Source organism: Parasteatoda tepidariorum, chromosome 3 (assembly GCF_982258835.1).
Source record: "Parasteatoda tepidariorum strain Cologne lab strain chromosome 3, Ptep-v5.0, whole genome shotgun sequence".
Lineage (NCBI taxonomy): Eukaryota > Metazoa > Arthropoda > Arachnida > Araneae > Theridiidae > Parasteatoda > Parasteatoda tepidariorum.
The window spans coordinates 106247649-106319737 of record NC_141757.1 but is presented as its reverse complement, the minus strand read 5'-3'; the positions used below and the strand labels follow the sequence as shown (position 1 = coordinate 106319737).

Sequence of the window (72089 nt, the reverse complement as noted above, 5' to 3'; positions counted from 1 at the left end):
CGGTTACCATCCATAATTTTGTGACTTAAAAATACTTAAAAAAGCCATGGTTAGCTATAGTAAATACGTTTTTTGTGTTTAATTTACAAATTTAAAATATTGTCTACACTAATTATTTAGTGCATTTAAGGTTCGATTTTGATTGCATTTTATTTCAGCACGAAATCAAAAGTTATTATGTTGTTCTGCTTTTTTAACGCATTCTACATTTATTTTCCTTATTTTTTTCTTTATTTAAACAATCGAAGAAATATTTCAGGTTATATAAATAGACATTTCATTATTTACTGCTCTCTATTACAATTTGTACTGTATAGTAATTGAACAAGCAGAGAATATCAAGATTTTTTACCGTGAAAATATTGATTTCCATTTAAATCGAAACAGCATTTGTACAAATACTTTGGAGGATTTATTGTGCTGACTTAGTTTCAATTCTTTCTCCAGAAGTTAATACTCTAGTGAAGATGTCAAATGCTTTTTTTTGGAATTACTTGTTTCTTTCAAAAGATGTGAGAACTATATAAATCTTAGTAAAAACAAAGATTTAAAAAAAAACAAGAATTATGTATGGCTGTATTTCTTGGATCATTTCAATTGTAAGTTACGCTGATAAAATAAGAGTTTATATTGTATATGGCATTCGTAAAATAAAATAGTGGCGGTTTTGTTTGATTGAAATTGCGACAGGTGAAAAATATAGAAATAACGAATTATTTGGTTTGTTTTTTATTTTAGTTTTATCCAATTTTAATGGAATTACTATAAGGATTGTTTTGGTCTTTTGATTTGTAAATATATAGGCAACACATTTAAATCATTTAAAGTCATTTTGAGAACAACTTGATACGCTATAGCGTATATATCAATTTTTTTATAAAATTTTTAACGATTTTGTTCAAATGTATTTTAAGTGTTAAAACGTCATATTTTTACAGACAACTTTTGTAAATAATTACAATAAAAAGAAATGATTTGTATTTTACTGCAAAAGTTGTCAGCATGTGCAGTAAATTTTCGATTTAAAATATAACAACGGATTGATGTAAAATTTACAGCAAAGTGCTGTTATGAACATTACTATAAACTGATTGAAATTTTCTAAAGTACTGTAAATAATGCAGCAAACTGATGTTGATGTCACAATAAGTTTTTTTCGACAGTGCTATGAATATAACAGCACACTTTTGAATACTTTCTGAAAGTTTGCACACTTTCTGAAAGTTTCTTACACTGCCAGTAACAGCACGTTGTGGAACGTACATCAGTCAACTGAAATATTTACAGCATTGTTCAAAACAGCAACTTTGTAGATTTTGATATGATTAATTTTGATTTACGGTACCTTGAGTTAGAGATATTCTGTTTTTGTTAAAATCGTTTTGGTCCTCCTTTGGTGTATTCTCATAAAAAAATTTTACTTAAATTTGGGCTTTGATTTTTAATTTCTCCGCAGAAGTGAAACCCACTTCAGCTCCTTAACTTAGCTTTTGATCATAATTTTCTTTTAAATGCAGTATTTCTACTGCATTTTTTGTATATTTGTTTTTTAGATTTTTATTACTCAAAAAATATGCTATCTAAAATATGCTAATAATATGATAATTATATAGTACCAGTAATTTTCTTCAAATTGTGACTAAAAGTATGCCTATAATTTTTTAAATGCTTCTAAATAAATATAAAATTATGGTACAATGTGAAAGACTGATACATGCATTTTTACTGTATACATATGTAGTAAATGTGTGGGTTAAACACACACACTAGTGAGGTAACGGAAATAATGAAAACCTAGTGACGCTTTCAATAAGTTGAGGCATTGATAAGTTAGTAAAAAGTTCAGATTGCTTCATAAAAGGCAGGTTTATTTCTAAATAAGCATCATTAGCAATTATAAGTTGATGAACTAGTGTTCTTCACAAGATGAAGTATATAGGAGTAGTAAAAGAGACAGAGAAAACTATTAAAAGTTATATATTGCGCCAACCAGTGGCAAAAATAATAAATTGAAATGGAAGTTTAGTGATAAAATATTTATTTTATAACGGAATGTATTAAAAGTGTTTCATTTATTCAAAAAGTTACTATTGTAATTTCCAGGCAAATCCATGATAGAAAAATATTTTTCAATTGTATTAAAAAAAATAAAGGAGGAAATATTTTTTTAGAAACTTATAATGGGACTTCTCTACAAATATCACATTGTTTTCAAGTAAGTCTGAGAAGGAGGATATAAATGTCAACAAAATATGATATATTTTTTAAAGGCCAAAAATGCATCAGAATTCTTGAAAAAGAAAAGCAAAAACGCACATTGTTTTGTCATTGAACTGTTTAGAATTCGTTCATGATGTTATTTTTAGAAATGGTCAAAGTGAAATGGACAAGTTACTTTTAGATAGAGTCAAATAAATTCATTGTTCATCATCATCAAAAATAATGAAAATTCATTGTTCATAAAAGGATTATATAGAATAAATGTGGCTAAAGAAATAAAGTATAGCATCAATACTTATTTACGATTTTTTAATTTTTGTCTTTATGATTTCGTCTTTTCACTTTTTGAAATAATTCTTTTAAGCACTGAATGTCTGAATTGACCAAGTCACAGGTCTGTTACTGCGAAGGACTAGGGCTCGATCCTCAATGGCTGTTTAAAGCTCAATCGCCATCAAATCATTGTGTACCATTGATGTAGAAAGTGTGGTGAATTGTTGATCTCCATATTCTTTTTATCATATTAGTTTTATTTTAAAGACAGTGTCCATTCTCTTACTAGGGATCTTTTATACTGCAATTGTTATTTTATGGGCCATGCTGCTTATTTTACAGGCTGATCCTATATTTTCTATTACGTAAAATTACGGGTGAACTGTAATTTAAGGTTAAAAACATTTTTGCGGGCTTGGTCTGGAGAGTCTGCTGCTGATATTTGTTTTTATTTTTAGATGGATTTTTAATACTGTAATAGCCCATATTTTTAGTTATTTTTAATCAAAATTTCAAAATGCAAATAAAAGTGTTCTAGACAATTTGTGTCAGAGTTTTGCAAGATAAATTTTCACACTCCATTCACTTAATCAGCTCATTTTTTCATTAATATTTTCATATTGTTGTCAGTAACAACCGAATAATCACAACTGCGTCTAACCATGAGATGGCTAATGTTCTGGGAAAGAGTACCACTTTGAGGAGAGAAAAAAAACAACTTTCAAATTTTCTAATTTTTTAAAGGATATAAAAGAGAAGAGAATCTTATTTATAAACTTATAACGGGACTTTCATACAAATAACTCTTTTTTTTCTACTTACATCGGGGATGTGAATATTTAAACGTCAATGTAATAAGTCACACAAAAATAAGTAAGTTTTTAATATTAATAAACATTTAAAAAGGTTCAGTTAGTTAGGATGAGTATAAAATAAATAAGAATAAATAACTTTAAATATTTAATTCTAACTAATTATTGAAAAAATCAGAAATAAATAAATTTCTAAGTGTTTTCTTTCATAAAAGTACTAAAATTTTGAAAAATACACACGAATATAAAACAGTAATTTTATTCCCACCAATATATAAGAATAGTCCCATTACTTTCTAATAAATTTCATATTATGTTTGTTTTTCAGGACACAAACTTCGAAACCTTTAAGGAGGATTCGATAAAAAAAGAAGAAAAATATAGACGAGAAATTGTTTAGAAAGAAGAAGCTCGTAATAAAATACAAATTATTACTTTGCTTTCACTCCGGATGTTTTAAACTCTTTTTTTTTCGTTACGAGATTTTGTTGAATTAATGTAGAAAATAAACAAGTTGTGGGATATTAAGTATCGTGATTGCAAACTACTCAAACAAACTTTCAATATGATTCAAAGCTTACATTTTATTTTTTGTATAACCGGAAACTCATTGTGTAAAGAAAATAGTTTGAAAATATTTTATAAATTTTCATTTAAGAAATAGTATGCTCAAAATCTTCGTGAGACCTTAAAACCTTTTTTAAGGGGAAAATTTATCAGTGAAATTTCGTTGCTTCTTTTCAACTTTTCCCAATGTGTCCAAAAATAGGACACTACTTTATATTTTATCTATGATGGTCATACAATCTCGACCATAGCATTGTCTTGAATATATATTTAATCTAATGCTAGAAACAGTTGTATTAGACTTAAAGAAGTGGTAAAATAACCATCGCATTATGGGTCTGATTTCGTTACATGAAATGACCCTAATTGCTAGAGCCGGATAAAGAAGGAGGCTACTGGAGCTAAAGCCCAACGTCCTCAAAATTATCAAAGCTCGCCAAGAAACTTTTAAAGGTTTTGACGGTAAAAGATATTTTTGTTATCTTTTAAGTATTTTAGCCTACGACCACTACTCAATGCAAATTCCAGATTACCATTAAATTTTAAAAAGCAACTATATATTAGTTGCATTAGACCAATCATCACATATGCTAGTCCAGCATGGAGTTGCCTAACCAGCACACAAATAAAAAAGCTGAAATTTCTACAAAATAAATTCCCTCGGAGAATGACCGGTGCCCTTTGGCACTTGCCAAATAAATATATCAGGAAAGATCTAAATATCGTATTCTAAATATCGTATCGTAGATCTAAATTCATGACTAAACAAAATGATAGCTTCTTCAGTGATGCTAAGAAAAGCACAACTGCCGATTTCAATCTCATTCTAAATAAAGAACCAAAACCAGATGCAAAGATGCATAACCAAATTCTACACTTCCTGCTCTCTGATGGGATAATTTCAGACCACTACAATCCATAGTTTTTAGATACCCCCCCCCCTCCTATACTATATCATATATGGATGCTCCCGAGAAGAGGAAATGAACAAAAGTGATTCTTAGCTCGGGAGTATACCACCCCTAGCCTTTAACCTAATTGTGCCCCCATGTAACTAAACTACAACCATACTTATTTGCTATTTTCATCATAGAAATACTCAGATATGACCTGCAAAAGCAGCAGACTACCCAGTCATCAACTATCCTTGCTTTTCCCATGCCGTTTAGCCTAATTCATAAGAAGAAGTCGAGTGCCCGCTGCCGCTGGCAGGTATATACTTCAACAAAGACCAGATCAAGTCAAGTTTAAGTATTTATTAGATATTTTCATGAATGATGTTTTACAATCTTCCTTTTAAATAATTATAAGAGTATTATGTATTTTTAGTGTAAAATTTGAAAAATGGGGAAAAAAACATTTTTATGTTGTTGTTTTTACCACTCACTCAACTTCCTTCTTAATTTTATCTGTTATCTTCTTTTGCTGTAAGATGATGCGTTTTGAGAGCTCCAAATATAGGGGCTTATTCACAAAATTTCTTAAGCGTGAATGACTTATGACGTAAATTTAAAAAACACTCAAAACATGTCTAATTTTATTATTTGAAGTCAAAGAAGCTTTTATCTTTTCGTTTCAGTTCCTTGGGATTATTCATTTATTAACGCAATTCAATAAACTATTTCAAGTGATACTAAAGTTTTACGTAAGATAATGACCTAGGCTCTTAGATTGAAAAATAATAGTTAGTCACAATTTTTTAAAAAATCAATGCAATAATTTTTTTTATACTGCTAGACTTAAAAACATTTTTTAAGGACATCAAAAAATTCCGCTTACAATTGAAATTTGTATAGTCGAATGAGGCAATGGATTGCCTCCTAGCCCCAGGAGGCAAAGTTAACTTGTTACAAGGACAAATATTTAAAACAAGTTAACATCTCCATCCTACTCAAAATTGTTTGACAATGTATTTTTTATTTATCGATTCAAAATTTTATTCTACATCTAATTTAGGATATACTTTAGGGATTCCTTAATGGAGTTTGTTTTCACACCCTTTATTTTTTTTCTTATTTGCTCAAAATTATCAAGCTACAAGATTTAATGCGTCCATAGTATAATAGTAGACGGGAATTCCAATACGTAAACGTATCCTTGATGCTGATATAAATAAATTAATGGAATACGCTTAAATAAATATTAACAGTAAAATTGTTTCTTGTTTCAAATTTCAAGCAGTAAAATGTTTCATCCAAGCAGATTTCAATTATGGGAACAGTGAAGTTATTCAGAACGTTCCATGGAGCAATATATTTTTCTTTTTTCCTCATGAGGAAAGATTGGAAACATTTGTATTCATAAGTTCTATAAAAAGTATATTAACCCTCTCTTTTCGTAATTATTTTATCAAAATATATTCAAAAATTATGTATTATTTATTACGTATTTCAAACATACAAGTACTTTAGAATTAAAATATTCACCATTTTCTTGTGAAATAGTTTTATTTATTTACCAAATAGAATAAGGTCATAGAAAAGGTTGTCTGAACACAAAATTTTCTCACATTATTAATTTTTCTGACAAAACATGGAAAACGATCAGAATAAGAAAAGTCTACAACAGTCCTTAGACTGATTTATAGGAGGCTCCGTTCGCCAAAGCCCCTAGTGGTCTCTCTTTCATCTTTATCTTTTTCCCCTTAAAATCAAATACTTTTCAAAAGTATCATTTTGCTTATAAAATGTATAATTATTTTAATTTAATGTGTATTATTTGATTTTGCGTATTATTGATTTATGTGCATTATATTTAATGTGTGAACAATTATTCGGCTCAAATAGTCAACTGTACCTGAAAAAAATAATTAAGCTTAGAAAGTGATACAAATAGAAATAATTAAATTTGAAGTAATTTATTTGTTAACTATCTGTAACGACAAACTTATATTGCATTATAGCTCAAATATCAAATGGTTTTAATGTTTCTTCGGACATTTATAACATTAAAAAAAATCGATATAAATAAAAAAAATCGATATAAATCACTGACAAAAAATAGATTCTCAAATTTCACAAAACTGTCTTCGTTTTTGACGAAACCGTTTGCTGGTTTATGCTCCAATTGAACATTTTGTCAAAGTGATGAAATAACAATCGTCTTTTCTTCGAAGAAACGATTTCGTAAGTAGCAAACAAATGTTTCATCATTCTCTTTCTTTCCAAAAAAATAATAATACTAATCTCGTTTTGACTAACTTTTCTAATAATCATTTTATTCCGAGAACCATAAAGCTGAGTCAACCTTAATGACACAAGAAAAACAAATTGAACAGAGATATAAAACACCCATGCCTGAAGCAGGATTCGAACATGATATCTTCCAAGAGACCAACTCCTTGACCACCATGAAACATGGTCGGCTAATCTCGTGTCTTCATTATCGCTCGTCTAGTCTTCATCCTAATTGCTATCTCCCATAGTGCACTACGAAGAGGTTTTAAGTTGAGAAAACATTTCCGTCATATATTTGAGAGTTCCCGTTTCGTCACAAACCACGTGATTTTGTGATAAATTATTTCTCAAAATTAATGAAATAAATATCAAAGATTACTGATCCGCAAAAGTAAGAACTTTATTTCTGAGAGTGCATCTGGAGCATCGAACCACTTTCTCTTATTTCATTTATCTAATTTAAATTTAAACAGGAAAAATTGTAAACAAGAATCCTCCTCTAATCTACATTAATAGTATTTTAAAATTGTAATTTTAGACTACCCATTTAAAAATTACTATATATTTTTTTCTTTTTTTCTCAGAAAAGCGTATTAAATAGATTTTTCTCTATATGATATTATAATTTGTTATAAACGTATATTATATGATATAAAAAAACCCCAGCAATGAGATAGTTTTCATCACCAACCATCTGATATTTCCCAATGCATTCAAAATAATAATAAAACAAAATTATGCCAAAAAACGAAGACTAACTACCAAACTGAATGTCTACAAATTATTCAAATTACTTCAAGGAAAGTTTAGTACCAAACTATATCGTGAAAACAGTTTCATCAGCGAAATAAAATCAGCTGAATTCTTTCATATCATGGTTTTGATTTTGTTTCACACCTCAATTTAGAGATTGCTGCCAGATAATAAGAGCATAGTGTTGCCATAATCAAGCAATTATTTCAGCTCTTATCTCCCTCAGAGAGCCGTAAAAAAACCACAGTACATATACCATAGTACACATAGGACCCTGTTACCTTTATTAGTATTTTTGACATATATTAAAACAACAGCGATTACCGTGCGAATTAATACCAGCAGTACTTACAATCAAACTTATTTAAGAACCATTGGTGTTAATAATAGTTTGGCAATTTTTATTGTTCCCTTTAACCCCATGTTCCCTACGTGGGTGCAACCGCCCTTAGGCGTTGATGACTCCTAGGGGGACGTTAAGACTAGGTGAAAAATAATTGACCTTGTAACGGACGGTTTAAAATAATTGACCTTGTAACTGTTTAACTTTTATTCCACTGTCTCATTCGATTTTTGAAATTTCAATTGCTGCCGGAATTGATTAACATCCTTAAAATGTTTTTCGGAGCAGCAGTCAGAAAAAAAGACAGAAATAACAGAAATGAATAAATAAAAATGCACTGCTTTCATTTTTTATAAAGCTTTGACGAATTATATATTATTACTTTTTCAATCTAAGAGTCATAATTATTATCCTGCGTACAACTTATTTTGATATCGTGTTAAGTATTTTAATTTAATACACTGTGTCACTAAATGGACATTCCAAAGAAACTGAAGCGGAAAGATAAAAACTTCACTAACTTCAAAAAATATGAAAGTGTAAAGTCGAGATGTTTTGAGTGCTCGAAAATTCACGTGCGAACTCTGCGAATGGTAATATTTGAATCAAATGTTGAATGCGCTCAAAAATATTCACCGGCAGACTGGGCAGGCGTGAATGAGGAAAAAAAAGTGATTTGAAAAAAAGAAATTTATGGTTGCCAACGAAAAATGGAAAATAAAAGTGATAAATAAAAGTAGAGAAACCGAGGTTGCCGAGAGTGAAGCAGAGAATGAATTCCTCGCCAGCGAAACCATGGCTATATTTGATAAACCAGATACGTTTAAAAATTTAGACTAAAGAAACACGAATGATATTTCCCTTATCAAAAATGCTATAAATCTATTGCAGCACATTCTTTGAATCTTAGGGATAAATTAAGTCTCGATGATGCCTAAATTCTTGCGACCTCTGCCATATCTGCTTATCTTGATACGCGGGAATCTTGTTTTATTTAGAGTGCCTAGAGTAAAAGAGTGTGGACAAGGGAGAAACGATTCCTGATTGGTGGAAAGAAAAACTTTACCGCCGGAGGCGAGAGTGAAAAATTCGCCATTGGAATTACATGGAGTGACAATTATCTGACTCAAAAAATTTATGTTCTGTATTAATAAATGCATGTAATAAGTTCATTACTTACTTTTTTTCAATAAGAAACTTCACAGTTACATAAATGTTAAAATTATGGTTGAAAATTTGGATAGTTGTTAATTATTCGAATTTATCCTTATTATCACTTACTTGCGTGCATATTAAGTTATGTTTATCTCATTATAAAGAGAACAAGGTGATGAAATAACTAATGGTTAGATAAGAATAAATGTATTTACTTTTAATACACATAATTTCTATCTAAATTACTTATGAATTTTAAGATTTGAGCATCTTTTTATCAAAACTTCAGAAGTGCAGAGTTGGCGATATTACTTTGACATGTTGGCGCGTTACAATGTTCGCGTTACAATGCTCGTTACAAAGTAGCATTTGTTTACTTTTCGTTACCAACTGTATAGAATGCTAGTTTGTTTCAAATTTCAACTAATTATGGAAATTTTTGTTCACAATTTGTTGAAATAAACAATACCTTTTCAGGTGAAAAGGCGATAATTTTTTCTTGAAAAAGTAATAAATAATAATAAATTATATAATTTGCTTTATTAATTATTATTTCTGAAATAAATGGCATAATCATTATTAATTTTTAGATTTTATTTAAGGCATTTATTAAAAGCTGAAGTTTTTTCATAAGTCTTTTTTTTTTCATTGACGTTAATTTTTTAACAATTTCAGATGCTAGACAATGTTTCTTAAAAAATCTGTAGTATCATGTGCTTTCCAATCTCAAAGTTTATATTATTGATACTTTAGTATATACTCTTAGAATAACAGAACCTTCAGAATAACACCAAATGAGCGAGGGGCGCCAATTTCGGTGTATCATCTGGCAACCCCCTTGGACAAAAATATGACGGCAGCGCATGGGCTATTGGATATTGTCATCACTCTTTTCAATACAGGCACTCTAGTTTTATTCACATGAATGCTGATTTCCTAGTTAATATTATTTTCTTCACACCAATTCTCCGAAGCACTTGGGAATGCATTTTTACATGATTTACGTCACTCAGTTACTGCAGTTTATCTGGTCTTGTTTTAATTTTTATCTAATTTTCTTATCTTCTATTTACCTCTTGAGTACTGTGTTGTTGTTTTTCAGTTTCGTTTTCCACTTTGATTTATGTTTTCTCGTTGGTAACATCACATTTTCAAATTCAAATCACTTTTTTTCTTCATTCATGTCTGGCGTGTCTGAAGAATGGGAGTTTATTTTTGAGCCCTCAAAACATGTTTACTTTTATTACCATCTTCATATTTTTTAAATCCAATGAAGTTCTTACCATCAAGAGTATTCCTTTACATTTGGGTCTTCCTTGATAATTATTTTGATCAGAATCTTATGTTTTTAGAAGCAAATAGATGTGTATTATTATTTCTATAAGGTTCTTAAAACATTTAGAAAACCGCGCATCTAGATTGAAATAATGAAGTTATTCTGTTATCTTTAACTTTCAAATTTCAAAACTTAATGTTCTGTATCCAGATATTAGGAGTTATTGAAATTGATTACCTAATGCTGTAATGAATATAAACGTAATAAAATTAATTTATCTTCTTAATTTGTCTGCCACTATTACAGTTTCTCAAGGACCTTATGAATTCTGTTTAAAAGGAGGACTATCGTATCAGATATATGTATGCAGTGATGGTAAGAATTGTAAAATAATTTTGTAATAAAAGGAATAAAGCAAGGAAATTATAGTTGCAATATTTGGTGATAAATATAGCTGATCGTGATTGATAAACATGCTGAGCGACATTTTTTGGTGAATTAGTGAAAATCCGTTTCAAAATGTATGAAAACTTCAGGATGCTATTTGCAAATTATCTTGATCCGAAGAAAACCATGCAACTCACATATTTGGTAGAGTGAAATTGTTTTTTTATCATTTATACTATATTCTTAAATATGAATTATACTACATTCTACACATTTTAATCCCTTTAAAATGCTACGTAACATTCACTAATTTCTACAATTATAAAGAATATATTAAATATATCGTTAATCATGTGAATGTTCATTTTTATCTCTTCCAGATATTTCACACTTCTTACTGGTTCTTTTTCGAGATTTTCCATATAACTCTGTATATAATTAAAGTAATTAATGCAAATTTGATTTCAGTATAAAATCTTCATGTATAAAAATGTTCAAAATAACTTAGAAAATACAATTAATGCAAAGAAAATAATAAGAGTTCGTGTGTTCAAATACTAAATCTCGGAAAATTATAAATAACTTATAAACCAATTTAATTTTTATTTTTAAACGAGATGAAAACGAAAGCAATCTATTGTTTTTGGGCAGGAATAAACAATAAAAAATCTGTTGCCTAGAAACTTCCATATATTTTTCCATAAACTATTAAAAGAAAATCTTTTTCAACTTAACTTAACAAAAACGATGAAAGGTATGGCTTCTGTTTTTCGATTATTAGTACAAGAATAATCAACTGCTAAACTTGAAGTAAAAAAAATATGTTGGTGGATCTACTGCTTGATAAATCAAAACTACAGAGTTGAAATTTAAAATGTTGAATTTAGTCATTTTTCACTAGCATTTTTCGAAATTCCAAGTCATTAGAGAGTTATTGCCTTCTTTCTGATTTTTTCTCACTTTTTTTCTTTAAATAATGATTGTTTATCTATTGCTGTCGAAAAATTTATCGTTCCTGATATCATCATTTTGTTATCTCGCTCCTGATTTGATGTCAAAAGTAAAAAATAAATAAATAATAAATAAATATATGTACAAATTAATAAATGAAATAAGAGAAAGTGGTTCGATGCTCCAGATGCACTCTCAGAAATAAAGCTCTTTCTTTTGCGGATCAGTAATCTTTGATATTTATTTCATTAATTTTGAGAAATAATTTATCACAAAATCACGTGGTTTGTGACGAAACGGGAACTCTCAAATATATGACGGAAATGTTTTCTCAACTTAAAACCTCTTCGTAGTGCACTACGGGAGATAGCAATTAGGATGAAGACTAGACGAGCGATAATGAAGACACGAGATTAGCCGACCATGTTTCATGGTGGTCAAGGAGTTGGTCTCTTGGAAAATATCATGTTCGAATCCTGCTTCAGGCATGGGTGTTTTATATCTCTGTTCAATTTGTTTTTCTTGTGTCATTAAGGTTGACTCAGCTTTATGGTTCTCGGAATAAAATGATTATTAGAAAAGTTAGTCAAAACGAGATTATTATTATTATTTTTTTGGAAAGAAAGAGAATGATGAAACATTTGTTTGCTACTGACGAAATTGTTTCTTCGAAGAAAAGACGATTGTTATTTCATCACTTTGACGAAATGTTCAATTGGAGCATAAACTAGCAAACGCTTTCGTCAAAAACGAAGACAGTTTTGTGAAATTTGAGAATCTATTTTTTGTCAGTGATTTATATCGATGATTTTTTTTATTTATATCGTTTTTTTTTAATGTTATAAATGTCCGAAGAAACATTAAAACCATTTGATATTTGAGCTATGATGCAATATAAGTTTGTCGTTACAGATAGTTAACAAATAAATTACTTCAAATTTAACTATTTCTAATTGCATCACTTTCTAAACTTAATTATTTTTTTCAGGTACAGTTGACTATTTGAGCCGAATAATTGTTCACACATTAAATATAATGCACATAAATCAATAATACGCAAAATCAAATAATACACTTTAAATTAAAATAATTATAAATTTTATAAGCAAAATGATATTTTTGAAAAGTATTTGATTTTAAGGGAAAAAAATTAAAGATGAAAGAGAGACCACTAAGGGCTTTGGCGAATGGAGCCTCCTAGTTAATATAAATCAGTAGACAATTTTGTGACTAAATTAGCCATTAGTTTTGATGATTGCAATTTCTAATAGCTTTAAGTACCCTTTGAAATGGCATCAGTAGGTGCTAATTGATAGTTACATCCCTTTCAATCCTCGGTGCAGACTAGTTTCCAAGTAATTGAAATTGGAAATAATTAGAAGAAAACTGGACATTGTATTAAAAGCAGTAGTTTGGACAAAATATAACTGAAGTTTACACCCTTCTCTGAGATGAGCTCCGGTTATCATTCAGAATTTAATGAGGGGGTGAAAAGTACTTAAATATTTCTATTTAGACAAGCGAAATATGATTTTCTGTTGTCTAAATAGAATATGTATGTTTCTATAGAATATGTATGTAGTATATGTAGAATATGTATGTAATATGATAAATAGAATATGTATGTCTAATAGAATATGTATGTTGTTTTACGCCAATTCGAATGCCACCAAAACTGCGTCAATAGGACTGTTTGTTCAGAACTCATACGGTATTTAGTAAAGTTAAAGTATGGAACGTACAATTTTTGATTTATATCAATCTACTAATTAAAATTTTAATCCTACGAGTCCGAAATTTTCATCTGAAAAGTGAGATGTTATTTCCCACCCGTTGTTGACAAAGAAATGAATGAGACCAAACTAAAGTTGTTAGGGCTAATATTATAAGATCTTGTTGCTTGTCTACTTGTACTAAAGTGTCAGAAAAGCTTAAAACATCTTTATTCAAAAACTTGATTAAAATGATATTGAGTGTGAAAACTCGCACTTGAGAGATTTTCAAATTTCTCACAGTCCCTGATAAATAGCTATGAAAAAATATCTTTGAAGACATAAAGTATTTATGATGAAGATTTGTAAGTGAAGTAGTTTGGTGCAGTTGGAGGAAGGTAGTGTAGAAAGTAAAAAATAATAGGACATTCATTATAAGGACAAAAATTATCTTCATATGCACGATCTAATATTTAAATTCTATGAATAGATGCTCTAAACGTACATAAATTATATATTTGATTTCTCACATTTATGACTTAGATCAGTAGAGATTCAACTTTTGGGTCTCAATATTAAGGGAAGAAAAGTTTCAATAAGCACGATCCACGGTAAGTCCAATGCCAAGATTACTCTTGCTTATGACCTGTTCCCTCCACCACTGGATTGTTTGATGGAGCTGATGGCAGTAAACCGAGGGCAGTAAACCAAGAGCAGTATACGAATTAACAAGGGGATTTGAACCCAAGTCTCATCAATGGGAAGCGAAAGCTAAATCCCTTATCATCTAAGCCAGGCCGGCTCAAGAATATAATTTATAATATTATTAATTACGTTATTATGATATTACAGTATTATAAATTTCGTTATAATGTAAACGTAATACTTGCCAATCAAAGAAGCTTCTAAGCAGAAATGCCTTGAGTTCTGATTTTTTTTTTAAAAGATGTATTTTTCCGATAATAGGAAAAACTATTTCTGATGGAATAGCACATGCATTTTTAACTAAAAAATAAATGAGTGCTTCCTTATAGTTGTTTCTACGCCAACTTGTTAGGTATAAGAATTTCAAGTCTTATTTAATATTTGAACTCATATATGAGAATAATAATTGAATTTATTAACATACACAAATCTATTATTTGAGAGCAAATTTTAAAAAAAGAATGGCAAAACAAACTTACTACTTAATTTTCTTCCAAAGAACGGAATTCCTTAACGTTAAACGAAAACGTTTTTCCAATTTTTCTTCTTTATTAAATGCGGAGAAAGTGTGCTTGTGGTGATGTGAGGAAAATGGGATAGGATTATCTTATTGTCTCCCCCAATTCTTCAGTGGTGCTGAATAACGGACACAAACAACGAGACATGATCCTCAGAATTTTCTGAGAATAAGATTTCGCAACAGGAAGTTGGCGGTAAAGTATAAGTTAAGAGAACAACTTCTCGTCTTTGTGCTTTTAATTTCTCATTTACAAAAAAAGAAAAGAAAAAAAAAAGATTTTTTGGGAATATAATTGTATCTTTTTCGCAAGATAGTAGCTTTTTCCAGACAATTTTTAAGTTCATCCCGATGGAAGGAAAATGATGCCCGTGAGGGATGCAATAGCTCCTCTACCCCCTACTCACGCCACTCTAGCTTTTCGGTGTTCTCATAGAGATAGAAACATGGTTAATTTTACCATATTCTGGTAGTTATGATCATACTGTTTTTCTCACTAAATATTTTTTCCATACTAAAGCTCGCAATTTTTCTTTCCTTTTTAACCCACTTAAAAAATGTAGTCTTTAAAAATTTTGATAGTTTTCAAATGCATGCGAAACTTTATTACTCTGCTTTTACTTCACGTGCGAGTTTCTGATTATTTAAAGGTCAGAGAAATCATATTCTAGATGGCGAATGAAATTAGATCAAATGTTATTAAACACTGCAAGTTTGAAGCACGTATTGATAATGGCCGAAATTTTTTTTTATTAACCTTGCTTATTTTACTTCCCATTGTTAACTGTAATGTCATAATAGAAAAATTTAAAAAAAATCAATTCATAAGAATCTAACGTTGTTGACGAGCAAAATATACATATATATTACACCTTTCTCACTGTGATCAAAAATAAATAAATAATAATAATCAGATTAAAAGTTTTTACTGCTCTCAGTTATTCAAATAAAGAGAAGCAAAATTGAGATAAAGATAGGTAATTTAAGTGAGAAAATTTGGAAATTAATATTCCTAGCCCACTTTACGAAAGTTTGTAAAGTTATTATAGCTCAATAAATCATATGTTTGCTTATAATATTTTAATAAAAACTAAGAAGAAGAATATTTAATGAAACAAATTTCGAGAAGACTTATGATAAACCCCTGCAAAAGGTTTAAAGTTTTAAATTTTAGAATTACTAGATTTTTTATTCCTTTAATTATTATTAAATTAAGCATTTAAATCCAGGCTCGAAATTTAAAGATAGCAGAAATAGAGTTAAAATATAACATGCAATTAAAGGCAAATTTAAAATTATTAGATTACCTCCAAATAAATAGATAATTTAAGTAATTCATATTCCTGAATTTCTATTAGGGTGCATTTTAATAAAACTAATGAAGATGAGACGCATGTTTTGTATGTAAATCTAGATCGCGTATTGAAGGAAATTATCTAGTTGACGATAGAGATGGGCAGAAGTGAATCACCAAAGTAATTAAAAACGCTGTTCGAATCAAGTGATTTGGATCACTAATTCAAATCAAGTGATTCAGATCACTGTTACGAATTAAGTGATTCTGATTATTGATACAAATCATGTGATTAGGATCAGTGATTCGAAGGAGTGAGTGAAATAAGTTTTGAAAACAAGTGATACTGATCAGCTGCTTGAACCAATCGGTTCAGATCAGTGATTCAAATAGAGTGATTCAAATTACTGATTCAAATAAATTGATTAAAATCAAGTGATTTGTTTCCCTGATTCAAATCAAGGTATTTAAATTAATTTAAATCATGTGATTTGGATCAATGATTCAAATTATTTTGAATCAAGTCATTCGGAACACGGATTCAAATCATGTTATTCAGATAAATGATTCTAATCAAGCGTATCTGATCAGTTATTCGAATCAAATGATTCCGATCAGTGATTCGAATCAGATGATTTGGATCACTTGTTCGAATAAGATGATCCAGATCAGGGATTCAAATTATGTGATTCGGATCACTGATTCAAATGAAGTCATTTAAATCCCTTTTAAAATTAAGTGATTCATGTCAGTCGTTTGAATCAAGTGATTCAGATCTGTGATTCGAATGAAGTGATTGAAATCACTTTTAAAATTAAATTATTCATATGAGTTGTTTGAATTAAACGATTCTGATCAGTGTTTCAAATCAAGTTATTTAGATCAATAATTTCGAATCAAGCAATTCAAATCAGTTATTCGAATATAGTGGTTCGAATCAACTGATTCATATCTCAGATAATGAATAAATTGAGAATAACGTTTTCTGAATCAAATGAATAAAAACTTCTAATTACAGTTTATTCTAATTATTCTAATTACAGTTTATTCTCCCAGTGCTCTTTTCCCTTTACAAAATGTCGATGGAAGAAAAAGCATTAAAACGATAGAATTCTTTTAAGTAAATATACAAACAAATAATTTTTTTCGTATAATTATTTTATAGATGTTGTTAAATGTACATAATTATAACTGAGGTAATTTTCAAGAAACTGCAAAAAAAAAAATGCGTTGCTGTTATTGATTTATTTTTTATCAGTAAATTTATCGAATTCTTTGAATGGAAAAATTTAATTTCTTAATAAGGAATGCATAAGAATCTTTCAAGACTTACAAGAAATTTTTAACTACTATGCGACATAGCATCACTGTGGAACAAAAGTAGCTGACATTTAAGAAACATTAATTCATTTTAATTTAAATCTCTTTCTATAAAATCAACTGATTCAAATCCCCGATTCTTCATAAAATTTAAAAACCATGCAATACTTAACATTTTATACCTTTTTAATTAAATGAACAAATTTTTAAAATGAAGAAGTTCGCATGAGTATAATTGTTATAAAGAAGTAGTTTCAAAATGATAAAATAATAGAGATCATACTAGTTAAGACTTCCTGCAATACAAAACTTTAAAATAGTTAAACCAAGATTCAAGATTATATCAAGATTATTTTAATGTTTAATCAAGATTGATTCAAAACATAAATATTACATAAACTTTTTCATAAGTTATTGGAAATGAAGAGATCGACAATTGAATTTGGGGCACCAAAACATGCCACTTTTGGCGAGAAAGTGCGTGCTGTTGTGTGAAAGCGTACGCTGTACTAAATTAGGGCACAAAACGGTGTCTGCTTTAGAAAGACGCTTCTTGGATGATTTCAAGCATTGTTTATTAAAAATAAAAATTACATGCATTCAAGGAGTAAAGTTATGTCAAAAAATTAATTACGTTTATCTTTGTTTTGATTCGCAAATATAAGCAATAACGTGAAATGCCAATGCCAAGAATATTATATTTTTAAGAATAACATGATAAAAAACACTGACTTAACTCCTCTCCATAAGTTGACCACTAAAGCATAATTGGACAACTTACATACTGTGCACCTAATATCTTCGAATTCGGAAAGTATTTTATAAATTGTCATTTATTCTTAAATTTCAAGCATTTAATAAACGCGTCTTCAAGAGTGACTAAATTTTCCAGCTTTTTCTGACAACCGATAAGTTTGAACAAAACTATTATTTAAATTTATGAAAGGAGCGTTAAAAGCCCCCTACACTTAGATGGCGCTAGTTCGAGAATCAATTTGATATATATGTAAGGAATTTTCATTCGTTATTCAATGGACACTTGTTGAAAGGTGAAGAAACGCGAAAGGTGAAGAAGTCTGCGGAACGCCAGGTGGGCTTTCTGAGCAGCGGAGTCGGTAAGCACTCTTTTCCGCCACTCAAAAGAATGGTTTCCGTATTCCCTTAAATGTTTCAATTTTGCAAATAATTTCTTTTCAGTTATTTATTTTAATTTAGAAATTGGATTGAACCCATTCATTTTCAATTCATGGTTGCTTTTTAAAATAATACTTTATAGATATTTTTTTTATGAAATTTGAAACATCAAAATATAAATGAAATAAAATGATAAGATAAAAATGTTATGGGATAAAATAAACAATATTAAAAAAAGAACTCATACCAGGCTTTTTAGTTTTGCTTCCTTTGATACTTTATTGATAATTTTTTTATGAAATAATATAAATGAAAATATAAATTATATAAATTATCGATAATTTTATAATTTTTTTTCATAATTTATTATAAAAAATAATAAAAAAGAACTCATACCAGGCTTTTTATTTTGTTTCATTTGATACTTTATTGATATTTTTTTTTATGAAATAATATAAATGAAAATATAAATTATATAAATTATCGATAATTTTATAATTTTTTTATTAAATTAGAAATATTAAAATATAAATGAAATAAAATGATTAGATAAAAATGTTATGGGATAAAATAAACAATATTAAAAAAAGAACTCATGCCAGACTTTTTAGTTTTGCTTCCTTTGATACTTCATAGATAATTTTTTTTGTGAAATAATATAAATTAAAATATAAATTATATAAATTATCGATAATTTTTTTATGAAATAAGATAAATGAAAATATAAATGATATACCTCATAAATAAATTCTTTACTAAATAAGATAAATGAAAATATAAATGATATACATAATAAATAATTTTTTTTCTAAATAAGATAAAGGAAAACATAAATGATATATCTTATAAACATTTTTTTATCAAATAAGATAAATGAAAATATAAACGAAATAAAATAATAAGATAGGATTGTTTCATTTGATATTTTTTATACATTAAATTATACTCTATAGATAATTTTTTTCTAAAATAAGGTAAATGAAAATATCAATGAAAGAAAATTATGAGATATAAATTTTATGGCAAAAGATTAAAAAAAGAGCTTAAAAACTAATGCCATTTATTTGTCTTACATTTCATTATATAAGGTGTAAATATACGTGCTTTTTTCCAGGAAAAAAAATCAATTATGATTCAAAAATTAGTATATTGATTCCAATACAGAGTGAGATTCTTAAATAATATTAAATGTAATGAAATAACTTACAGTAAAATATTCAATAGACTTATCGTAGCTAAATAGATAAGAAATACTACAACTACCGAGTGCTAGTTATGTTTTAATGCTAGTAATGAGTTAAGTCAAGTTTATGATATCTCTTTCAAATTCTATTTAAAAAGTGACAATGAAAAAAAATTGTCTGAAACAGAAGTAGGCTATTTTTATGCAACTTTGCAAATGGTATTCTACGAAATTTATTTGTAAATTTTTCAAATCAGCATTATATTCGTCTTGTAAGAAAAAATATGTAATGTGAACAAGAATATAAATTCTTCGAAATATATTAATCAGATATTAATTTATTAAGTAATTAAAGTACTTTTATAAGTAATCAAGCAATTTTAATTAAATTATTTTTAATATGGCGAAAAAAAAATTCGTTCAATGAAATTAATAAAATTTTATTTTATCTGCTAAATGTTTTATTCAAGTTGAATTCAGTTAAAAAGAAAACATTTTTGAGTCAAATTTACGCATGAAGATCTTTTCGGAAAAACTTTTTCCTTTGATCTCCCATGACCTTAATTGTACTGAAATAAAATTCCAAAAAACAATTTTAAGTTCTCAAATTATTTTACTGTACGGTTTTAGTAAATTTAGATACATAGAAAGTAGTAATTAAAAAATAAAGAATAAATAATACCATTTTAATTCATCTGATGCAGCTAAATAACTATTTCTCAGCCCTTTTCGTCTTTTATTTCACTGCTATTAAACCAACTGTTCATTGGAAAGAAATCTTTAATATATTTAGTTGCGAAAATCGAGTTATTTGTTATGTATATCACAGCTTATTTAGAGTAAAATTTTAAAATTACTCCTGAGTAAAAACTGATCTAATTAATGTTCAATTCTTCAGCTTTGTTACTATAACCATTGTATAATATTATTTCTGGAGAGTTGGCAAAAATTGGTCCTATTTAATTGTCTATTTTTAAATAAGGCAACCTATTTAAAAATTTCTAAACTGTATTCTAAAAAAAACAACAAAGAAATGACAATGTAAGAATGTTTTATTCACTTTTCTCTCTGGTAACAGTATAAATATTTTAAATGTATTGCTTTAATGTTTATTTTACATTAGGTTAAGAATGATTGAATAATTTTGAATTTCAATTGATTTTGTCTAAGTAAACTGATTAGTTGTTTCCTCCATTTTTCCCTTTGTTATTATTCAACTCTATTACCATTTAATTTATTGTCTATTGAATTTATAATTCAATTACATAAAAAGTGCATTGAAACAAGTATAGGTAGATTATTAATACCTATCTATATTAAATATTATTTAACCTGTATTATTTAAAGTTAAAAGAAATATAGATATATTTGTGTGATAAAATTCAGTAATTTTCAATGTGAGAACATATAGCTAACTTTTTTTTACCAATCTTTGATTAAACTTTATTCAACTATATAATTAAAAAGAAACATTTTTTGTCATTTGCAGGGTAAATTTGATGGTTTTACGTGAGACAACTGCTGGCTCAATTAAAAAGATTGTGATTGATTTGAAAGATAAGTCTTTCCGAAATTTGAATCAACCAAAATGAGCGCAGAAATTTAAAAGCTTCTTTCCTCTTTTAATACTAATAGAAATCATCTTTTAATGATAATAGAAATATCATGCTTAAAGCTTTTAAATGTAGTAGTTTTTTTTAAATATATATGCTAAATTTGAATCTACCAACATGCGCATAGGAAGTTAAGAGATTCTTTCCTCTTTTAATACTAATAGAAATCATCCTTTAATAATAATAGAAATACAATCATGGTAGCTTTCAAAAGTAGTATATTTTTTTACCTAAACAAAATTTGAATCAACCAAAACGAGCGGAGGAAGTTAAAAACATCTTTCCTCTTTTAAGACTAATAGAAATTAATTTTTAATAAGAATAGACAGATCATGCTTGAAGGTTTTGAAAGCAGTGTCTTTTTTACCTATACAAAATTTGAATCTATCAGCATGAGCGCAGGGAATTAAGAGATTCTTTTATTTTTTAATACTAATAGAAATCATATTTTAATAATAATAGAAAGGTCATGCTTTGATCTTTTAAAAGTAGAGTCTTTTTTACCAGTGCGAAATTTGAATCTAGCAACATAAGCACAGGAAGTTAAAAGCTTCTTTCCTCTTTTAATACTAATAGAAATCATCCTTTAATGATAATAGAAATATCATCTTTGAAGCCTTTAAAAGCATTGTCTTTTTTATCGATGCGAAATTCGAATCAAACAGCATGATCACAGGAAGTTAAGAGCTTCTTTCCTCATTTAATACTAATGGAAATCCCCTTTTAATAATAATAGAAATATCATGCTTGAAGCTTTTAAAAGTAGTGTCTATTTTATCGAAACGAAATTTAAATCAACCAACATGAGCACAGAAGTTTTAAGAGCTTCTTTCCTCTTTTAATACTTACATAAGCAACATTTTAATGATAATAGAAATATCATCCTTGAAGCGTTTAAAAGTAGTATCTTTTTTATCTATGCGAAATTTGAATCTACCAACATGAGCACAGGAATTTAAGAGGTTCTTTCTTCTTTTAATACTAATAGAAATCATATTTTAATATTAATAGAAATACCATCATGGTAGCTTTCGAAAGCAGTATCTTTTTTACCTAAACAAAATTTGAATCAACCAAAATGAACGGAAAAAGTTAAAGTCATCTTTCCTCTTTTAATACTAATCGAAATTAACTTTTAATAAGAATAGAAAAATCATTATTGAAGGTTTCAAAAGTAGTATCTTTTTTTATCCATGCGAAATTTTAATCTACAAACATCAGCACAAGAATTTAAGAGCTTATTTCCTCTTTTAATACTAATAGAAATCATATTTTAAATGATAATATAAATATCATCCCTGAAGCTTTTAAAAGTAGTGTCTTTTTTAACGACGCGAAATTTGAATTTACCCACATGAGCACAGGAATTTACGAGCTTCTTTCCTCTTTTAATACTAATAGAAATCATATTTTAAATGATAATATAAATATCAACCCTGAAGCTTTTAAAAGTAGTGTCTTTTTTAACGATGCGAAATTTGAATTTACCAACATGAGCACAGGATGTTAAGAGCTTCTTTCCTCTTTTAATACTAATAGAAATCATCTTTTAATGATAATATAAATATCATCCCTGAAGCTTTTAAAAGAAGTGTCTTTTTTAACGACGCGAAATTTAAATTTACCATCATGAGAACAGGAAGTTAAGAGCTTCTTCCCTCAATTAATACTAATAGAAATCATCTTTCAATAATAATAGAAATACCATCATGGTAGCTTTCAAAAGTAGTTTTACCTAGACAAAATTTTAATCAACCAAAATGAGCGGAGGAAGTTAAGATATTCTTTCCTCTTTTAATACTAATAGAAATCATCTTTTAATAATTATAGAAATACCATCATTGAAGCTTTCAAAAGTAGCATCTTTTTTACCTAAACAAAATTCGAATCAACCAAAATGAGCGGATGAAGTTAAAAGCTTCTTTCCTCTTTTAATACTAATCGAAATTAACTTTTAATAAGAATAGAGAGATCATGCTTGAAGGTTTTAAAAGTAGTGTCTTTTTTACCTATTCAAAATTTAAATCTATTTACATCAGCGCAGGAAATTAAGAGATTCTTTTCTCTTTTAATATAACTATAACTCTAAAGGAATTTTCATATAAATTTTGAAATCTTATAGAATGAGTTCAAAATTGTTAGTATAAAGTTCCGAAAGATGTTATTATTTTCATCTTCTCATTTTAGTCGATCCAAATTTTACATGGATAAAAATAAAGATTTTTATCAATTTTTACCAGTTTTATCCATTTTTACCAGTGTCAATCATGGTAATTAAAATTGTGTCAACAGCTTCTTAATGCAAAACCTTTCAAAACATTTGCTGCTAAAAAGAGTTGTTTACATAGGGTTAATATAGAATTATTTCCATACTTTTGTCCAACCCTTGCATGTTTTTATTACATTAAAAAAAGAACTTTCAGTGCGATTTTTCATGATATATATATATATATATATATATATATATATATATATATATATATATATATATATATATATATATATATATATATATATATATATATATATATATATATATATATATATATATATATATATATCAAATATAAGTTCAAAATGAAGATAAAACAAAGGAAAATTATAGACATATGAAAAAAAAAGGGGGGGGGAAATAATAATGAGAAAAAAAAAACAACTGATTAAAAAAAAAAAGAAGAGAAGGATGAAATTTTTTTAATAAAACCAGGAAATAAAAGATATAATTATAAAAGATACCAGATAATAAAGATATGATTTTCATCAGCCCATACGATTATATCCGCAAAACAGAGTGTGAGTTCGGTAACTATCTGTCATCCAGAAAGTCACCGAATCGTAAACTTCGTCACCTCTAAAATCGAAAGTGTAAGCATTTCTTCAAAACTGCATCCGAATCCTACGATGAAAATAATGAAACATTTAATAAGTATATTCAAGGGTAGGAAGACTACTCCAAATTTAAAAGGTTTGATTTAGAAGATGACGATTAAGAATCAAAACAAGCAAAAACGAAATACGGATAAATTTTCTCGGATCAAAGTATTATCACCTTCTCAGCAATTTAACATCATCAGATCTGCCAATTTCTAAATCATATCATGAACTTTTAAATTTGTTAAAATACGAATTGTGCAAAAGAATCAACATTCTAACGAAGCAGCCTAAATTCATATGTAGAAAATAACAGCCCGTTGAGTCAGCTTCAAATTACACAGCTTATCTTAAAGAGCTTTCAAAATCTGCTTATTTTTAATCAAGCAGTGAAAATGTAAAGTGTAATAAATATATATCAAATATATATATATCAAATATAAGTTCAAAATGAAGATAAAACAAAGGAAAATTATAGACATATGAAAAAAAGGGGGGGGGAAATAATAATGAGAAGAAAAAAAAAACAACTGATTAAAAAAAAAAGAAGAGAAGGATGAAATTTTTTTAATAAAACCAGACATTTAATAAACATTCTAACGAAGCAGCCTAAATTCATATGTAGAAAATAACAGCCCGTTGAGTTAGCTTCAAATTACACAGCTTCTCTTAAAGAGCTTTCAAAATCTGCTTATTTTTAATCAAGCAGTGAAAATGTAAGGTGTAATAAATTTGTAATTAATTTATTACAAGGAGCGCAATTTATCTGGTGTATATTTGATTCCGAAATAAGTGGAAGAATAGTACAAAAATCAGATTTAACTTATGATAAAATCGTAGAAATTGCTTTAACTATTGCAACTCCAAAAGTCGAAGGAAAGAGCATTATAAAGTTCATCTTTTTAAAATTGGATGAATAAAGTTTCTAATTTCGATAAACGAAAATTAAAACTTTCAAATTCCATATCTATTGCTTCACCCAATTAGAACTACAGATCAAATGGTAAAAACAGAAGTTCAATAGAACTTGTTTTAAAGAACTTGTAAAAGGTAAATTATGTTTACAAAATAGCCTCTCTGCATCAAAATACAATATGTATACAAAAATAGCCTGAATGTGTTTGTCAATGTATCGTTCGAAATGTACATTTATGATTCATGGCAAGCATTTTCATTACATCCAAGTCCAACTTTTCATTTTCTGAGATAAAATGCAATGAACTTCGTAGAAGGATATATTTCTTTTATATATGTATATGTATTTTGAAGAATGACTGGAATCTTCTTCATAGAGTTTCATTATGCTCGTACTATATTCCAGGAAATATATAAAATCTGTTTTACTTCTTTACATTTCACAAAACCATTCTGACTTGCCTCTATTTTTTATTCAATAAATATATCTTTGCGGCGTAAGCTTTCACGGAATTTTCTATTTTTGACAAGTATCTGTATTCCCTATTGCAAAATTTTTAGAATCTTGTGCATTTGTCAATAGTGGTCAAATATTATTTTCGTGTTTTTGAAGAGTGCATTTATACTAAATGTATTTGCCTTTTTTATCAACGCCCATTGTTTAATGACTGATCTAATATTACAGAAACAATAATTTTGACACATCTTTCACACTAATTACTTTTGTTCAAATACTATTTTTACGATTTTTCAATGAAGCTCACTTTTATTCTTATGTATTTGCCTTTGTTGTTTGAGTAAGTTTTGAATAAGTTTTCATCATTTCAACATTTAAAAAATACTCTTACAGAAATTATTGTTTTGACGCATTTTTCACAGTCATTGTATAAATTTTACATAATAAACAAATCGTTCATGAGCTGCAATAGTGTCACAACTCATAAAACCCGCATTGTGGACTAATAACAGGTGTAAATATGGAAAAACACATTTTTTCAGCAGCAATAATAGTACAACTCATAATTCAACTTGACGACAATCTTCGTTTAAGCAAACTAAAGCATTTCTTATGCATTTCACTTAGCAATGAAAACTTTAAACCCACTTATCTCAAAACATGATTTTTTTGAGTTGTGCCGCTATTGCAGCCCATGAGCGAAATATTTATATAATATATTATCTTAACGATATCTCAATTAACCATATTTAAACTTGTATGCATTTGCTTTTGTAGATTTTAGAAATTATTCTATTATTTAAAAATTTATACAATAAGCTTGAAGTAATTATTATTTTGACGAATTTTGAAACAAACTATTTTTATAAAAAAGTTTTATTTTTACGATTTATCAATAAAACACATTTATACTCTTAAACGTTCGCCTTAGTTTTTTTTTCTTTTTTAAATCTTGAATATTATTTTATTATAACAAATTTATGAATCTCTTAATATCGGCTGTCTATTTTCAGTGACAGTTCTAAACTAGCATAAAAAGCCCATATGAGTTTTACACAAATTATATTTACTTTGACATAAATTTATCAAAATTTAGTTTCATGTTCTTTTGATTGGCGCAGTTTTATTCTGATAAATTTTACTTTCTAGATCTTGGAAAATTCTAGAAATCATTTAATCATTTTGAACAAAATTGCGTTATTAGTGTCCATTGTCAATTTTTAGCGATCGTTCTAAATTCGTATTAAAACCAGACAAGAATATTGGTACAAATGTTACAAATGACTTATCATATTATCAAAGAACATTTTCGTATTTTTATTCAGAGCTTCATTTGATTTGCTCTCTGGTTCCTTGTATATTTTAGATATTATTTAACTATTTTAAAATTAATTAAAATTGTATTGCCCACAGTTCATTCTTAGTAATAGTTCTGAACTTTCATCTACAACCCGCAAGAATAATTTATCATCATTATCAATTAAAGTGCCCACAGTGAACTTTTAATAATTTTTGAATTTAGGTTCTTTATTTTAAAACCGGTGTTGAACAACTGACCCAATACCAAGTATCTCCCCCCCCCGTCCCGCCTTTCTCATCTCCCCACCCGTCTTCTTCGTTCATGGCATAAAGACTCAACTTTTCATGACATAAAGATATTAACTTAAAATCGGTAGAGAATAGTCGATTCATTCTTAAATTTATGACTATCTATGTTCTACTCCGTAGTTTTGTAATTTTGAACCCAATCCTGGCGATAAGGGACACCTAAATCGAGCAATGGGACAAGCTAGACATTGTGGAGGACTTGTTGGAAGGAACTAACCAGCATTTGCGTTTCAAGGAGAGAAAAATCGTGAATTCTCCCTCGTTCAGACCGACCACAAGGGGATTCTAACCAATGATCTGTCCACCACTGATGATATTTTGCGTCAACTTTGCTGTCAATGAGAACCGGGATCAGAACTCTCCCCAAACAGCAACCGCTAGGAGTTGAAACTGGGTTTTCTGGATCTCTTCTGGTCACTGGGAAACTAGGTTTTTCGCGATTTTCCGCTCCACGCAAATACGGATTAATCCCTACAAAAAGGCCTCCATAAATACTAGTTTCTCCCAATGCTTGATCCAGAAGTTCCCTTGTCTTTCGGATTGGGCTCAAAATTACAAGACTACGGAGTTGAACATAAATAAGCGTAACTGGATCGACTATTTTATAAGGATTTTAAAATAAAAAAAAAGAATGTTTATGCCATAAAAAATTACTCTCTAAATCACGTGATCCTTAAGCAAAATATGAAATCAAATTATATATATATATATATATATATATATATATATATATATATTATAATATTATATATATATAATTTGATATTTAATATATATACTACCGCTCAAAAGTATCAGTACACCTAGAAATTTATAAAAAAAGGGCAAAATTCAAAGTGTCATAACTTCTTTAAAAAAGCTCATTTTGAAGCTTAAAATCTCCACTTTTATGTGATTTAATTGTTTTTAATTAAAATATTTTGCAACTATGTACAATCACACTCTGAACAATCATAGAAAATTGTATTATTTTTTTGTGAAGTTTGACGCGATGTACGGGCACAAAGGGGATAGATATTGCTAATTTTTATTATATCATTGGAAAATTTGGACATTTAGCTTTCATTTAAAAAAAAATTCCAAAAAAACATGTTTTTTGACGAAGTTATTGTCAAATAAGAAAAAAGGTTTTTTTTCAGAATTTAGTGATTTTTCAGCAATTATAATGAATTTTAGTGTAATTATAATATGATATGAAAATTTTTTAATTAAAATAAATTAAAATTTAATATAACTTTTTTTTTGGAAAATATAATAATGAAATAAGAATCAACGTTTAAAATTTAATATTTTGAAATTTATTTTTTCGTATTTTTCTCAGAAAAAATTTGAAAACAAAAATGTAATAATGAAAAAATATTTTAGATCATATTTTGCTTTCTTCAAAATATCCTCCCCGCGCTTTTATAACTGTAGCGCACACACTCGAGGCATCCGATCAATCAGCTTTTTTAATGTTATCTTGTCTATTTTTCGCCACTGTCTTGAAGGACTTTCCACATATGATTTATACTGGTTAATGGATCGAAGACCAAAGGTAGGAGGGCGAACCTAAATAGTTCCTGTGCGGAATTCATTACAATTGCTGAAAAATCATTAAATTCTGAAAAAAAAACTTTTTTTTTATTTGACAATAACTTCGTCAAAAAACATGTTTTTTTGGAATTTTTTTTAAAAATGAAAACTAAAAGTCCAAATTTTTCAATGATATAATAAAAATTAGCAATATCTATCCCCTTTGTGCCCGTACATCGCGTCAAACTTCACAAAAAATTAATGCAATTTTCTATGATTGTTCAGAGTGTGATTGTACATAGTTGCAAAATATTTTAATTAAAAACAATTAAATCACATAAAAGTAGAGATTTTAAGCTTCAAAATGAGCTAAAGCAGAAGCATTTTTGATCATTTTTAAAGAAGTTATGACACTTTGAATTTTGCCCTTTTTTTATAAGTTACTAGGTGTACTGATACTTTTGAGCGGTACTGTAATACAATTAAATATAAAATTAATATTTAATACAGTTAAATACATAATTAATATATAATACAATTAAATATAAGATTAATATTTAATACAATTAAATATAAAATTAATATTAAATTCAATTAAGCAAAATTTTTTGAGCCTTTAAGAAAACAACTTCAAAATTATTGTTTCAAATTTTGAAAAGAAAATCGTTAAAAATTGAGCAAGATATGACAATTTAGAGAACTGCGAATGAGGCCGAAAACATTTAGAAAAATCTGTGTTATAATTTGTATTCAATCGTTTTTGGCAACTTATGACCAGATATTAATTTGAATATCTTAAAATGAAAACTAAGAATAACACTAAGAAGAAATAAAATTTATTAGTTTAGGATTGAATCCCGCTTTTAACGGAAGCACATATTTAAATCATGGTAAATATTTTTAACAATAGCAAATAAAATATTATGATAAGCAGAATTAGCGCTGCTAAAATCTATCTAAAATCTGCTGAAATATAATATAAATAAAAAATAAAAAACAATAATGGAAAAAGTTACAAACTTTCACGTGAAAAAAAGAGAAAGCTATATTTAATTCATTCAAGAAATATAGCTATTTGTCTACGGAAGAGAATGGATTTTACTATCGTGTGATACCAAAATATTACTAGATGGAAAATTGAGGAAATTTTTTTTATAGATACTTAAAATTATTCATAACATGCGAGAAAATAGATACATATAAAACGTTTAAAAAGTACGTTCCCATGCCTTGAATTTTCCCAGTTTAATATTTATTTAATATTTGATTTTTTTAATGCTGCCTTTACAAAGTAAGGACTCGACATTCTTCCAAATACAAATGAATAATAACTAAGGAAGTTATTGAGCAAATAAAAGAAGAGTTAAAATAATTAAATAAGATCAAACAAACATAATGAAAAAAATAGTTAAAAAAAGTTGAATAAACTTTAAAGTTTAAAATAATCAGCTGAAAGTGAAAAGTCAGCTGAATTGCATAATTGTCACGAGAATGTATAATAAGAACAAATGTAAGGATTGCAAATTAAAGATAGGAAGTAAATATACAAAAAAATAGGTTTTCATTATATTAGGACAAAATTCAATCCAACAATTCAATTTCTAACTTTTTAAAATGCTATTTCCGATTTATATAATAAAAGTATACTGCATAAAGCATTTTGATTCCTGTTAATATTTGAAAAAAAAATTTATTTTAATCTGTTTTTTCAAGTAAAAAATATTTAAAGCATATTTTGAATTTTTATGTTAAGTATTTTCTGTAAAATTGGCATATTTAAGCTTTTAAATTTCATCCCTCTTAAAATATTATGGATTATGTTTTTTTTTCATTTCCAGAAATGGACCAAGGAAATATTACGCTTTTTATGAATAACACGCTGCGTACAGTAAGTTTATTTTATGAATTATTTATAATATTTTATTTTATAATAATTTATTTTATAATAATTTATTTTATAATAATTTATTTTATAATAATTTATTTTATGATAATTTTTATTATAATAGCTTATTTTACAAATTTTTTTAAAAATTGCAGGTACTTTTTTTACAATGATTTCGTTTTAAAACACTCTGATTACTAACTTGATGTGAAGAATAGTACTGTAATTTTTTTTAAACTATTTCAATTTATAAAAATTATTAAAAAATCATTTAATCCTTTTGTACCATTTTTTGCAGGCTAAGTGTACACAAAAATCCCCTGATATTATTGTTAATAAACAAACATTATCCAGTTTTCCTTGACTGTCAGTCTGAATAAAATTAATAAAAATTGTTACGCTATCGATCGTTAATTCCTTTTCCCTAGAGTAACAATATTTATCAGAAATACTAATTTATCATCATATTTATGATTATCCTGTTTTTATTATGTATTTAATTTTGACTGTTTTACAAAATTAAAAGCTCCAAATTAAAATGTTGCTTCTTTACTGTGTTATAAAGGAAGATTAATTTTGCATTTAAAATCATATTAGAAAATATTAAGCTACTATTTTACAATAATTAACGGGAGAATGTATCATATTTACTTTTAAAAATTGTATTTACTTTTACAACAAATTTGGAGCAAATCTCAAAATATGCTATAAAAATAAATAATTAAAAAAATATTGAATGAAACTAAATGATTCAGATTCTAAAGTTATTTTTAAAAAATTAAGCTTTGTTTTTTAAAAAAATTCTAGTGAAAAGCATTTAGTTGGCTTTGATCTTAACGAAAGTTAAGAGAAAGTTTTCCTTCGATTGTATTTTCTCTAATCGTAAACCAGTTCGAAAGAAGACATTTTCGAGATTTGAGTTATTTCTTTGGATAATATTAGCTTAAGATGTAAGTTTTTTGATAATGTAAAGGAAACGTAGTCAATGTCCGAGGATAATTTTAATCATGTCAATATTGCACAGACGGTTAATACCATGAAATACATAATTTATCTAAACTGTGCAATTTCTTGCTTAAGCTTGTGTATCTGTATACAAATTCCCAGTTGCTTCTATTGCTTGAACATAGTAACTGTTTTTTTTTTTTTTGTTTTTTTTTTGTAGAGGGACAATTTTACTGAAGTAGAAAATGTATCCTCATCTAACGACTCGATGTATATTACATTCTACACAGTTCTAGTAATTTCAGTCTTCGCTTTGTTGACATTATTCTACATAAAAATGAAAAAAGGCGATATTAGACCAAAAAAAAGAAAATTTCAACGTGGTGGAACCATGTGGAAACGCATGCGTCCAAGTAAGAAAATTTTAATTTATACTCATAATTGTTTATTGACAATGATAATAAATACAGCAATGATAGTTTAACGAGTTTAAGAATATTTTAACGAGACTTGTTGTTGAAGGATCAACAAATTGGCTACGAGAGATTTTCCTTCGAAACTGTTTGATTCTGAGATTCAAGAGAGTTTCAAATTGTCTATAGAATCAGAAGGCAGATCCGTAAGTTTTTTCACCTCAATAGAAGGGAAAATATAATGATTTTATAACAAAGCACCTACCTGCAGTAGGTTTCGACTATTTTATTTGTCATAAATACGAATCTAATAGTAAAATTCTTCTAAAGACAGATAAATTTAAGAAAATAAGTTTAAATTAAGAGATAATTCATTTTTTCGATCAATGCTTGTTAATGTACAGTGAAAAATAATTAAAAAAAAGGAATACCCGGATAACTTTTGATCTAATGTTCTGATTTTCACGTTCTGGGACTCGATCTTAAAGGTTTGAGTAGGTGACCTCAAATATGTTAATTAATTAGTTCAAATGATATTTTAAGTTACGAAACCAAACCCAAAAACGTTCATCCTGTGAATAATGATATAATTTTTCAACTAATATAGATTTCTGACCCTCAAAATATAGGGGATAGCCGCAATCTGAGATATATGGTCCCCATTGTTTGATCAAGAGAGTAGTCCAAAGTTTGGATCTCTTAATGCCGATTTTATTTTTTGCGTATCTCATTAAACCTCGAGTATTACCGACTTTTAAGAGAATTGAAAACTTTTTGCTCGCAATTATTAAATTTGATTAATCAAAGATTATTTCATGAAACATAAAACATTTAGCAAATATATATTATTTAATTTATACTAAAATGGACGAAAACATTTCGAAATGTAAAGTATAATTTTTTTTACATCACCTTTAAGTAATGTTGAATGGAATTAATAAAAAAATACTAAATTTTAAGAAAATCGCTCGAATATTTGTATATAATAAGTAATTAAGTTTTGAAGAAGCCGAAGAAGAATATATCTATGCACAATGGGCTATCGGCGACCTATATATATATATATATATATATATATATATATATATATATATATATATATATATATATATATATATATATATATATATATATATATATATATATATATATATATATATATATATATATATATATATATATATATATATATATATATATATATATATATATATACATATATATATATATATATATATCCCATAACATGCAAATAATAACTCGTAGCGCGGTAACTCGCAACAGGAATGGAGTTTTCTCGTTTGCATGAAACAACTTTTCAAATGCGCCAGCTCCTTTGCGTTTTGTTTTCGACCATGCATTCTTTGATAAAAAAAATTTTTTGTTTGGGTGTATACTATCACTTCCTAAAATTTTGCCCATCTTTTATAAATCACCCTGTATATAATATATATATATATATATATATATATATATATATATATATATATATATATATATATATATATATATATATATATATATATATATATATATATATATATATATATATATATATATATATATATATATATATATATATATATATATATGTATATATATATATGTATATATATATATATATATATATATATATATATATATATATATATATATATATATATATATATATATATATATATATATATATATATATAAAGCATCAAGCTATATTAAAACAGTTCTTTTTTTTAAAAAAAAAAACATTTATTTAACACCACAACAAATACAGTTTGTGGCGTAACTACCACTGCAAAAATATAATATCAAATCACTAGTATATAAGACATGTTAACTTGATTCCATCACGAGGTAGATGAAGGTTGATTTTGGTAGATGAAAGTTGACATAGTTGATAATTAAATCCCCTCCCAGTTACGACATTAAATTACCCGTATCGGGTTAATAATAATCTTTCAATTAAATATGGAAAATCCCGTAACACGGGTCAGAATAAACTTACAAAAAAACATAGAAAGACCCGTAACGGGTTAGTATTAACTTCAAATTCAAAAACCAAAAACTACTCTCCAAAATATCAACAACTCTCTGTTGTTCTAACCTTATCGTCTGTTTTTTTATTATTTGTCTCTTTATGTGTTTAGTTTAGTTTATTCATGCTTCTGCTAGCCTGTTATTTTCTTTAATATTTTTACTTTTATTCATGCTTTTGCTAGTCAATTATTTTTTTATATTTTCAAATTTTCTGCAACGTTTAAAAAAACGCAAACAAAGCCATCGAAAAACCACCAAAGTTTGTGTTGACTGTCGTAAAAGTAACACAAGAAGTATTATGCATATTAATTTTTTTTTAATTTTTCTGACAGCTTTATTAATCTTCCTCGGACATATCTATACCGTAGCGATAACCCGTTTATTAGACGTAGAAATATTTTAAAATTTATTTTTTTCTCTCGTTCTTTTTAACAGAAAATGCTACCCCACCAGCGTGTGTAAAACAGTCTACGCATATGGAATTTTTCCCTCCTCAAAGAAGAGAAAATTTACGAAAGGAAGGAAAAGCATGTTATGAAGACGTAGATTATGCTTTCACAATAGAAACAACCAGTGAGTAAATTATTATAAAATTAGATTGCATAACAGAAGCAAAATATACCAATACAATTGTTTATCAATAATGTATCAAAATAAATTGATTTTCCTTCTTTGTATTGATCTAATTTGCTTTGATTATATTAATACAGTATTGGAAACCAAGATTTTTTTGCGGATATAAGCATGTGAGTTGATTATAAGATAATATCTTTTCGTAGTTATAATTGTATTACGTTCTCATTCCAGTTAAAAAAGAGTTCGTGGTTTATTTTCATTCTATTCTATTCAAATTTTAAAATTTTTATAATTTAATATTTTTTTCTTCTTTTTTGAAATCGTTTTTTCCCTCTTCCTTTTTCTTTTTTCTTATATTATGGGTTATATGCATCACTTGCTTATGTGCAGTTTAAATATATATATATATATATATATATATATATATATATATATACCCAAGACAAAAAATCAAGATGGTTTTCCATTGATTGACCAACTTAAATATGATGGTAACCAACTTGAATTCCCAACAAAAACCATCATACAGCTTGATGTGACCATCAAACTTTCCCAACATCCCAAGGTAGGAATTGGCCGCTTTTCAAGTTGGACCAACATAGCATTCCCATCATAGTGCAATGGTTTTTTATGTTGGGCCAACATAGCATACCCATCATGGCATGATGGATTTACATAATGGGCCAACATAGCATTTCTATCATGACATGATGGGTTTTTATAATGGGACAGCATAGCATTCCCATCAAGGCTTGATGGATTTTTATAATGGGCCAACATAGCATTCCCATCATAGTATGCTGGATTTTCATAATGGTCCAACATAGCATGCCCATCATAGTATAATGGATTTACATAATGGGCCAACATAGCATTTCTATCATGACATGATGGATTTTTATAATGGGGCAGCATAGCATTCCCATCAAGGCTTGATGGATTTTTATAATGGGCCAACATAGCATTCTCATCATAGTGCAATGGTTTTTTTATGTTTGGCCAACATAGCATACCCATTATAGTACGCTGGATGTTTATACTGGGCCCACATAGCATGCCCATCATAGTATAATGGATTTTTAGAGGAACATAAAAAAAACCTAATAACAAAAATAGGTGTACACTTGTTTACTGAAATTTACTACTCTCTTGGTGATATTTTATAATGATCTTAGTCGGCAAACATATTAAACAACACAAATTATCTAATTTTTTAAGTTACATACAATTTAAATCTCAGTGAAAGGAATTACATTGTTTGTTTTTTTTAAATTTTTGCTTAATATTATCATAATTTTTTCTAAAAAAGCAATAATTTCATATATTAAGGACCTTTAGATTTCTTTAAAAAAATATCAATTAAAAAAGCCTCATTTAAATAAATTTAAAATAGGGTGCATAGCCAAATTTTTCAACAAAAAATAAACACTTTTCACAAGCACTCAAAAAATATTTGTAAGCACTTCGAAAAATATTATAATTAGGCAGGGTTGGCAAGTTTTTGACAGTTGATCGTATAATCCGGTTTTATTTACAATGACGAAGACGAGTGCGCGTCACAAACGATGAAATTAACAAGAGAAATGAAATTTTCTATAGCTAATAGAGAAAAAAAAAGTGACAATGTTCAGTTGGTCTCCGCAATCAGCAAAAGTTCGTGAGATTTTTCGATTACATTACAGAGAGCAGAAAATGAAGTCTGAAATTGAGAATCTCTTGCAAAATGCAGCAGGGTTTCACACGAGAATCAAAAATCCTTACCTCTGAATCCACTTCAGTATACGCAAGTGCGGACCCGCAAGTATTTCATCAAACATGTAAAACAAATGGTGTTTTCATACACTACACAGACCGGCGGTACGCCAAATAGATAGGGGTTGAATTAATTGTGAAAACGTTGAGTAGGACAATGTCTTTTTGCATAATTTGTGGCGAAAATCAACATGGTGAAGAAAAATATCACATTTCGGAAAAGGGAAAAGTAAGCACTTTTTGAAAACACCCAATGTAAAAAGGACATTTAAGAGCTTTTAAAAAACAAAATCGAAAATAAGCACCTTTAAGCATTTTTTAAAAACGCTACGCAGCCTGTAAAATAATCTGTACAATTTCCATACCTAACAGCAGCTAGGTTCAGAAAAAGGTGCTTATTGGCAAATTAGCATTAAGATGAAAAATATGTTACCTAAAAGTTTAAGATTCCTCCGTCTCTTTTTACGGAATAATTAAGAAATCATAAAGTAGAATAGAATACCTACATTTTAAACGCAGATATTAAATCAATTTACAAAACACAATTTATTTTTTGCAATAAATCGACAAGAAAAAAAAATTCAAAATAATTTATTAACAAAATAATTTATAAAGTTTTTTCAATACGTTTAGGTTTATTAAAGTCGCATATCTTTTCTGACAGAAATCTGCTTCTTTCAATAAGGCTCATGGATTTTGATTCCATGTATAGTCTCATTTGAGCTGGAATAAAAATAAAACAAAATTAGTATTTAAAATTTATTATGTATATGTCGACAAATCATTGTTTTTGTTTATTTTTTTTTAATATTACACATTGGTAAATGTATTAAATAGTGCAAAGTGCAAAGTTATATATATATATGTGTGCATGGATACATGAATGCACACACACCACTGTCAGCAAGTCTGAACTAAAATAAAGTTTTTGATAATTCATAATAATTTAGTCAACAGCTTTGACATTCTATCTGCTATAGACAAAAACAATAGTTTGTACGAATTGAATTTGCAGCCTGTTTCTAAAGAATCAATATTTACAGTAATCTCAAAATGTTTCTAAACATTAGCTAAATTTCATAATTAAAGGAGAAAATATGCTTTTTTTTTACTATATTTTCACTTTGTCTTATGGACCTACTTTTATCTCCTTTACTTGTAATAAAATATATTTTAAAATTGCAAAGCTAATAGTAACTTCAAGAATCAAATCAATAATATACTTGAAAACTGTATTACTGTAAAACTATAATGAGTACTGAAAATAACTGTAATAACTGCTAAAAATGCATTAAAAACTAAGAATAGCTAAATAACTATGGAGAAAATGGGCTATAAAATGGAGTAAATTGAGGATAAGGTGATAACTAAATTCGAACATCGGGTGTTGCACTATTATCAGAATTCAATAAAAATAATTTGAAAAATCATACCGTGATAACAAAAAAATAAATGGTAATAAGTTACTATTGAACAATTATTGGCAAAAAATAATACTTAAAGATGGAATTGTCAATAATCGAGGGCCACTAATTCTAAATTTCCCGATTGTAACACATTAAAAATATTCAAACTGAAAAAAAAAATTCGTTGAAAACTATATTTACCACCTTTATTACTTTTATATCATTATGAAAATGAATTGATCAATAGCATTGTCGTTTTATGCTCAATGAAAGAATGGTATTCCAAAACCTTAAAATAATTTCAATTATTGCGTATAAAACGCCACTACTAAAAGTGAAATCCATTTTCAATCTTGTGGAGCATAATTTCAAGCCATTAGAGTAGATATCGATAGTAAATTAGTTACTACTATATTAACTAATTTTTTTTAACATATAGCTGGGTACACTTATTATAAATACATTGGTTACATATATTATAAAAATAAATATTTGTTAGACCAAAATTAGAAGTAAGTTGGAAAATACCAGATAGTTGACATTCCTTTTTGGAACTCATAGAAAACCAATTAGAAATATGAATATAAGGAAATACTTACATGGGTTTTGTTCCCTTTATCTCTCTTTTTTTCCTTTTATTCTTCAGTTGAGGATGAAGATCCGTTTTTATTAGTGACTTGAAAGGGTTTAAGAGGGATCGATGGCCTTTTTTGGCTTACACTACTTATCAAGTCTTCAAGAGTAGCTAAAAAAAATATTAAAAAATTTAAACAGGAAGAGATCATTTGGCATTTATTAAAATAACAAGGTTAATTATTGTTATGCAAGGTTAATTATTTATTACACCTCTTGCTCCTGCACAATGATAGAATTTTTTATTGGTTACAAATTACATTAAAATGACAATATAATTAAGATGTAAATAATGTAGGATGCAAAATGTGGAGTTACAATTTATTTTTAAACTAACCACATTTTTAGGCACCTGTTGCGCTTACATAAAAATATTTCAATAAATAATTTGAAATGATTTTATTTCAATTAGAATAAATGTAGCTAAAAACATGAATCGAATTACAGGTTGAAAATAGAAACTTACATTAAAGTAGAGCTTAGATAAATTTCAATTCATCAATAGTAAATTTTTAAATATTTAAGTATCGTTATTATTTCTGTAGGGCTACTAGCAAATTGCTAATTTTGTTATAAAAAAAATGGGCATCGAAAATTAATTTTTATTCGAAAAAATATCTCGTATTCTCATAATTTGATTTCGATTTAATTCACTGACAATTTAATAATAAGAAGAAAGACTAACTCACCTTCTAGGCGCAATACATCAGCACTGTAGTAGGATGTTCCTTTAAGTCTGTCCCATGAGTCTTTAGGCGGCACTACCATTTTCTTAAGATTTTCAACTTCCTCTTGATTAACAAGAAGATCCGGACACCAAAAGACCTTTTGGTCTTCTTGAAATCTTTTGTCGATTTGGGGAATAGGTTTTATATAAAGTTAATGGGGACGTAGTACCTTTTCCCTCACTGATCATGATAATTCACGTAAGCGAACATTTCAAAAAATTATCCACAAAGTATCAACTAAATAGTTAATGTATGGAAGAGCGAATTAATTAAGAAACAAAATTTCCCACATGCAAGAATTCTACATTTCTCTCGAGACAGTTGTGAAATATTATGTGCTTATGCGCACCGAATTTTTTGTTAAATAATTTACTTATTATATATCAGTTTATAGACGATAACGAGAAGATTTTTGCGGTTGCCATGGTAATAGCTTGGAATGTAAATAGTTTTTGAGTGAGTGTAAGATTTTAAGATTGTAGTAGTTTGCAACCGATTTCCTAAATGATCTAAGCAATTTTTTAGGCGTTCTACTTCGAATTTTCTTTTGCTATTTAAATTTTAGGAAAAAAAAGTTCTTTTCAGAACTACACCTTTGTTATTTACTCCTTTTTGTGTTTTTATTTTGTTTTATTAAGCTAAATATTCTGTTTTTTCATTATTTTGTTTTGTTTAGTTAATTATTTATTTATTTATTTGTTATTTTTTTCGTTGTTTTATTCCGTTAAATTTGATTAACCAGAGCATTTAGATAATAGAAAAAAAAAGACTAGCTGGATACAAACGATATTTAGATAAAACTTCTGATTCTTCCTGGAGTTACCTTGTCTTCTGGATTGGGTTCAAAATTATAAGGTACGGGGATGAGCATTAATAGTCGTAAACTCAGAATTGTATCGGTTGTTCAAAGTCCGTTTTAAAATATAAAACGCAATGAGTCTGTGATATATATCGATAGGTTACCTATGTGAATCGGTTAATAGTAATCGGTTACTAATACTTAATAGGTTATCAGTAATGATAAATCAATACGTCCGTGTTGGTTTACTAAAAATAAAAATTTTTTGATGGTTGAAAGTCATTAAAACAGAATTTTTCATCATGAGATGATGAAGTTTGTTGGCCCAAGAATTTTAAAAATAACAAGTTGGTCCACCAACATATAATAAAATATATCATCTTCCAACATGACGTGTTGGAACTTGTTGGCCCAAGAATTTCAAACATAACAAGTTGGTTCACCAGCATATAGTAAAATATATCATCTTCCAACATGACATGTTGGAACTTGTTTGCCCAAGAATTTCAAACATAACAAGTTGGCCCACCAACATATAATAAAATATATCATCTTCCAACATGACATGTTGGAACTTGTTTGCCCAAGAATTTCAAACATAACAAGTTGGTCCACCAACATATAATAAAATATATCATCTTCCAACATGACATGTTGGAAGTGATTGGCCCAAGAATTTCAAACATAACAAGTTGGTCCACCAACATATAGTAAAATATATCATCTTCCAACATGACATGTTGGAAGTTGTTGGCCCAAGAATTTCAAACTTAACAAGTTGGTTCACCAACATATAGTAAAATATCATCTTCCAACATGACATGTTGGAAGTTAGTTGGCCCATCAAAATCCATTATCGCATAATGGGAATTATTGGATGTTGGTTCCCATCAAGTAGTGTTGGGCCAACAAGAAACCAACATAAACCATCAAAATATTTTGATGGTCCCATCAAGAATTTTGTCTTGGGTATATATATATATATATATATATATATATATATATATATATATATATATATATATATATATATATATATATATATATATATATATATATATATATATATATATATATATATATATATATATATATATATATATATATATATATATATATATATATATATATATATATATATATATATGTATATATATATATATATGTATATATATATATATATATGTATATGTATATATATGTATATATATATATATATATATATATATGTATATATAAATATATATGTATATATATACATATATATATATATATATATACATATATATATATATATATATATATATATATATATACATTTATATATATATATATATACATATATACATATATATATATATATATATATATATATATATATATATATACATATATATACATATATACATATATATATATATATATATATATATATATATATATATATATATATATATATATATATATATATATATATATATATATATATATATATATATATATATATATATATATATATACACTCTACAATGAAAAAATCGACGCGCCAGGAAGCATTCCTCCGATTGCTTTGAAATTTCGTGTGCATGAATGTTTTGAACAGATAAGGCTGGAATGATGCCGACTGGGGACGTATAGTCTTTAGCGACGGATCCCGCTTCCAACTGTGTCCTGACGATCATCGAAGACGTGTTTGGAGACGCACACGGCAGAGGGGGGATCCTGCCTTCAGTATTGCACGCCACACCTGCCCTCAACAAGGCATTATGGTCTGGGGTGCCATTTCCTTTGACAGCCGGACCCCTTTGGTCGTCGTCATTTTACACTTACTGCACAGCGGTACGTCGACGACATCCTAAGACCTGTTTTGCTACCGTTCCTTTTGCAGCACCCTGGGCTGGTTTTTCAGCAGGACAATGCCAGACCACACACACACACACACACACACACACACATACATACATATATATATATATATATATATATATATATATATATATATATATATATATATATATATATATATATATATATATATATATATATATATATATATATATATATATATATATATATATATATATATATATATATATATATATATATTAAAAATTATAAGCAAAATGATCGTTTATTGAGAAAAAACTAATGAATGGATGTCACCCTGTTGCTCACATTTAGCGTGAATGCACGATGTGAGACGATCAAGCACTTGAGGTATACAAGTCCCTATTGCTGTTCAGCAACCTCTAATTCAACCAAACTCGGAGAGGCCCTTCCATTTGTCTTTTCAAATAATCGCAGATAAGCAATATCGGTGACAAATGTGGGGATGGGACAGACCGGAAAAGGGTGGCAATGGGGCAGAGACAAACCGGAGACAACCTTTTTATGTGTTGTCATGTTGAAAATTGCCTCCCAGGAGTTCTACCATCAGTGACATGTGAATGAAGGATGTCACAAAGTGCCTTTGAGCTATCGAGGTTCAAGGGATCAATATTATAGGCTTATCATGCGTCGACTGTGATGGTATTCTCAATATCATCACATCCACTATTGGAGTGATAATATAACTTAAATAGCTACGCGGCCATTTTGGTGATTGCAACTTTCTTGTGACCGCAACTCTCAATGTAGAAATATTAAGTTCCTATTTTTAAACGCCAAACTGTATAGATTAATATTTTCCGCATATATAAAGTTTAATAAAAAAAGAGTGCTGGTTTGTTATATAATTAATAATTATTTCTTTGACAAGCATTATTGAAAATATGAGACTACGAGTATTAAATATAACAAATTTATTTTGCACTATCACAAAATTTTACAATAATTTAGGAAATATTTAAAATAATAAAAAATAAAGAAACTAGGATATCAAATGAGAATTAGATACTTATTAGAGAATTAGAAACGACTAATTTAAAAGTAAGAGAATAGAAATAACAAATCGAGCGTAATCATACTACTTTCAAACTAGTCACCATCGCCGTTCAAACTAGAATATGGTGACTGCTTACCCATGTGATCTGCGGCAGCTAATGTAAATCAAAAACGACACAGTCGAAGGAAAAATAGTGACACTACTTATGTTTGGTAATCCAGGGCTTTAGTAAAAGCATTGAAATTTTACAGATATTAAATAATTATTAAAGTTATATATTAAAATTTCCTAATTTTCCAGCTGTAATAACCTTTCTCATAAAAATCCATACTGTAACAATAACCCATTTATTAGACGTAGAAATATTTTGCAATTTATTTATTTCTCTTTAACAGGAAACGCTGCACCTATGCCAAGTGTGGAACACTTTATGAATCCTGCGTATTCCCCTCACCAAAGTACAGAAAGTTTGCAAGCGAATAGTTTCGAAAATGTTGATGAGATTCTTACAATAGAAAGAATCAGTGTGAAAAGTTACGAAGAAACTTAATGTTTGAGAAGAAAAAAACATACTAAATAAAGGTGACGTTACTAACTTATTTTTTTCTCATCATGTTATTGCTCACATCATCGTCTATCAATGTTGTACAACTCATTTGGCTATTTTTAAAAGTCACCCATTCACCCAATTTACTGAAGTTTCATCTTTAAGAATGACATCTTAAAGACTGCTACTTATAAAGTGTATTATTATATTTACAGTTGTTGTGAGATGGTTCATAATATCATGATTTCATATTTCACATCCCTATCTATCAATGTTACCAACTCAAATAACTGTTATTTATACAATGTGAAACTCATTTGGTTGTTTTAAAATGATTCATCCATTTACTGCAGTTCTCTCTTTAAAAATGAAACTTTAAAGTACGCTACTTATAAAGTTCGTTAGGTTAACTCTTATTCTGAGATGAATCATAATATCATAATTCCTTATTTCACATCATTATTATGACTGGGCGATATTAGAAATTATATATCGTGATGCATCGTCAGTTTTGCATTGCGATATAGCGATGTATCGCGATATAGTATTTTTGAATTTCATTTACTTGTAAGGCACAGATCAGATTTCTATCGAAACTCCATACTCAAATTGATTTAAATCAATTTATAAGTTTGAGGATATATATGTTTTGCTTAAGAAAGATATTAAATAAATTGACTACTATGCTCAAAACTTACTTAAAATATTTATTGAAAAAATGTGTAGATACAGAATGAAATATTTGCACCTCTTTATCGTTTATAAGGTATTAGCAGTCTAATTAAGTACCGAATTACCTAAATTATTAATTAATTAAATTATTAATTAATTTAGGTAATTATTAGGTAACTTTACTAAGCTTTTAACTGGAAATGAAAGAAAGTTTAAAACGATAAGTTTATGAATTATTTGAAAATCAAGCGAATGAAATTTTGAAAAAAAAAAAAAAGGTTTAAAGACATAAAAACTAATTTTACTAAATGAGCCATATAAAAGCAACTTTGATAATTACATAATTATTAAGTTCGATTGTAATGTTCAAATTCTAAATGAAAAAGTAAACGCAAGTTTTGTTATATTTTCTAAAAATGATCACGCAAATAACGAAAGATTTCTTAATTTAAAAATAAATAGTAAAAGAATAAATAAAATAGAAATTTATCAATATATTTACCTAACAATATAGAAAGAAAATTTAAAAAATAAGATCGTTAAAAATTATTTGTATGTTCAAAACAAAGTGCTAAATAAATTTTAAAAAAAAATAATAAAACGCTTTTAAATCACTATTTTTTATTATTATTATTTCACATAAATAATTACATTAAATTGAATAATGACCGAATTATGAACGAAAAACAAAGTAAGGTTTAATTTCTTAAAAATAAAAACAAAAGAATTGTGATTTTCGATAATATATTTAGCTAATTAAATAATAATATTAAAAGAAAATTTTAAAAAACTGATTGAGCTCTCTATTAAAACGAAAAAAATGAATAAAATTCTCAAACCTTTCAAATTTTTTTGAATAAATGAAGTTGATTGACTTACGTCTAAATCCAAATGACAAAAAATAAGTTTTGTTTTAACTTTATTTCTAAATATAAAAGCAACTCAAGATTTATAAATTTAAAATCAGTAATAAAAATCCATTAAATTATTAGAAGTTTTATCCAAAAAGTTTTTAATAAATTAAAAGAAAAGAAAAAAACCTAACAAATTTAATTACTTTGTAACTTAATTCTTTATGGGCGCCCTAAATTAGATTTCCGATAATTTTCACATTTAAAAATAAGAAAAAGTTTTGTTGAAAAAAATTACCTAATTAATGAAGAAACTCTTTATAAATTCGTTTCAATAATAGATTGCGTTCAGAACAAGGCAACGGCAGCAATCACGAAGTTAGTCTCACTGAAAATAATCTACAAGAAATGATATCAAGTCGCGACAAAGAAATAAAGAACTAAGAGTTGCGAAAACGAACATGCGAGAACACGATATAGTATGCTCAAAACTCTTTTTCTGATTCTACCGCTAATCAATCAAGGCTATTTCAACATAACGAAACGAACACCCCGAGTCGGCATCGGAACGTAAGGGAAGATCCTTGCGTGTCTTATATCGCTATATCGTTATATCGCTATATCGTCTTCCCTCGAAGACTTAAATCAGATTTCTGATGCATCAGAAATCTGATGCATCGCCTGGAATGAAAGTCGCTGTATCGACTTGCCGATATAGGCGTTAAATCGATATGTCGCGATACATCGATTTATAGCCCAGTCCTAATCATTATCTACCAATGTTATTAACTCAAATATTTGTTATTTATAAAATGTTTAAGCATAATTTAATGTGGATATGTATATTGACTGTTAGAATTAGAGAGATTATAATATATTTTCTGATATATTGATGTTATCAACCACAATTCAGTTGGATATTTTATTTTATATTTTGTTTCGGTGAGTTATCTCAGTAACGCAAGTTCCTTATAAATTTTTCAGAGAATTTCATTTTTATTTTTTTTTTACGGTAAGAAAAAATTATTTAAGTTTTTTACGATGTTTTAATTTTATATTAGTTGGATTTCAAAAAGAAAAAATTGGAGAATACAATAAAATCACAAAAGAAAAGGACTTTGTAGTCGTTGAGCTTTAAAGGTAATTTATGAGAGAGGTGACATCAAATGTTCCGAAAATTCCTGTTCCTTATATTTCTCAGAAATTCTTAGAGTTCCTTTACACAATGTTTTGTAGTTATAATTTAAAAATTTATTTATTCTGTTCAATTTTAAATTAATGAAATTTTAAATTATACTTAAGAATTCATCTAAGTAAAAACACAAGAACGATTACTACATCTATGTGTAAGTTTGTTAATTCAATGTAAAATAAAAAACAAACAATAAATTTCTTTGTTACATTTCTACAAGTCATTAAAATTTGTTATATATTTAATCTATCAGATATTAATGCTATCAAATGTTAGAGATTTGTATAAGTAATCAGATTACCGAAGTGACTGTCGGAAAATGCTGCTTACTGTAATTTAAAAATATTATCAAAGAAGCAGAACCATGACAATTTTACTTTCCCTATAGAGGGATTCTGTTTAGAATAAGTTATTATCAAGTTATTCTTCTTAATAATTATAATAATGTATACTTACTGTTCGTAATAATTATAATAATGTATACTTATTGTTCGTAATAATTATAATAATGTATGCTTATTGTTCTTTGTAATTATAAATAAATCAGACGTCGACATATGTGGCTAAGAGAGTGCAGTATTACTTACATATTTTATTTCACGCAGGTATTTTTCTAAAAAAAAAAAAAAAAAAAAAAAAAAAAAAAAAAAAAAAAAAATTTATTTATTGACTAAGTGACTATTACAGTTAGCTAATAATACAGTGCATAATTTGGTCCCTTTTGCTTGGCCAATACGTTACTTGGATTTCAATATATGTTCCCCATATAATGTCACATGAATTTTAATTATCTTTTCTGCCTTTTCTTAAGTGTGTAATAATTGTGAATTTTAACAAAAAAGTATGCAAGTAAAATCGGTCGTATTGTTATATTTAATAAAAAGATAATTTCCACGCATCGTTAAGATGAGCTTTCTCATTCCTGAGCTACAAAAAGAGCTTTATACTTAGAATTTCAATAAATTTCAAATTTATTTTTCTCAAACCTAAGTATTTTCGTTATGTCTCACATTTGTTTTGAGTTGAATATGATTGAAATGCAGTTTGTTTGAATGTTTTTACCTAGAAGTCCGATTGAACAGCAGTTCACAATAGCAGGCGGGTATTTTGTTTTAAATAAATGAGTTTATTTCATTATTTAATGTCAAAATTGCAAAAAAAGGTTAAACAGACGAGTATAATTCTTTTGTCTTTATTTGTAATCAGTATTTTGATTTGAAACACGTTTTTGGAGTATAATGAATTTTCAAACTGATTGCGCGAAACACCAGGAATAACGTTTGATTTTTTAAATGTATTTTCACGTAATTCGACTTTTAAAATTCGACTACTCAGAAACTATCCAGTCGATTTTGCCCAAGTTTTACTTTTTTTGCAATTTAATATTGTATTTTTTAAAATGATGTAAAAATTGTAAACCTTATTATTTAATTTTTGGAAATAATAATTAATAAAATATTGAAAAATAACAAAGAATTATTTTTGGATAAACGTGTTTCATAATTATGTGCAAAAAGTTTTCAATTCACTTAAGGGCAGTCGGTAGGAATAGTAAAACAAAATCAACAAAATGTGCATTCTTTTGAATTGTATGGTTGTATTCCTAAAGCTAGCAGAAGAATGTTTCTTTCGTCAGGTGGAATATAATTCAACCTGCGATTTTTTACATAAAGGCTCTAGATGGTAAGCAGGAAATAAATTAACATTGTATCCTTTTTTTTTACTTTCATCTATTCATACCAGAAATGAATAAAAATTCTTTTGCATTTTAAAATTCTCCTTAAAATATTGTTCATTCAAACAGAAAAAAAATAGGTTGAATAAAAATAAAATATTAAAAAAACATCACATAAGGCTAATAAGTTTAGCCTCGCTAACATAAAATTTTTGTGAGAGATATCGAGATTTGAAGTTGATAAAAGAATTTGTAGTAATTTGCAGTATTTAGCATATCCATCTTTAAACTCTCGATAATTCATTCGAACGAACAGTTTAAGAAAGAGGAATACTGCAAAATTAGCAGAATGAAAAAAAATTTGATTATGATTATAAGAGGTCATCTGAGGAGATATGTGTATATATATATATATATATATATATATATATATATATATATATATGTATCCATCCTTGGGCCCATCCTTGGTAACTAACAAATCAAAACTCAGAATAACAAATCACTTCGGCAGTGCAGTAAGAATGACACTTTAAAACCCTTTTGTTACACTCGATTTGCGCTTTTGTTTTCATCTTTTGTTTTCATATTTTGTAATCTGGCAATCTTTCTGCGAAAACATTTTTAAATCATTCTTGAATAATAACCGTCCATGTAAGTTGTTATGATTTTGCTACTCGCTTTATAGTCCCCCCTTTTTAATGTTTTTTCTTTTTATTTTATTTTTTCTTTTTATTTTATTTTATTATCTGTTTTTACATGTTATATTTACTTTTTATGATCTATTTTTATGTAGTTATTTTATAAAAAATTTTTTGAGTGCTCCTCACACTATTGTATTAATATATTTTGCTTTGGCTTTATTGATACAATATCAGAAAGCACTCTGTTTTGCGGATATAATCGTGTGGGCTGAAGAAAAGATTATATCTTTTTTTTTTTCCGGTTTTTTATTTTCTCCGGTTTTTTAATTAACATTTCACTTTTTTTTTTTTTTTTTTTTTTTTTTTTTTAAATAAAATGTTGTTTGTTATTTTTTACTTATTACTTCCCACCCCCTTTTTTTTCATATGTCTTTAATTTTTCTTTGTTTTATTCTTCATTTTGAACTTATATATATATATATATATATATATATATATATATATATATATATATATATATATATATATATATATATATATATATATATATATATATATATATATATATATATATATATATATATATATATATATATATATATATATATATATATATATATAGATATAGATATATATATATACATTTTATTTTTCCATTTACTATCTTTTCTATCCATATTAAGAATATAGTAGCTGCTGCTTTTTTGGTGTTATATTTTATTTACAATTTTATTTAGCTCTAAATAAACTGTAACACTTAAAAACTTGGCGTGATATTTTTATGGTGTATGAAAGAATGTGCAGAGAGTTCGAATGCGCTAAACATTTTCGAAAATTAGTTTCAGAATTATTATAAGAATATATTCAGAACATATTAACCCATTAACGCCCAAATTTATTCTACTTAATATATTTCTATGAATCTTTCAAATCTTACTTATTATTTCCTAATAAGAGTTTAGAACTTAAAATTTATGCATATTTTGTATTATTCTTAGAATTACAACCCATCCTAATTTGAGGACACTGGGCATTCCAGTGAAAAACTAATCTCTCTTGGATTAACATGCAAATATTGTGGTTAGTATTTATTTTAAATTTCTATTTAATTTTTGTGTGTAGAATAGGTATAAATTGTATCACTCCTTGAAACTAAATATAATTTTAGACTTCTGATAATGTTTGCAAGCATTTAGTATTAATTTTTTATATTTTCAAATTACAAAAAAAGATTAATATGAAAATCGCCAATGTGAGTAAATGAATAATACCATGTAATTTTATTTTATGTACATATATGTAGTATATTTAGTAAAGCGTATTTAAAATACCTAGCAGATAAAATAACTTAAAATGCATAAAATTTTCAATACATGAAAGCATTTAAAATAATTACTGAAGTATATACTAAATGGTTGCTCAATTTACTTGGAAAACAAAGTATGCTTGAAGTTTACGCATTTTTTATTCGTGGTTTTGATCTACAATTTTCCATATGACAACGTCATTGTTTCTTCCTTTTTGCTATTATATGTCAAATAGGATTGTACTTCACTGCAACAGCAGAGGCTGATTTTATCATTTGCCGTCTACTTAATCTATCTGGCCATTTTTCAAAGATGATACGGCAATCCACGTCGAAAATACTTTATTGAAATCTGCTTCTTGCTCTCTTTTTTTATGAAGAGTTTTATTCAAAATGTAAGCGTTCACTACTGACTTATAAATAGACACCAATACCATTTTTTCCCCTTATTGATAGAGTGTGCTTTTCTAAGAACCAGTTATGTTGATCCCCTCGACCCATGAAAGTGTTGCACTCACGTATTACTATTGATTGAGGCACATGTGCTCTTTCCTTTCGTAATTTCCACCACCACATTGTTTGTCCCACAGGATTTATTTTTTCGAAATTCGTTGCAATTGTATCTGATTTATGGTCATTCCATCCAAATCCTGCTTATCAAACTCAGAAGGAAATGATATCTGCCTCAATTAGTTCTAAGAACAAATATTCTTGAGTTCCTGCATTGTAAGAAATTTACGTAAGAAATTCATTTTTTTTAAAGAAAATTACGAAGATTTTAAAAACACGTACAAGGAGAAAAATATTTCTAAAATAAAGTAAAGAATGTTTAAAAAAGTGCCTGATATTTTTATAATTTACTTACTCTATCAAAATACAGGCACGAATGCATAATAAAATGAATAAAAACGAATTCTTGAAACTTCTTTAAAATTTGCCTGAAATGCCCAGCGTCCTAAACTGAGGACAGTAAAATATTATGTTATATAGAAAGAAATCAAACGGCAGGAAACAAATTTATAAAGAGTTATATGCTGAACTATACTCTTAAGAGAAAAACTGCAATAAATAAAATAATTTGCCTGAGTTTTATTTGATATAACTGTATGAAAAAGAAGAGGTTTGTGTAAAGCTAAAAAAATCACAAAATGGCGATCCTAATTACAAAAAATGTAGCAGCACATTTATTAGAAAATATGTGGATATGTTGATAGTGCTACCATTTATCTTCCCAGAAAAGAAAAATTGTTTTTAAGATAAAAATAAAAATTTAACATAATGTTTTACTGACTCTCCTCAATTGTTGACAGTGGGCGTTAATGGGTTAATATTCTGAATTATTGTATCTCTTAGACGTTTGGCAAAAATATTTGGCGGTCACCTCTGCTATTTAAACGAATGCAGATGAATTTGTCAGTTTCAATTCACATTTGATAATTTGCAGGTGAATTCGGCATGAAGGGCCATTTTCTGCTGATGAATTTGGCACTAGGTTTGTTTCGAAGTTTTAATTTGGTAGAAACTTAATTTTTTAAGAGAATGTTTTCCCTTTTTTTGCATTTAATAATGGCCATGTTTGTGCTATGTAGATCATGCTGCAAGAGAAGTAAGAAAAAAAGTTTATCTCTCGAGATTTTTATTTTCATAAGCTAGATCTTTTTCGATGAAATTAAGAATGTATAAAAAATGGGTAGCAATATTATCATCGATGTCATGATATTATATTGTTTTTACTGTCATGTATATTGTATTGTCATTATATTGTCATGTTATTGTCTCAATACTTTTATTGCACAATTCATTTACCCAAAAACTTTTAGATACTTTTTTGCTATACTTATTATGTTTCCAGAGATAAATATAGGAAATGCTTGTTCTCAACATTAAAGTATCAATATTGATAATTCAGGAAACAATTGAATATTAAAATTTTAAAAAAATTAAGACCTCCATTTCAAACAGGAAATTATATTTGATTTCCTTCTTTTAATTAATGCCTTTACAGGTTCATCAGTGACTGTATAAACATTTTGAAAAAATTCTATGATTGCAAAAAAAGCAGAAAAGTTCGATAATTTAAATAGTTCTTCATTCCTTATATTGGAGAGGCAAGTTTTACAGTTCTCACTGACCCACCTTTTGGATTCCATTTTAGATTAGAAGACGAGTGTGTTCCGCTCTTAATTAATGGTAATTAATTTGAATTCAAAATTACTAAGAATAAAGAGGTGGAAAGTTAATGCACCTTGGGTAACATTGAAACGAAATATATAAAATTGATAAATTTTTGAAGTTATACTTCTTATGCGACTTCCAACAAGGTTGCGTTAAACGTTTAACGTTACATTTTCATTGGCCGGAAAATCACGTGGTAGGATCCAGTTTTCCCTCATTCTTTTCCATATTGTTTTGGTTCTCACTAGCAAAAAAATAATAAAAGTCATAAAAGTATTCGCGATCGCAACGAACTATAGGGGGCGTTGTTGTATGAGACTAATACCTGCGATTTCCATATGAACAGTCATTCATTTACTCTAGAGACGTCTTTAATGTAGCATGTAGCATTGCAACGTTCCTTCTTTATCGTGAAAAATGTTTAATATCCTTTCTTATGCAAACGAAAACAAAATGGTATCTCTTTTTATTAGAGAAGGAACATCCAAAACACATCGGAAAAATATTTGCACATAAATAGAAAAAAATATGTGTATTCTTATAAGAGTTAAAACCTAATGCCCGAGAAATAGTTTTACTAAATTTAATGATATAACATGAAAGGCCTATTTAAACTTTACATTCCATAGTTTTAAGATTCATATTACTTCAAAAATTGAAATGAACAAAAAGTATACATAAGCCTCATAATTTTATGAAATTTAATTTAGTAAAAAAAGTTTTTTGACAAGAATTTTTATCAAAAAATTTCAAGTTTCAATCAAAATCGTTATTTAGAAACTAAAAAACGTAAAATAAAGAATGCTTACGATACAAAGCAAGAAAGAAAAAACCAATTCTAAAAATTCCTTACATTAAAATAAACAACTTTCATGTTTTTTCTTTTTTGATTCATAATCGGACGCAGAAAACCATTCTATAGAAAACTATCATCAAATAAGAAAAAAACTACTTAAAAGTAAAATTTTTTATTTTATAAAAATTGACACTTACCTGCTTTATAAGTCAGAATAATTCCAAAATGATTTGCTCTTCGATTTTTGTTACCATTTTTTAGTGCTACGAAAATGCGTCTTTGGGATTTGCCAAAAATAGAACAAGATGCAATTTTATTTTTTCAGGAGCGAAATATTCTGCCCATTGTCCACCGAAATCCGATAAACTACTTTGATTTTAAATAAAGTGTTTCATTTGATTTGACACAAAAATTTTAGGTGTAGATAGGCGGCACTTAAAAACCGCCATATCTGTAGCTGCTGTGGCGTTAATACATAAGTACCGAATTTTTATTCATACTTTTCTGAATCATATTACTTGAAACATTAGAATATGCAAGAAGTATACATAAACACATAATGTTATACCATTTATGTCTTCAAAAAAAGTATTTTGACAACTATTTTTATCCAAAAATTTTAAACTATTAAACGGAAAATAAAGAATTCTTTGGATGAAAAACAATTTTACGAATTCTTTATATTGAAATAAAAACTTTCATACTGTTTCTTTTCTTATTATTCTTATAGTTCTTAATCAGACGTAAAAAACCATTCTGTAGAGAACTATCATCAAATTAGAAGAAAAAAAATTTGCAGGCTAATTTTTTATTATAAAAATCATAACTCTTACCTTCTTTATAAATCTACAGAGTTCCAAATGAAATGTTCTTCGTATGAAAGTTTTATTTTCAAATAATATGTACATAGATTATCCCTTTATTACTTTTAGATAACGTACCACACATCAAAATTTTATAATTGTAACATCTCGATATGAATTTGAATATGTAGCTTAAAAATAGAACAGCTGAATTCTAGTTGAAATTATCGATTCTTTCAAAACTAAAAAATACTTACCAAGAAAACGACAAAAAATTTATTAATCATCAGAACAAATGACACTATTTCAAGTAATTTGGTTGATTCTTTAATGTTGTTTTCCGAATTATATAGATACAGAAATATATACTGTTCTATAACAAAGAAGAATATTCTATAACTATTGCAGTTCTTGACGTTCTGAATTCACATTTATTTATTGGAATGACGAAAGCAATGTTGACTTCATTTTAATTTGTAATGAATTGAAGATAGAAAAAATTATTTTACCATAATATACACATCTGTAACAGCAAGTGATCATCAAATTGTAAGTTATGTTGTTAGTAATAGAAAGGTAAAAATTATGGAGAAATTGTTCTTCAAATGCTTGGCGTGTTCTGCTTCAATGTTAGGCATGTTCTGGTTAGCTTTTCAAGTTCTTCAGCTTTTCCTTAGGGAAATTTTAATTTTTATTTGCTGATAAGAAAATGGCGTCCGTCATGGCCAAGAATTTTGATGGAACTAATTGAAAACGTGATAAATTAATGTCTGATATTTACAGGCTCCCACTAGATGGCGTTCTCGAGCTTTGCGATCGCGAATTGTTTTTCTATAAATATTTTTTTAGTTTGTTTTGATACACATATAATTTAATAGGGTAGTATTTTTTATTTTCAAATTTAGTGGATAACAATTGTAAAAAATGAGTGAAAGCAATCCCACGGACAATGAGACGGATTTAAGGTTATATCAAGGTACGTCTCTTGTGAATATCAATTGATTGTTAGGTTTTCTCTTCTGAAATTACATTATGACGTATTCGCATACATTATTAATACAAACACATTTTCCAGGGTGAGACGATGAGGCAACCACAAGCACTTCCACTGGTTCAAGAGGTCCACGAGGGAAAAATGCACAATATTTCAGTGATTACAGAGCACGGAAGCGAGCGGAGCAGGAAAAAGAGTCGTTGAATAGAACTAGTGATCCTTCTACGACTGCTGATTCTTCTACAATTAACGTCGCAGGTTGCGAAGATTATCTTCTTCCGCGCGGAGGGACTCCACGCACTATTTTTTTTTTCCAATCAATTTTCGATTTTTCACCGCAGATGAAAGACGACTGCGCAGGTGGTTAGGGAATGAAGCGAGTACGAGGGGGAGTCTCATAGTCTTATGAAAATATTTTTGTTACGTCATTTAAACTTTTTATTATTATTTATAGTATTTGACGTCGGAGAAGAACTGATTTTTTCAAACTTTACCTATGCGTTGTTTTGCCTCTTCACTTCTTTCGTGATTCAACTTCTACACCTTCTTAAGTACGAATTTTTTTCGTAAGAAGATGCTACAGGCTTGAATATTGATTGTCTTCTTGAACTTTTTGGGTGGAATGTGCTCGAATACTGATCACTCGACATGAGCAAAGGCGCACATACTGGCATTTTTCCAAAAAACTTTCAGCCAATGTTGGTGAGCCATAAAGAGTTATCCAATAATGGCTCAGAGAAGTTTCTCTGGAAATAGTTGCTGAATAGTTGCAGTTTCGGAGAGTACTCTCGATCGAAATTATTTCATTTTCCGCGCAAACTAATCATAAGATGAAGGAGACGGGAAGCAATCTTTGCCGGATCAGAGCTCTACTCCTTAAGAAATCGCCTTTACATAAATATATTTTCCGCGTTATTAGACAGAAAAAAAATAGTGATGAGTGATTAAAAAATCCTAGCGCTGAGCGGATAAAGAGTATGATTTGAAGAAGAGTAAAAAATATCTGCTGGCATGCTTTTATTTTAGCCTGATTTAAACATGTAAAACTCATTTATTTTTAAAATATGAAAACTTCAGATTCTTCAAACAAATGTGAATATGGTATGGAAGGCCAACATATTTCGAGCATTCAAAAATAGCCGCACATACTCAAGACACGTCAGACGTCGAGAATGAGGAAAAGCGAAGGAGATTTGAAACAGAAAACGTAAAATTGCCACTGTAAAATGAAGATGAAAAATGTCCTCAGTGGCAGACGGATCATGAGTTAGAGTCCCCTTGGGTCTGGAAAACTTTGGGAGGTCTTACAAAGCATAGTTTTCCTCTCCATGTGGGTTAGTTCCTTCAAAAAGTCCAGCATGAAGGTAAATTTCTCCCAATACTTGATCCAAGAGTTCCCTTGTCTTCTGGATTGGGTTCAAAATTACAAGGCTACGGAATTTAACATGAGTTGCCGCAAACCCAAAATTGGGTTAGCTGTTCAATGACGATTATAAAATAAAATTATTTTCATTGCTGAATTGCTAATATTGCTGAATAATTTATGACAACATGATCACCCTGGACAATATCGACTCAATACCTAGCATCCTAATAACTGGCCAGGTTGAGACAGTAAAACTGACAGTAGAAGCTACTTGGATTTTTGAGAAACGTACCTTTAAATTTAATTTTTGTCCTTTTAAAAATATAATCATCAAATCTATATATAATAAAAAGGCAATTAAATTTATATAACTGTATTCAGGTTCTTCTTAAAAGATCATGTTTTTGTAAAATGAACCATTTCATAAATAAATGTTCTTTTATTAGAAATGTATTTGAAGAAATTAAATACTATATTTTATCTGTATCTAATTATTTACGAGAATCGATGTTTTGAAATGTAATTAGCTTCTGCATTATGTACTCAAAATTCTAATTTTCTGAAATTGTCACTTATTTCTCATCAATTGATTATTCATAGTATTTTAAATATAAACTTGCCATTAGACAGTAGAATAGTTTATATGTTACCTTTTTTATTTAAAATAAATACTTCGTATTAATTTATTTACATTTTTGTAACTTTCAAATTTCATTTCCTTATTTCTTTAAATCGAAACTGAAATTCTTATTTCATTCTTGCATTATTATTTTATTTTGGTTTCTATTTTGTCAAATAAGTAAAATTGGATCAAATATTTGCTCCTCCCCTTAAGTTTTAGCCAATCAAACATTACCTATTCAGAACCAGACATTACCTATTCAGAAAAATAATTTATATTATTCGCTCTTCTTTTGTTACAAATTTCGTAAAATAATGCTCGCTTGGTATTTAGCGTAAAGAGATTATTTATAATTCTTTCAAGGGATATTTTGCAATAGAATAATTCCTTTCAGTGAACCGGAAGATTTTGTATTAGTGTAATCACATGATTTATTTAATGAAAGGTAAATTATGAAACGTAACCTAGATAATAAGCGAATAGTGAAATTATTTTGCTAAGCAATTTAGTAATAAAATTGAAGTTGAATATCTATGTGATATATGTAAAATTTAAGGAATTTAAAATTAACGCATGAAAAAATTATTACTTTCTCAATTTGATTTTCTGCTTAGTTGCTTAATTGAATTTCATTGAGTTGGTGATCTATAAAAGCCCTTTTTTTCATTTTTAAATAATTTAAATTTATGTTAGAAAATTTAACTATGCACTGATATCTCAAATTTCAGATCCGCTTTTGTAAGTTATTCTAATTTACAGTTTTGATTACAAAAAAAAAAATACTTTTCATGTAAAATTTAACAAATTTACTTATTTGACAGATTCTTGGTGCTTATTTAGAACGTGGATTATTTTCATTGTTCTTCACAATTGCGACAGAAAGGATAAACTTAAAAGGGGTCAATTTTATTGTTTATGGTTGTTACGAGAGTAATCTTACTCGTTGCACTAACGTATATTATTTGTTTATAAAATGCATTGTTATTGTGATTGTTATTAATTGTGATTGTTATTGATTGGGATGAGAGAGACATTAATTTTGCGATTCATATCACACGATCAAATCAATCGTTCTTACGATGGATCTAACTCTATTTGTTATAGTGGATTTTCTACTTCTTATATATACTGCCAGTGCTACATCTAATTTATAGTTTAGTTATTTACCGAGCCACTATCTGTTCATTAAACTATTACATATGACTGTCTCTCTAATTTGTAACTAATTCTTTGTTCCTAATTTAAGCTGCATTTTAACACACTAATGGCTAAACTATTAAATATTTAAATCCGTAATAAACTAAGTACTTAATTCCGTAGTAAAATAAATATTTAAATCCGTGAAAAAATAAACTATTTAAAACCGCAACAAAATAAATATTTTAAATCCTTAGCATGGAACATTAACTAAAATGCTCCTTCCAGATTTCCCACACCTTATGGATAAAAATAGCACGATTGTTATTCAACTAGGTGTTTCCATGACAACTATAAATGATAGAATATTTTCCATCCTTGATCAGGAGAATCTTTGAGAAGAATCGAAAATAATTGTCACTTCGATTTAAATTTTGAAAAGTTCAAAGGTTTTATATTTAAGAATAATTTTTTGATGGATCATATTGAAACATTCTCATGAAATAGATCTAAGTACGAAATTTAAAAAATTCAATTTCATTTTAAATTCAATTTGAGACACTTAAATTGTTATATTTTAACTGATGAAACTGCTAGCAAATACATTGAAAGCTCGTTTTTAAATCAACTTTTAAAAGTTTTTTCGATTGATAAAATTTGGACTTCTTTTATGAATGCTAGCTATAATAACTGGTATTTTTCCAAGTCTAAATTTGATCGATTTTCCAAACAGTATTCGTAAAAATAGATTTTATAGTTTTTCTCATATATATTTATAATTTTATTTATCTTCAGGAAGTATAAGGATAAGAAATATATCAATAACATTTTTAAACATTCTTAAAGATAGTTCTTGAAGAGCATTTTTCATGAAAGTCAACGTAATTTCCATATACACTGTAACAACTGTGGTAAAATATCTCTTCGAATTTAACATTGAAAGCCTGAAAAATTATGCAAAGGAGCACTTTTTTTCAAGTTAACACCAAATGGAACTTATATATAAAAGTTAATGTTTGAAATTAAATCTAAACACCAATAATTTAAAATGCTTAGATTAAACTCATACACATTTACACGATAAATAATTCATTTTCACTTGTGAAAACACCAATGTTAGAACACTTTGTTCATAGTCATTAATTTGTTTACATCGAATAAGAGTTTCCGAGTTTTACACTCTGATTTTCAAATATCAATGGATTGTAAAATAATATAATAATTTATAATTAATATCATAATAATTTATAATTTCTACCCGTTTTGGTTTTGTTTCGAGTAATTCGAATTAATATTATTTCTCTCTTACTGAGTGTTTGATAAACAAAGAAATTTTATATTATGAAACATTGTACATTTCTAAATGTATGATTCTTACTTTATTATATTGTATCTTAAAGTAACTTTGCTGATTCTTATGTGTATCATACCTTGCTTTAATTATAAATTGTAGTGTTACTGAATAAAAAATATGGTGCCAGCAAGTAGTGTAAAGGGACATTCTAAATTCTTCACTAAAAATAAAAGTACCTGATGTTTAAAGGTGCATGATGTAACAGTTCATAATAGGAAAGCTCCCTTAGCGGCATACGATAACATTTTCGGTCATGGTTTCCTAGGTAATTCTTAATCCTTATACTGTGCCCTACTTCTCCTAGCAATGTGTCGCAACATTTACATATGTCATTAATCAATATAAACTTAGCAGTTTTTTTTCTTCACAAATGACTTTTTTTTTCTTTTTTGAGTAGTAGGCGCGCATTTGAGACTCAGACAAAACATTGAGTTCTGTTTTTCCCCCCTCCCATTTCAGACGTTTTGTTTTTAATGCAAGGCAAGAACATTGAAATTACCCACTTGATTTCAACAAAGTATTTTTCGTTATTGGAGAGTCGCAATTTTTAAAAAGCATTTTTTTTTTACTTATGCTAAACAACTTTTGCGTATAAGAATTCAATGGTTTTCTGGTTTCATTTCGAAATAAATTAAAGGATTCTGATGAAAATAAAACCGAAAAATATTTTAATTATTTAGATGGATCTAACTAAAATAAATATTTCAAGTGTATCGTTTTTTTAAAGAGAAAAGTATTCTCTGCTGATCTTCAAGATTTTTTTTATCTTATCTGAATTAATTTATTTAGAAATATGAAGGAAAAATAATTAAAAGCATACCATAAAAGCTTTTCAAAATAATGTAGAACTTTTCTAATTAATGCATCTTTTTAAATCAAAATAATGTACATAGGTTATCACTTTACGGTTAACTCTAGTCGGAGACAAAGTCTTATATCAATCACGAAGCGATAGAAACTTGTGTAGTCCGTCCTTTGCTATTTTGCGCATTTTGCATTAAAATTAATAATCTAATGTGTTTCGTTTAAACTGCAATATTTATTGGGTTTTTTTCAGTTTAAATGTTATTTATTGCCACCATTTAATGGTACAATAACAGTTATATATAAATTTTTTAATTACAAATTTCTGTATAGAAGTTTTGAGAAATAAGTGTTTTTTTGACTATTTATTGACTATTTTTTTATTAATTTTCAAGCGATTATAAAAGCTTGTTTAAGCTTTATGAATCATTTGTAATAATTTTATAAGTTTCATTTTCATTATAAATACCAAGCGAGTGAAAATATATTTTAAAAAGTGAAGTAAAAGTATTTTAAGAGCATACAGTAGGCTTCATTTGTTAAAAGAACACTGTTAAAACTTCCATTCTAAAATTTCTGTAAAATAACTGGCAGCTGTCGGTCCATTCGATTAACCGTAAAGTTTACGGTAACGAACATTTTTTTTCCTTTATGGTTTTGAAACCATTTTCAAAAAGTATGGTTATAAAACCATGAATACAAAACTGTATGATTTTTTAACCATTTACGACTAGCATTTTTCAAAAAAGTAAAACAAATTTGTTGTTTAACTAGGCATAGGAGCTCGACTTTTCGTAAGGTAATAGGCATTGGAGAGTGCCGAACATTGGAAATTCTTCATGCGTTGAAGGAAATAGCGTAGTGTCAACACTAGGACTCGAACTCCAGTTCTGCCGGGCGTGAGATTGACAGATAAGCTTGCTCGGCTATGATATGTTCGCAAATGCAAAGAACTAAGTAGCTTCATTAGGTCGTTCTAGTTGGTACGATAAAAATCTGGTTGTTTAACCGTATTAGGTGAAAGCAATTAATAAACAGTTTTTCTCAAACTTAACAGTTTGATTTACATTACATTTATGGTTATTTCACTGTTTTGATTAAATATGGTAAAGTAACCATTCAATAAATTGTTATTTAACCATTTTTTCCGAGAAATTTCTAACAGTGAATCAAGATTAGCGAATTTCCAGATTTGTTTAAAAAAACGATTTAATTTATTTAAATCAGATTTTTTTAAATGTTTATCGTTACCAGCTCATTTATTTGATAAAATCTATTAATAAAACTTAAATCTTTTTGAAATCTGAAATGAAGCTAAAGCAGGGCTAGTTTAAATGATAAAAAGTTTTTGTAATTAAACGATGAAGAATTACTAACATAAATTAATTTTTGTAAATTTTCGGATTGTGATAGAAAACGCAGCTCAATATTCATAGTAAAAAGTGTGCTGACAGGCGTTGAATAAATAGTTTGCTAATTTGATTATTCAATATAGCTAATGTGACTATATAGACATAAAAAAAACAATCACTGAATACACAAAATAAACTTAAATAATCTAAAATTTTAAAGGCAGGGAGTTAATTAGTCAGTTAGATATCCATTGAAAAATAAACTATAGTTTACAGTTTAGATCAGAATTCAAAAATATAAGAATTGTTTTGGGGTGATAAACTCTTCCTTTATTGTTGACATACACTGTTTATTTAATTAATTAGCTTTAAAAACACTTGTATTTAAATATAGAATTAAATGGAATAATGGAATTAAATGAAATAATGGAATAAGAGTGTTTTTACCAGTAAATTATTTTATATACAACTAATGAAAAATTATAAGTTAAAACTTCAAGCCCTCTTTAACTCTCTCATTTTTTCTTTTTTTCATTCATTAGTCTCTATTAAAATGTAATAATTTACATAAATCTCCCCTTGAATTTTTTTTTCTTTATAAAATTTTCATAGCAAAGGAAATTAGACTTTAAAAATATAGCAATCAAAATAATATAATTATGAGAGATGTTATATAAAAATGTGCTCGAATTAACGGAATTATTTTAAAAAAATCAAATGCTTTTAATCAAGTATTTGTTAAAATCGAAGTTGATTTAAGTGAAATATGTTTTAAGATAATCAAGTAATTTAAATCATGAAAAACATAGAAAGAATTAACAGTAGATTGAAATAGCTTGTATCTCGAAATATTAGGTTTGTTAAAAATGCAATATTAATGAAATTTAAACACTTTCTTTAATAAGGAAAACAATGTGGTTACCTTGAAAATGCAGCACAAGGTTAACAAATTAATAACGCCGCGAAGATGTAGTTAAACTCACAACTAATAGAATTGTAAACTGGCTTATCAGATTAAAGAAGCTTTCATAGATAAATTTTATGTTTTGTACAGAAATCGTTCTAGTTAGAATTGAGTTGAGCGAGTTAAGTCAAAATCCTTATCCTATATTTTAATATTTCTTCATAAAATTAATTTTTATAAGATTAATTTTTATAAAATTATAATTCATAAAATTAACTGTTTAAAGATTGCTTAGATTAAAAATAAATGAACATATAAAACCAAAATTTTTTTAATAAATATTAGAGCAATAATAATGATAAATTAATAGAAAAATAGTAAAATTGCGCTTGTGATATTAAATATATCGCTACTAAAAGGAATAAGACTTAGATTTAAAGTTGTCAACATACACAGCCAGTTTTAACTGAAGTGTAAAAAAATTATGAAAAACCTAAAAAAAGAATTATAATATTTTCAACGAAATATGTTCTTCAGAAAATATTTCCCTTGGGTAAAATCTCCCCTCTCCAAAATATCACACTTAGCTGGGGTTTAACTATAGTTTAAAAATTTTATTACGTTTTTCTTATGTCGATCCAAAAAAATACAAAAAAATTAAAATTAATATTATCATCGTAATTACGAAACAAAATTAATTCCTCGGGATATTTATTAAAATTTTATAATTTTGAAAATTAAAGATAATTAATAAATCCAAAAAACAAATAGACATACACTTTCAGTATTTGATAAATAAAAAAACAATGCATACCCAACTGAAGTAATTTAATACTATATAAAATCATTGAGTTAATTGAATTTTATAATTAATAAAATTACTGAAAACTTCTTTGTTAATTTATATATTTGCCTTGTGCAACTCCAATTCCGCCAAATCCGTAGAGGAAAATCAGAGTAAAGCGGGCAAATTATGTTTCTCTCTCTCTCGCTCTTTAAATCAATGCTAATTTTCTAAAATCATTAAAAATTGTATTATTAAATATCAGCCTTATTAATTATAAACGTCTTTAAATTATCCAGTATAATATTTTTATGTTGCGTACATACATTTTTGGGTCAATTCTTTGTAACTAACAAATGAAACGTACTTTAGTACTGCCGTAAGAACACGCCATATAGCAAAAGTCCTCTATTTACGCGTTTAGCCCCATTTGCGGTCTGTTTTCATATTTTGTAATCTGGCTATCTTATTACGGAAATATTTTAAATCATTCTTGAAAGTTTCCCGTACATGCAAGTTCATTTGAATTCGCTACTCACTAATAGATTTCGTTATATGTTTTGCTCTGTTTTTTTTTTTTTTTTTTTTTACATTTTATTTGCTGTTTTTCAAGTATATATTGTTTATGTATTTGTATTACAAAATTTTTACTTAATGTGTTCGATTTTGTTTCAATTTATTTGAGTGCTCTTGACACTATTGTATTGATATATCTTTACAATATAAGTCTCAAGCAATTTTTTGAGTAGTTTTTGTACTTTTTAAACGGGAATAGGAATGATCAACTAATAAATTAGGAAAAAGAAAAATACGTAACTGAAAAATGCCGATTGTAAAAAAATACAATAAACTAAGAAATGCCTTAAGTTAAAAAAAAATATTGAGTGAAAAATTATTATCGAGAATATTTTATTTAACGGAATCAACTTTTATGAAAGGGAATATTAAGAATAATTATTCAATTCAATAAATTAAACGTTGAAGTATAGGGAAAAGAGATGCTTTAGAAAACTTTTTATTCACGGGAATAGGATTGATCAACAAATAAATTAAGAAAAAGATAAATACGTAACTGATGTACAGTGCTTAAAAAAGTGTACCACCTTAAATAATTTTTGATAATAATGATCGGATCTTCACAGGCTAGGACTCAGTTTTAATGGTTCGAATGGAAGACCTCAAAAATGCAAATTAATTAGTGCATACGATATTTTTTACGAAATCAGACAAAAAAGACGTACTTTCTTTGAATAGATGTACTTTTTTTTCAACGCGTTCGGATTTTTTACCTCAAAATATAAGAGGAAGCCACAGTACTTCAAATGTGTTCCCGATAGTTTGGTCAGGAGTGCGATCCAAAGTTTGAACGCTTTTATGTAATTTTGCTTTTTGCACATTTCGCCATAATTTTTAATAATTATTCATTACTTTTTAATTATTTTATTTAGTAATAGTCGAAAGAATTTTGAATTGCAAGGTATTCAAATTCTATATCATTTTAAATTATGCAATTTTATATGACAAAATGCAGTACTTGAATGATGTCGGTGAAACAGTTCCTGAGAAATCGAATTTTTATTTTAATGCCGAATATGAATTATTAGTCCATTAAACTTAACTAGTTGGCTGTACCCCCTGCTCGCTAATGCTCGCCAATCCCCGAAAATTGCTACGCAATCTTATAGGGTTTGATTCGCAAACCAAGCTCGCTTCGCTCGCTACTAACTTAGGTACATTGCAAATGCACAAAATTCTAAGAATTCAAAACAATCATTCAAATCAATATAACAACTTTTTTTTTAAAAAAAAATTTCATCTTTTTAGTAAATACTAAGTCATTAAAATAAATTTGAATTCAAATAAATGACATGTAATTCGCTAAACCTATTAGAAATGTGCTATAGTATAAAATCTCAAAGCGTAACAGCACGACTGAGACTCATTTTTCAATGAATAACTAATAACAATAATAAAACAAATAAATTCGTGATATAAATCAAAAATCATCAAATAAATTCGTAATACATAAATTCGTGAAAAAAAAGCGCTTTCGACAAAATACGGTAATAGAGATCTATCGACAAAGACTACTCATTTCTGCATAGCTTAATAGTATGAGATTGCCGCAGATGATAGGGTGAATTTCGGAAGAGATCACATTTGGCGAGAATGCTCTCTCTGGTTATTTCAGTTTCCGTTTTTAAAAGCACTGTATGTTGAGCCACCTCAGCTAGATTTGGCATGCGACATTTTTAGCGGCAATCATTGGTCGATTTTCTAGCGTTGCCATTCGGGGAGTTGTAATGAGGCTTTTTTTGTCGCCGTGTAGGAGTCTAATAATGAAACTTCCAGATCTCAGTTCACGTGTTACAGCAATACAATATTAGCATATAGTCAATTGAAACGAAACTAATTTTTTCGGAAAAACATTAAATTTTACACAATAATGTAATGTTTTACGATGTAACTAAGAAAGGATGCAAAAAGATTCAAATTCACAAAATAAAACTGGTTTCTAACATACATATAATTCCAGGAGAATCTTAAGATACATATGAATGAGTCTAATCGAAAGAACAGGAATAGGAATGGAAAGAAATTAAGTACTGTAAAATGATACTACATTAATACTAATCACAAAAAATGATACTATATTCAAGAAATAAAATTAGTTTCGAACATACACATAATTTCGGGAGAATATTAAGATAAATATGAATGAGGTTCAATCGATAGAACAGGAACAATTGAAACGAAACCAATTTTTTTTGGAAAAACATTAAATTTTATACAATAATGTAATGTTTTACGATGCAACTAAGTAAGGATGCAAACAGCTTTAAATTCACAAAATAAAACTGGTTTCTAACATACACATAATTCCAGGAGAATCTTAAGATACATATGAATGAGTCTAATCGAAAGAACAGCAATAGGAATAGAAAGAAATTAAGTACTGTAAAATGATACTACATTAATACTTATCACAAAAAATGATACTATATTCAAGAAATAAAATTAGTTTCGAACATACACATAATTTCGGGAGAATATTAAGATAAATATGAATGAGGCTTAATCGATGGAACAGGAATAGAAACGGAAGGAAATTATGTACTATGAAATGACTTAATTTGCAGGTAAGTACAAACCTGGAAAAAAATTACTACAGATTTAAAAATATTCTGAAAGATAATTTAGATTTTTTTAAGTAACGCTGTTTTTTTAACTCGCGACAACTCCAACCTTTTCGTGCTTGTTTGAAAATGAAACGTAAACTTATCGTCTGACGATTTAGAATTTTCGACATAGAAGTTTTCGGAAGGAAAAATAATCAACCAAGGATCGTAATAAACGTCATATCTATGTTGGTTATTCCTCTTTATCGATGTTTGGAATTAAGTACACTATTTAAGGTATAAATGAGCTCGTTTTTATGTTAACTTGAAATAAAATTTTCCTTCACACAGTATTTCGGGTTGAGTTACAAAGTTCAAATGATGATCAGTATGTCTGATTACAAATATAAAAAAGGAATAAAGCAAATATTTAAAATTGTAAATTTCACTTCAGTTTAAAAATTCATAATTTTTTATTGAAAACTTTCCAGTAATTCGTAAATTGTTGAATCTTTTCAGTTTGAAATTATTTATTTCATTACTTTAAAAATTTATAAAAATTGTCAAAAAACTTAATATTATCTTTAACTGCGGCTGAATATACATTACTCTGAAATATCGTTTTTATATATAGAAATATCATTTCTTTTTTAGTTGCTTGTTTCTTACTTTGTCAACTGGCTATTAGATTATCAGTTTTAACACTTAAAAGTTAAGCATTTAAAAAATAAATAAATAAATAAAAAAATAAACTATTTAATACTATAGAAAGATGGACTGAGGATTTTAAAAATAATTGTATGAGAAATGAAGAGTATAATTTATATTATTGCTACGAAGAAATCAATACTTCACATTTAATTTCAAATAAATAAAACAAAATTAGAATTTAATTAACACAAACTCATAATTTTAATTATTTGTTGAAATTTAAGACATTTTAGAAACATATCTATTTATTGTAAGAGGACTACTTTAAAAGTTCACATATACTGTATTGAAAGTAAACAGGTGTAGTATTTTATGTTTAACGCATGGAAAGTGAATTTTTTAAAAGAAAATTAAATGATCCACAAAATTTATCTCCTTAAACTTTGCCATTAAAAATTTTACTTAAAAGATTGTTTTTAACTGTAGGATATGTTGGTGTTATGGGAATGTTTTAGGAGCATTGAAATGTGATTTTATTTTTTTTTATTTTTTTGCATGGACATTTTTTTGTTCATTAATTTTCTTCCCAGATATCGTATTTACAAGAATTTAAGGACATGAATTTAAGACTAGTTACCTACTTACTATACATATCTATAAATTTCATTTTCACTCGCATCTGTGCTCTTTCGATCAAAATATTTAAACATACCAGTCTTTCCTTAATATTTAAAAACATTCATTTGGTTTTATCATGAAATTTTATTTAATATTCGTTAAGTTTAGAAGAATGTTTTTTACTGTATTTCGTAATAATCACCTTAAACTATTTATATATTTCAAGTATATATTATATGGTGAGTAAAAATATTATATGGTGAGTTCAAAACATAAATATTTTTTTCGATACTGAAACTGTGAATTTTAGCGTGCGATGAAAAAAGATTGATGAATTTTAATGAGCATTCCATACTAATTTAATCTACAGATTGTTATAATCCTTTAGAATTCTTAAACATTTTTCAAACACCCGTAACTTAATTCGCGCCTTAGTCTACACAACTCACTTGGAGGATTAAGTACTCAAGTTGGAAAACTAGGGCTTAAACAAGCTATAAAAAATAGCCAAATCATTACTGGTACTAACCATGCATAAATATTTTTGGTAAGTGTTACTACTGGTAATAATTTTCATGATAATTTGTGTTGTTTCATAGATACTAAATATAATTATAAAAATGCTGGGTAACTTACTGTAGGTAGTACGTTTTTTACAGCCCTCAAAATGGAGAAGTTCTAAGAAATGCTTGATAGGGGTAAAATTTGACTATCATTGAGTTGGCTGAGGGTACTATTATCATGGCAAATGATACTAACTCTATTTAATCTTTATTTTGATGAAGTTCTTAAGAACGTCTTAGGACGTAATTTATATTTAATCTTATGACGCAAAAAATATCAATAAATAAAAACAAATACTGAATTGTTTTAGCTTTATTAATTGTGTCGGTATAAGACTTTCATGTTTTGCTCAAGCCTGCATCTAGTTTGATAGATGATGTCTTGATGAGTATTTACGCTATTTTTCACCTAGTAGGAAGAGCCGGTATTCAGCTAGTATACTTGAAAAAATGCTAAGTTACTGTTGGCACTGTAGGTACTAATGTAGGTACTTACGTAATAAGTTTTTTACAGCCCTCCGAAAAAGAGAAGTACTAAAAAATGCTTGATAGTGGTAAAATAAAAGTGGTAAAACTGTAGGTACTAATGTAGGTACTTACGTAATAAGTTTTTTACAGCCCTCCGAAAAAGAGAAGTACTAAAAAATGCTTGATAGTGGTAAAATTCGACTATCATTTTAGTTGGCTGCGAGCACTAGCATCATGACAAATGATACTGACAATATTTAATCTTTATTTTGATGGAATGTCTAAGAACGTCTTTTGTTTAATTTTATAATGCAACGAGTAATAAAAATAAAAACAAATACTGAATTGTTTTAGCTTTATTAACTGTGTCGGTATAAGACTTTCATATTTTGCTCAAGCTTGCATCTAGTTTGATGGATGATGCTCCGATGAGTATTTACGCTATTTTTTACCTTGTAGGAAGTGCCGGTATTCAGCTAGTATACTTAAAAAAATGCTTAAGTTACTGTAGGCACTGTAGGTACTAATGTAGGTACTTACGTAATAAGTTTTTTACAGCCCTCCAAAAAGGAGAAGTACTAAAAAATGCTTGATAGTGGTAAAATTCGACTATCATTTTAGTTGGCTGCGAGCACTAGCATCATGACAAATGATACTGACAATATTTAATCTTTATTTTGATGGAATGTCTAAGAACGTCTTTTGCTTAATTTTATAATGCAACGAGTAATAAAAATAAAAACAAATACTGAATTGTTTTAGCTTTATTAATTGTGTCGGCATAAGACTTTCATATTTTGCTCAAGCTTGCATCTAGTTGATCGATAATGTTTTGCTGACTATTTACGTCCCGCAGTGGCCTGATCGTTAAGACACGGTTCCCAGCAGATCACCGAAGTCAAGCATCACTGGCTACGGTCAGTGTGCGGGTGGGTGACCACTTGGATCAGTCTGCGTAGGGACCGAGGGTGTGCGGTATTGGTCCTCGTTAAACTGTGCTACCGTAAAGTGCTCGACTTCGCGCGCAGGTCATCGGGCTACCGAAGCGGGGGTGCCATCCCTTCCGCAGAGGATCGAAATTGTGATGGCATGTCTTCGGATCATCCTCCGGGATGTTTCCCAGACCGTCGCCAATAGCCCATTGTGCAGCTCTAGTGCGACGTAAAGTAACAACAGCAACAACAACTGACTATTTACACTATTTTTACACCCTGTACGAAAAACGGGTATTCAGCTAGTTCGATCATAAAGCTTTAAATTTCGTTTACTTAAGCCCTTCGTTAAATTTGACAAGTCCGATAAATACAAACATTTGAATTTAGTTTCAGCTAGTAGATAAATAGATGTTCTGCTTATTTCTGACAACGTATTTCAAAAAAAGCTTTGTTTTATTGTTGTTGCCGCATGAGTTAAGTCCCTTTTCTTGTATTTTTCATAATGTATATTTTCTTTAAAACATCATATTTACAAAAATTGAGAACATCTTTAAAATATGCTTGGATTGAAAATAACGAATTTTCAAGGATTTTTTAGTTGGGATAGAAAATGAGAAAACAAGCTTCTATGTTCAATTCTTTCTCTCGATCTGCATGAACACTATCTATTTTATTAAACTTTTCCCTATTTTAAAAACTGGAATAATCTTCGTTTATGAAATTCTTCACAGAATAATATGAAAGGAAAAGAGTCGCCATCCTTCTCAAACTAACGTAATTAATACATTTTATTCTATTTACAAAAATTTTATTTTTTGTTATTCTTATAACTCTCGCAACCTATGGTTAGGCAATTAGAGTGCATGGAAGTCTTCTAACTAAGTAACAGTACCAAGTGAAACATAAATTTCAGATACCTAACAAAGTTTTAAAATTCAGATTCTGAATATTTAACTTATTTTGAGATCATTTAAATATTTATTAAAATAATCCGAAAATTATTATTCTTGTGTCGCGTTAAAGGCATAAAAGATTGCAACCAATGTGTTGGAATCTCTAAAAAAATCAATCAATTAAACTTAAATAGCATTTTTTTTTATTTATTTTAAGTTGTTGCTTTTGGAAATGATAAATTTTAATTCTCAGTATTTTTCAAATTGTAGAATATTTTTGCCGTGCATTTCTTTTCAATTTAATAAGGAAACAAAATCCATTAAGCTCAATGAGTAAATTATTTACCATCAAACTGCTTAATAGGTAACTTAAATAAAAATTTCTTAAAAAATTTAATTGTAATTAAAATATCCAGCAAACGGGAGTAAAACGTATTACACTTTCTCATCAGCAATTGTTTTGAAAAGGCATATGAAGGAAAAAACCATTGCTGTACAGCCGACCACATTTCGAGTTTACGATTACCAATGTTCAGCTCCATATGCTTGTAATTTTGAACCCAATACAGAAAACAAGGGAACACTTGGATCAAGTATTTGGAGAAATTTGCCTTCGTGGAGGACTTTTAGATGGAACTATTACTCACTCCCGTTACATGGAGCACTGTTAAAATTTTCCTTCTAAAATTACGGTAATATAAATGGCAGCTGTCTGTCCATCCGATTAACTGTAAAGTTTACGGAAAAGAAAATTTTCCTCCTTTATGGTATTATAACCATTTACAAAAATATCGTTATAAAACCATGAATACAAAACTATACAGTTTTTTAACCATTTACAACTAACATTTTCTAAAAACTTTATATTTTTTTAACTAGATGTAGAAGCTCGGCTTTTTGTAAGTTAATGGTCATTGGAGAGTGCCGGACATTGGGAATTCTTCACGTGTTGAATGGAATAGGGAAAATATTGTAGTGTCAACACTAGGACTCGAACTCCAGTTCTGATGGTCATAAAATTGACAGATAAGCCCGCTCGGCTATGACATGTACGCAGTAGCGAAGAACTAAGTAGCTTCATTAGGTGGTTCTAGTTGGTGCGATAAAGTTCTGGTTGTTTAACCGTATTAGGTGAAAGCAGTTAATAAACAGTTTTTCTTAAACTTAACAGTTTGATTACCATTTTGTTTATGGTTATTTGACTGTGTTGATTAAATATGGTAAAATAGCCATGCAATCAATTGCTATTTAACCATTTTTTCCGAGAAATTTCTAACAGTGAGAGGAAAACCACGAAAACCTCCCATGGATATCCTGACGACAAGGGGACTCCAACCCACGATTTGCCTACCACTAAGGATATTTTACGTCAGCACTGTGGTCAGTAAGACCCGAGTGTGGAATTCGTATCAACCAGCCATCACTGGGGTTCGAACACGGGTCACCTCATTGGGAGACGAGTACTCTATCCCTTGTACCATCAAGGCTCTAATTAAACATATTAGCTTCTTCAATAATAATTTTATGCTAATTACTTTAATAATTTATTTAGTAAAAATTTTATGCTTATAGAAGGCGGAATCTAATATATAAATTCAAAATCTGTTTAATTATTGGAAGAAAGACTAGTGAGTTAAAGGCGGTTAATAGCTATGCCTTTTAGTTTCAGTAAGCAACTAAACTTATTTTGATGTTTTACTGAAAGCCTACCCAGTAGCGTTGGAAATATCTCTAAGTTAACATAAACAAATGATAGGACGCAAATCTTAAATCAAAATTATAAATCTATCTCTTCAACTGTTTTAAATTTCAAGTGCTTGGTAATTTATTTTGTGTAATATTTAAACTTTGTTATTGTTAGCAACACGAATAAATAAATATGATTCCCAACGTCAAGTAAAAGTAACTAAATATGATGACGTTTCCTTTAATTTGCAACCCATAAAATGAAACCAAGAATTAATAAAATATATGATTTATTACATATTAATGCATATACTTTATATGTATTTCAGATCAAATATCTCTAGTAAATAAACTTATATTTGATAA

At 27.8% G+C, this 72089-nt stretch overlaps 1 protein-coding gene and 1 long non-coding RNA gene across 2 annotated transcripts; one reads left to right on the top strand and one right to left on the bottom strand.

Annotated features, from left to right (window-relative positions):
* Window positions 1-30601: 30601 nt before the first annotated feature.
* On the top strand, window positions 30602-44510 carry LOC139427011 (uncharacterized). Its single transcript, XM_087158494.1, has 4 exons — window positions 30602-30645; window positions 31808-32000; window positions 34470-34607; window positions 43208-44510. The coding sequence occupies exons 1-4, from the start codon at window positions 30625-30627 to the stop codon at window positions 43360-43362; spliced, it is 507 nt and encodes a 168-aa protein (XP_087014620.1). The 5' UTR covers window positions 30602-30624; the 3' UTR covers window positions 43363-44510.
* On the bottom strand, window positions 38397-39651 carry LOC147814133 (uncharacterized). The gene is made up of 2 exons (XR_015432294.1): window positions 39091-39651; window positions 38397-38513 (listed from the first exon to the last, which is right to left on the bottom strand). It is a non-coding gene; the product is annotated as an uncharacterized LOC147814133 (long non-coding RNA).
* Window positions 44511-72089: the final 27579 nt, after the last annotated feature.

What these genes read in the sequence shown, in the direction of transcription:
- LOC139427011 (XM_087158494.1), top strand. Translation starts at nt 30,625, where the DNA reads ATGAATAACACGCTGCGTACA. An exon ending in TGAATAACACGCTGCGTACA is followed by an intron (nt 30,646 to 31,807) that starts GTAAGTTTATTT and finishes TTTTTTTTGTAG; the next exon opens with AGGGACAATTTTACTGAAGT. An exon ending in GTGGAAACGCATGCGTCCAA is followed by an intron (nt 32,001 to 34,469) that starts GTAAGAAAATTT and finishes TCTTTTTAACAG; the next exon opens with AAAATGCTACCCCACCAGCG.